Consider the following 72,089-nt stretch of genomic DNA (forward strand, 5'->3'; position numbering starts at 1 on the left):
AAACTTGTTATCAAAATTCAGATGACTTGGGTAGTTTACCTCGAAGCCAAAATTACGAGAATAAATTAATGTAAAATTTCAGGATATCAAGGCATTCTGTGTGTCCTGGTACAAGTGAGACATGGACATACTTGAGAGCCCAGTGAAAGACCATGGTAATTATTATGGGTCTGGAGCAGCTCTCCTGTGAGGAAAGCTTGAGAGCTGCAATTGACTGTTTAGCCTGTAGAAGGGAAGGCTCAGTGGGGATCTCACCACTGTGTACAAATACCTGAAAAAAGGGTGTAGAGACAGAGTCAGGCACTTCCCAGTGGTTCCCAGAGACGGGATTAGAGGCAGTGGACACAAACAGAGACACAGAAGGCTCCATCAGAACATCAGGAAACATTTTTTTATGTTTAGGATGACTAAGGACTCCATTGTTGGACATGGTCAGAGCAACTAACTTTGTCTACCTGGACTTATGCAAAGTGCCTGACACTGTCCCACATGACATCCTTGTTTCTAAACTGGGGAGACATGAATTTGATAAATGGACCACTCAGTGGATAAAGAACTGGCTGAGTGGCAGCACACAAGGAGTTGTGGTCAATGGCTCATTGTCCACATGGAGACCAGTGACATTGGGTGTCCCTTCAGGGGTCAGTACTGGGGCCAACACTGTCCAGTGTCTTTGCTGGTGACACAGACAGTAGGGCTGAGGGCAGCCTTTGCAAGTTTGCTGGTGACACCAGGCTGTGTGGGGCGGTTGGCACATTGGAGGGAAGGGACACCATCCAGAGGGACTTTGACAGGCTTGACAGGTGGGCCGATACAAACCTGGTGAAGTTCAACCCAGTGAAGCACGAGGCCCCACACTGGATCGTGGCAATACCAGACACCCCTACGGGTAGGGTGGAGAAGTGATTGGAGAGAGACCTGGCAGTGATGGTTGCTGAATAACTCAACATGAGCCAGCACTGTGTGCTCACAGCCCAGAAAGGCAATGGAACCCTGGGCTGCATCCAAAGCAGCGTGGCCAGCAGGTTAAGGCAGATAATCCTGCCCCTCTACTCTGCTCTTGTGGGACCCACCCTGGAGTGCTGCATCCAGCTCTGGGGCCCCCAGCATAGGAAGGACATGGGACTGTTGCAGCAACTCCTGAGGAGGGACACAAAGTGGATAAGAGTACTAGAGCACCTCCCCTGTGAAGATGTGCTGAGAGAGTTGGGGTTGTTCATCCTGGAGAAGGAAAGGTTGCACAGAGATCTCACAGCAAATTTCCAGTATCTGAAGGGGGCCTACAGGGAAGCTGGATGGGGACTCTTCATCAGGAATTGTGGTGGTAGGACAAGGAGTAACAGGCACAAATTGAAAGATAGGAAATTTAGGTCAGATATTAGGAAGAAATTTTTCACTGTGAGGGTGGTGAGACACTGGAACAGATTGCCCAGGCAGAGTGTGGATGCCCCAGTCCTGGCATTTCGAGGCCAGGTTGGGTAAGAACTTGAGCAACTTGGTCTAGTGTGAAGTATCTCTGCCCATGGCAGGGGGAGTTGGGACTAGATGATCTTTAAAGTCTATTCCAAGCTCCTAACATTCTATGGTTCTATGATTCTATGATATTACGATTAAAACTACTTAGCTCTTGATCTGCCCATCTCTGGGGTCAAAGTTGATGTTGCATATAGTCATTTGAGGAATGATAGGACTGATAACTTTGAACCCCTTGCTTTCATCCATGGTCAGAGGACTATTCATGGACTGCAAAGACAAAAGGGATCTTTACAGTTCTTTCAGAACAGTCACCCAGAGAAATGCAGAGCAAAGTCCAGCAAACCAGTCTAATACCAGCAATGAGTCCATGAAAACAAAGTCCTCTGGGGCCCTGTTCTGGGGGGAGAAGATATGGGGAATGTCTCAAAAGATGCTGGCATAAATGAGAAATGCTCCCCTGTATTTATTTAGTGCAACTCCTTGTTGTGCCACTCCCTGTTTGTAACATATTCATTTCCTCTTCTGCTTTTGTTACTAGCATTCAGTACCACCCTCCACTGAGTTCAAGGGTAATGGAAAGGCAAAATAACAGGTTTCTTCATGAGAATAAATGGTGGAGGTCTGAACAAGAGAGAAATGGGAATCCAAATATTTCTTCTAATAATTTTTATCAATCCTAACAAGTCAGAAAGAAAACCTCTAATCCAGTCTTCCCAATCAGAATCTCATTGATCTTTATGCTGTCAGTCAGCATAAACCTAATACTGGTGGAACAGATCTGCTGAGACAGAGATACTAATTTAAAAAGTAGTGACCTCACCTCCTCTTATAATCACTGGAGTGAAACAAGTACTTTTGGATTCCATTTCATCTTGAAAAGAATGTCCAAAATAAGTCAGATTAATCCTATCCTAAAAGTACCTACTTCTTTCCACAAAGCTTGAAGAGAGCTGATGGCAGCCAATGCAGGCAGACACTTACATGAAGACAAACATCAGACTGTGATGCTGATTTATTTACAAAGACAGCACTGCTCTGACCTGATACAAATGTTGCAGATAAAGTAGATTTTCATTACCATTTGAAATTCTTCTGTTGTTTACAGGCCTCTATGTCAACATACCTAAGAATCAGGTATCTCAACAGGAACATGCCCTCCCAAGTGGGCATCCAGAGGGGGCAGAATAGAAAAAGAAATAGTGACAGCTGCCCCTACCTTGCTTAGTCTGCTAGAGGACATTTTAGGTCTGTTAGACAGGGATGCCACTAGTTTTTAGCACTGTTGCACTTTCAGTCATGGGGAGCTGCTGCAATGCCAGACTCAGAAGATCCCTTGCTAAACCATGTGTTTCTTGTAGATACTCTGATCAGTCATCTTTCTTCAACAGCTGCCTCACCCCTCAAGCAGATTTTCAGGAATTGGTCGGACAGTATTGGGCACTCCTAATTCTGTTATCCAGTAGGATCACAGACCACAATGGGAGAAAAGTATTGCTGAAAATCACGTGGATAAAGGTTCAGGACCTGGACATGCACTTGCCACAGTAATTTACAGAGTTGCTATAAAACTGGTAGTAAAATAACCCCTGTTGTGCAGCAAGCTCTGTTTGCCCCAAAATGTAAATTTTCTTGGCTACGATTTCCACAGGAATAAGGGTCATAAGACATGTGTGAGTATCTGTGTGAAATATGTCTATTTGAGGATGCTTTCTTCCTCCCCTTGCATGGCTTTTCAGCATTTCTGGGCACTAATATTCTCAGAGAAAAAAAACAGAATGTAGGCTCAGAAGAGCTATTTCAGTGCCCTCCAGTATCCAGTATCCTTCACCACACCCCAAAATGCACAGCCCTTATGAGCACAGAAAGGATCAATCTGAATTTTTACTGAAAAGAAGTCGGCTGGCTCTGGCTGAAAAAAAAAAAAAAAAAAGCAGACTGGTCACCAGAATCAAGCCATTCTTCTGGAAGTGCAGTGAGAAAAAGAAATAGCAAAGCAGAAAACAGAGAATCAACCCTTTCAGGTCAACCTACAGGCCCCTGCTAAGTAAATAGATTTTGAGAATGGAAATCTTTTTCACAAGTATATCATCACATATTCAACATAAACACACTGAGATATCTTTATTTTTTCTCCTCTATTCAGAACTACTCCTTACTAAGGATATAATGTCTGTGGTGCTCCAAATGTCACAGATTTGTGTAATTATCTTCAATTCATATGTTTGTTAGAGGCTCACAAAAATCTGTGACATTGAAAGACATTATGGAAAGATACCATTTCAATAATTGGAAGGATCATGGGAACAGTATTATAGTCATTTCAAAGGAACAGAGCATGAAATAATGGTGTTGGGATATGGAGGCGGGTAGTTTTTCATTCACCCTTTCTCTTTACACAGCAATAACCAGCATAAGATCAAAAATATAAAGTCTTTCCCTCCTCTACACACCAATAACACATGTCTCATGAATCATTTTTGCAATGTCTGCTGGTCATGTTTAGTTCTGTAATCACTTCCATTTTATTTTACTTTTTCAAAGCAGGAAACATCTGCTTGTTTCATTCATTGGAGTCCATGCATTAAGTCTCCAGGAAAATAAAATTTGAAGGCCCTCCAAAGTAAACAGGAAAAAATGCACTAATTTCTCTGAAGGCCAGAACTTCATCTCAAATCTTTCAGTTTCAGCTAAATTTTCAAGGTTGAAAGCCTTCCGTGCATTTGGGAAAAGGTAAAACCATAGTCTCCATGATCCTTAGCCATTAGCTTTCACATGATTTATGGTAAAAGAAGTCACAGCTGCCTCAATTCAGTTTTTAAGTATTTAAGTTCATGCAGGTAAATGCAACATGAATCTGGAATCAAAGCTGAATCTCTTTTCAATACTAGTTACTGCTTTTCATCATTTTTAAAGCACCAATAAGCATATGTACTCTCTATCCAAAATAAAAAGCATCAGATAATAGCCTGCAGAAAGAGATCAGTTCTAGGCAAGAGATTTTTTTTTTTGGTGCTAAGTCTTGAAGTTACAACATTATATCCCTGTTGTTTGATGTTCTGGTTCTCCTTTTACTTTTGCTCAGCCTATCCCCATGTGTTCCCTCCCCCCTTTCCTTCCTCTCCTTTATACAGGTGTATAAAAGCTATCCAGTCCTAATGATATAAAATTTGCTGGTTTATGCCAGCAAGCCTTCATTTTCCCTCCAAATATGGGCAAAAAACCTTTTTTTTTATGTGCACTCTTTTTATAAAAGTGGTAATTCTGAAAAACAAAACATACATTATTGCTTTGAGTTAAACATGTCACAGTATGTATTAAAAGCCCATTTACACTGGAAGGTGCTTTCCTCATGGCATGCAGAAGGAAAATTATTTAGATTTATTTAAGAAATCATTTACACATTTGCCCTTATTTTATATGTTGCTTTTAGTGCACAACAATTTCTTTACTCAGGAGAGTTCTTAATACTCCCAAATGGCCAGGAAATAAAATTAAATGTTCAAAGATTTTGCCATCTGGTGGTTGCAGATATCACACTTTTGATGCTGAATTTTGGTTGCCAGACCCAAATGTGCAGAAAGCAATTAAAATTCTTTACTTTGGTCATGCAGGAGGTGAGAAAAAAAGGCTCAGTGTGCAATGTGACAGATGTGAGCTCTTGGAAACACATGAACTTCAAAGCCTATTATGCAGGGAGATATGGTAAGCACTGTGGACTTACGGAATATTCAGAATATCTTTTCGATCAGTGCTATAAACATTATATGCAGAGAAAACCTCACTTTCCTGAGAAAATTAGTTTATACCAACTTACTCCAGTACCAACCAAGAAGGCAAAGGATGAAAGAAACATCTGTCCTCAAAGCACATACACAAAGCTAAAAAACTAGAAATCTGACAAACATGCACCTGCAATTTCCCAGGATTCCGCAGAACCAAAGCCTTACTAACCTAGAAAGTAGGACAACTATTTCCAAGGTTTTTTTCTTTTCAATTGTTATTATGTAATGCTGCGTTCTAGAGGATGAATATGCCACTTTTTGAAATCCAGTTTGAAAGTCCCTATTTCACTTACTTCTTGCCCCAAAAGGGCATGCAGAACTAAAGCAAATACTGCATTTGGAGGTGTCCCATTTCCCTTGGTTAGGCTACTAGCTTTCTCTATCAGAGCTCTCTAATTCTCATGGAATCTTAGAATTCTCCATGATTATCCTTTAATCTCATGACCTGACATGCCAGCCTCTGATGTGTTTGTCACAGCAATATGATTAATCTTTGCATAAAGCACATAAGACCATTATCAATGGAACATTTTTCTTTGGAAAGAGAACCATCAGCCTCCCCATCAGCTTTCTTACAAAAATTTTTTCTGACACAAACATCTTCTCTTGTTCTCAGGAAGCAGAATACTTCTGAGTATTCTGCCTCTACTCAGGCACTTTCTTGTTCTCAGGAAGCAGAATAAACTCAGTGGATGATATTTAAGTGGCACTTACTCCAGTGGTCTCTATGGTGGGCTTTACATTTTCACGTTACAGTTGCTGTCTGCATAAGTATTTTAATTGCACCAATATTTACATAAGAATACAAGAAACTACAGTATCCCTCTTTCCTGAGAGACAGTAGCTCATAGAGAGCACATGACTGACACCACATAGCAAATATTACTTTATCCTGAGGCTGTTGATGTGCCTCTCCTCAAGCCCTTAGCATTCCTGCACAACCACAAACCACAGACTATAGTGAAAAGGCAAACATCATCCTGAATTTCTCACAGACACTTAGCAAACTGGAAACATTATTTACTCCTGCTAGAGTGGGAAATCGCAGGCACTTGGTGCTAAGGAACTGAAAGCAAGTACAGTGACAAACAAAGCAAACAGGGCATACAGAAAGCAGTCTGTGTATCCATTTCAGATCTGGGGTCTGTTGCTCTCAGTAGCAGCTCCTATGCTGCATATGCATGAACGCATTTCTGAAACTATAAGCCAAAATTAACTAAAAGGAACAGCTTTAAACAACCACTGTCAGGCAGCTTCTGACTACTAGCAAGCCTTCACCAGGCTCATGATACTGGTGTCCTGCAAGACTGTGTTTCAGACAGCCATTATGCTGCACTGGTGGGAAATTCCAGGTTAATATTGCTCTGAGACAGATGCTCCTATCAGCCAACTCACTCTGAGCTTCTGTACCAAATACTCATGGGGACTGGCTCGTGGAGAGGCCAGGTCTGCTCTGTCCATTGCACAGAGGTGCTTAAGGAGCTTGCATGATTCCCCAGAATGAGAGGCTTGGAGACTGTACAAGTTTAGGATATTTGCTATCGACAAGGATCCTAAGACCTTTCAAAAGTGATATAAACTCTGAAGCCTTTGTTGGCAGTTAGACATTTCTGGGCACTGTGGTTCAAACATCTGCTTCCAGGGGTAAGCCAGGCATCCTGAGGTAATCTTACTTTAATACACAAGGAGAACTTGTACACTGTAGAATTCAAACATACTTTGAGATCAAATAACTTCAGGCTGTCAATGCAGCTCCTACTGCTCCATCTTTCTACAATCTTCCCTGGCTAGTTTGACCATCTGTAATTTTTATTGAAAAACACCATTAATTTTACTTTATTAAACATATTTATAAAAATCCTTTTTTCCCTTCTACTCTACTGCCTAATTTTCTCTGTTGGTCCAACTTTGAAGTGCTAGTCCTTTAGCGGGCAGATTTTTATTATAGTTACATAGACACTGTAATTTGAAAGGCCAGGAAATCCCTCTCATTCTCAGTTGGCTGTCATGGAACTATGCATTACTAATATAATAAGAACAGGCAAACATGACACTGCAGGAAAATTGGCACAACATCAGTTAAAATACACAGTAAAGGTTGTCCTTTACAGAATGTTTAGGCTGGTAAAGGGGGCCGGGAGAGTTGAGCTGCCAGACAAGTGCCTGAGGCCTTATTGGCTTTCAGTCCAGAACAGTCAAGAACTAAATCCCATTCTCCGGTTCCACCAGTCTCCTCAGAAGATGTGACTGTCCACTGGTTATCACTTACTCTCTCTATCTTTTAGCCATTCCTGGAAATAATGTTTAAACTATAACTGAGGAGGATCATCTTTTTCCAGCCAATCCATAATCTTCCCTCTTCATCCTTTCCACCAGAGTTTACATGCTTCCTTTTCTGCTGTTTCTGCTACTTCTGTTATTTCTGGAGTATTCCTACTATGTTTTGCCAGTCTCTGACATTGCCATGAAAGAAACCCAGCAAGGAAACAAGTATATCCAAGTACTTCAAATAATTAAGGCTATTCTACTCTGTTCTAACTAAAAATATAAATAACAAAATATTTACACTTGGATAAACCCAGAAAATTCTATGAAAATCACAAAATTCAGATAACTGCAAGAGTGGATCACAGAAAAAGAGGAAATTAGACCAGAAAGGCTTTGTCTGATCTGTATGCCTAAGTAAGAAATTCCCTCAGGATACCCTGGAGTGTATTTTATACACTTCATAAATGTCTGCCTGTCAATATTTGTGTGTGTTGCAATTAAGGCTTGTAGAACTGCAATGTCACTCTTCCATAGAAAATAAATAGACTACAACCAAACTCTGATGAAAAATGTACAATATGTTGTTAATGAACATACATTTATATGTAGATAATATGTGTAAAATTAAAAATATGAAATGTGCAAATAATTGTTCTTGCAAGAACCGGCTGACTGCATGAATCCGTCCCTTTCTTTTGTTTCACCCACCCTCAAAATACTGATTCAGAGGTGTTTTAGTGTGTTTAACTTCAATGTCCTGAAAATCTCTGTAAAGTAAGTGCTGACTTGAGGATCTTGGCAGGGGCCCAAATGACAAGAGAAGTTGATCTTTCTAGGAGAACATATTTTGAAATGGCTTCTGTCTTGTTTTTCCAGCACCCTCTAAGCCATGATATCACAATGCAGTATTATGTAAGTGCTGGAAGCAAAGATTTCTTGTTAGAGTAAGCCTGCACACCACTGGTTATAATGGGATTTTAACTCAACTATTTTTTCTAGAACTACTGGATTATGACAAAAATGATAATGCTGCTAATGGCAGAGAGGACAGTGACAATGTGACAGTTTCCATTAACCTTTACAGATAATGTAAAACTACAAAAGGGCATTGTAAATGTTATGCCTTCAACATCTTTATCTACAGCTGAAACAAGGCTAAAGAAATCAAATGTTTCTTATATAATTATGCAAATATTAAAGTATTTCTATCAGCACATAGATGGAAAACCGATTTCATTATCCCTTGATGAAGCCAGTTTGGTAATTTGGGGTTAACCAAGGTGGTAAGTTTCTTATACCAATGCAAATTTTAATTGCAGACTGAATAATTACAAAACCCTCACTAGCAAAAATGAAAAACAGGCTTCTTAGAAAAAGTCCCTCAGTTTTACAGTTCATTTTTGCACAGTCTTTTTCTAGTTAATTGGTTGACTATTTGGATGGTTAGGTGAAATTTTCTTGTTGAGTTCAAACACATAATAATAATTTTAAGGATTTTTCCCAAATGAGAAGATAAAAATAAAAGTAATTTATTTTATTTTTATGTGCTTCTTCCAGACATCTAATTAGAAAATTATTAATTCCCACCAAAGACCTTCAAAATTATAATGATAGCTGCTCTTAAACAACATGTGGAAAAGTATGTTTTCAAGGAGATCAAGAGAGGGGAAAGAGAAGTTATAGTTCATAGAACTAGGATGGGTTATTCACATTTGAAGGGAATAAATTTTGCAGTGAAAAACAGAATGTGAGACAAAATGACTTTGCAGGAAGATCAACTACTACAGACAGAGCAGACATGAAATTCATCCATCATTTCTTCCCTGAAGAGGGTAATTCAGCTGGAAGCATCCAGTCCCCTACAGTCATGCCTATCAGATGAATCAGTTTAAAAATTAAGTGGATGGATAAAAAGGAATGGCATCTATATCAATTACATAAAGAAATCCCTTTGAAAAGGGAGTGAGAAAACAGCAGCTTTTTCTCACTGAACTGAAAGGCAGAGATTATTATTTTTTGGCAAACTGTCCAAAAAGTTCTGCCAAACAGGATAGTTTGACTGAAATATTTAATCTGCAATGAGCAAATTTTGTAGTTGTCTAAAGAATGATACGGACCTGAAATGCCACTTTTACCTTTGGGCGTGAAATATAGATCAACAAACATTTCATCCTGCATACCATTTTTGTGGGCTTACATGCTATTGCTGTGAAAATCTTCTTCATTCAGGAATCTGATACATCCACATTTAGTTGCAAACCACACAGTTAGAATCTGTGTGATCCACTAAATTTCATTGTATTAATAGAAGAAACACTTAAGCTGTTTGACAATTAAACTAAGTGAGAGATTAATTTATTGATCAGAAAATGATTGCTAGGTAAGAGTTTGTGATGATACAGTGTTACCCTGATTTTTCATTGTAAGACTTGTTGTCAAAGCTAAGTATTTGAGATGCTACTAAAATTTTTCCACTCCTGCAGGAATTTGTTATACCATTATTAATAAATCCTCTGATTGTGAAAAGAAATAAGAAGCTGATACTCACATTGACATAGCAAAAATATGTATTGCCATGAATTACCATCTTACCTAATTTAAGATAGAAAGATTCCAGGGAATTCCAGGAAAGGATGACATTAGCACAGATTAAGCTGCTGGACAAAACTTCAGAGGGTAGGAGAAGATCCTCAAAAGAGACATTAAATAAATTAGACAGAAAAGCAGAAAAATTTCTTTCAGAAGACAAATTTCAAAGCAGTTCTAAAAGTACACTGATTAAAGTGCTGCAAGGTGGTTATACAATATTGATACGAGTCTTAGTTTTAAAACCAAAGAAGTGATATTTTTGACTACATAATGTTTAATCTAAATCTTGAGCCCATACAACTGCAGATTTTAAATATTTTTAGTCACCAAAATAATAGAAATGCTAAGAATAGAAACTAGAAAATCATGGTTCTTTGTCATGGTAACTCTTTAAAGTTCTCCAGATTTCTTTATTTATTGATTTTTAGGTGAGATTTGAGGTCCAACAACAAGAATTCAGTAATGTTTTGGACCATTTCCCCAAAATAAATCTCAGAGCTAATGAGCACTAGATATTACTTACTGTCTTACAGGACCTAGACAGTCATAACAACATTGAGTAGACTAATAATTTCTCTTTTGCTGCTCCTCTGGTCTCAAGATTAGCAATAGACAGGTCCTCACCATGCCCAAAATGAAAGGATCGCACTTTCAGATTTCATCTGAAAGTCTGTTCTACATAATTCTTTTGCTCCACAGTCTGCCTGAAAAAAAAAAAAGACTTGAATGAGAATGACTCGTTTTGGATACCTTCAATTAATACTACAATAATTTGCAGAGGGTACAGATATATATTAGGTTATATATTATAAGGTTATTTCATGCAATTAAAAGAAATGCCTTTGCCTCTTCCAAAGCAGGCTATTGCAGTCCAGTTACATGCAGAGATAGAAGAACATTTCCTTTCTTCGACCACTACTTTTAGACTATTCACAAGCAGAAGATTTTAGTGTCTGAGCTCATTTCTCAGGATTTGATCTTGAAGAAACACCAGAAAATCTACCTCTACCCTGTCTGCAGACTTGAACACCAGATTCAGAGTAAATTTTGTTAAGCCAGCAAGCCCATTTCCTTGTGCATATGCTTCACTAGGTACAAGCTGGGAGGCTGGTGCTAGGTGGGTGCTCTCTTGTGCTAAATTAAGCAACAGGCTAGAAGCTACATGACAATTTCTTGTTATTTGGAGGATAATACAGTAATAATGTTGCCAACAGCAAGAAAATTATATTAATAATTACATGTTTCCTTGGGTTTGGAGTTCAGTGAAAAAATAGAAATTTCTTAGAGGGTTTCTATAATAGGTCATGATACCACTACCACCACATTAATGCAATTTTAAGTAATTTCTTGACACACTTTGTGAACTACAAAGTTTTCTTTTTGAATTCAGTGACTCTACAAATAGTCTTTTTAACTACAGACCCAGTAGTTTATTTCCTTTTCTGGCTTTTATCCATTTAATTTCATTAATCTTCCATCCAGGGCAAAAGTAAGGATCCACGAGTCTCATTTCCAAAAGCAAAACTATTTACTGACTTTTTTAGATGGCATTAATAATGTCATCTTAAACCCTTAAATTTTGATACAAATGCTCTTATTTTACTGAAATAGATAAATACTTGAATTAAGGTGTCAAGTTTTTGATAAGGATTAAAAAATTACCTTCTAATATTTTAATATTTCTACAAATTATACCCACTTGCAAAACCATACTACTAAGCAAAAAAAAAAAATTATTCACAGAGGAAAGTATTTGCCATATTAAGGAAAATTTTTGAAGTTAGGAATAAATAAATAGGCATTTTTCTGCTATGATGGTAACATTAAGCACTGTTGTAAGTAGCATTGGTGATGTTGGAAGAACATTTATAAAAAATAAAAGGAATTAGATCCTTAGTAACTACAAATGGAGTTAATATCACTCATTTCTTTAAGATCTAAGGATGTCTTGAAATATAAGCTTTCTCAGAACAAAGAGAAATTGCACTGACTAGACAATCTAAGATATGTTTTACTAAAAAACTAGTGAATATGAATACTTTGAATCAAAAAAAGGTGCTTCCAAGGTGGAAAGTTTCTCTTTGAAGATAGTTGAAATCTGGAAAATGAGAGTCTGCAAGACTTATGCTGTTCCCCAAAAACACATGGAATTTTTTATCCCCAACTGTTTTCACCATTTCTTTCTGTTTTCCCACTACTTTTTTCATGTCTCTTTTTCTGAATGTGGTGTACCACCAATTTTCACATTATATTTTAATAATTAATGACAGTGGGGCATCGCGGGCTATCCATAGACCTTACACCACGCAGCTTCACATATCTCAAAATCTATCACAAATAGAAGCACATCTTTATCAAATCTGGGGTGCACAGAGATTTGCAAGTGTTGTCTAAGGTCTCAGAAGGACCCATTGCTGGGTTATGTGTAAAATCTCTGGTCCTTCATTCTCAGCCTCCTGTTGATGTGTCAGGTCTCTGTTGTTTCTGCTATCGCACAAACTGCTACAGCCTGATCCAAAAGAATCCTGGGATTCCTTTTCTAATTCTGGTAGCCAAAAGAACATGGAAGTAGTCCTCTAAGGCTTACATTATAGCCTGGTATAATGGATATTCAAGCCCCCACTGGTATTAATAAAACTGCTATGACTGAAAATCTGCACTTAACTCCACAATTTCACTGGATCCCATTTTTCAGTATTTATTCACCTGATAGGCAGGACACTACTGACATCAAAGTAGTGCAGTGGTAACAAAGAGAAAAAGTTGACATATTCACACCCTTCTTGATGAGTATTGTTTGATGATATGGAAGTGACAGTGTACAATGTCATCCTACTGAAAAGCAGTTTATTTGCAGCCTGAACACTGAGCACCTTCTTGCTCCACAGCACCAGGCTGATCAGATGCTGTTAGTCATCAGCCAGAACCTGATTCTTTTGAAATCAAAGGTAGCTTTAATATTGAATTTAATGGGGCAGTCGGGGTGAGTTAGTGGAAAAGGTGAACATAGAAGAGATAGAGCAAAATTTTTAAAAAAGCATCTCACAAAAATGCTCTTCTGCATGCATCAGTGACTGAATGCTGCAGAGTTCACTGACGAGCTACACATCACAAAGAGATTTGAAAACAGCCTGCAGAAAACAGCTTTAATTCCTACCCTCTAAACACAGAAGAGCTGCAGAGAGACATAGGAAAATATGTTAAAACAACTTTTTGGGGAAATTATAGATTTTTCTGTTTATTGGGGAATTAAGAATAAAATTAACTGTGAGGCAAAAATCGAGGTATTTGGAACTGCTGGTGAGTGGGCTAGAAAATACATATTATTTATGTGATAAAAGGTAAATCTTTCATTTCAAGATGTTTTTTTAATTTATAATTTCATCCAATTAAAATGTTTCTGAATCTTTAAAACCTGAGTTAAATGTCAAAAAATGAAAACTCATTTTAGTAAGAATAACATTCACTGCATATTGAGGAAATAAAAAGGAGGGAAGTGTACTGTTTATTTGGGTTTTTCAAGATCATTTTAGTAGGAAAGTACAGTGTTTCTTGATATAACACCTGGTCTATTTGGAAACATTGAGCCTTTATTGGCACAAAATCCCTCCATCGGGCTTTAGATTTTTTGGGGAAAGGGGACCAGGTTTTTACTGTTGTGAAAGAGTTGTTCAAAAAGAAGAATTTCAAACACACTCCAATGTCAAAAAATGTACATTTGTCAAATTAGATGGATTTTTTTCACCATTCTGTATTAAATAGCCCATTTTTTACTTCCAGTTCCTTTCCTTTTTCCTGGTTCTTTATCATGAAAAAAGGCAGTTCTTGCACAAACTGACCCCATATATTTAAAACACATGCCAGATGTCTTAGAAGGCCATTTTGTGGCATATAAAATACCTATTTCTGCATAGAGCATACTACAGCCTTGAGATCAGAAGACAATTTAAAAAACCCCACTGAGACCCTCTTCTACCACATACATGCAGTACCTTACACTGTGGCTGAGTCCAGGAACCTCATTTGCAGTATCAGACAGAAGGAAACACCTTCAAGATTATCTTCCTTCCAGATGTTAATCTAATTTCCACCTGCTAGCAAGGGATGATGAGAATTCACTGACCTGAAAGAGTGAGTAGTTACAAGGTAAAAACATAAAATGCATAGTCACTGCTTCATCTCAAATATATTTCTTCTTATCCATTTCATTGTTCATTTTAAACCACATTTTTCTGGGCTAATATAACAAATATTCTTGGTTTTCCACATGGGGTATAATGCACTCTGAGTTAACAATACATATAATCTTTTCCTCTCCCCAGAATAGTTTTGGAATGATTTCATGCCATGAGGAACTTTCTTGAATGCTAATTTCTGAGCAGTTGCCTTGACAGGTTGGGATAGAGAATCTTCTGTATTTATTTATTCTGTACTACATAGAGAGCTGCTGGACTACAGAAATGCTTGACTGGTTGCAGCCGCATATCTTGCCTACAATGGACCTAATTTAAATTTCTCTTACATTGATTTAACTGCACTGAATCAATAGAATTCCTCTTGATTTTCATTAGTGTAGTGTAAGAGACAGGGATTAGGCTCAGTATGTTGAATGCACAGACTTTTGTTGTTGTTTAAAAGAACTGCAAGTGAAGTCCAGTGAAAAGAATGTAATTAGTGTCATTCCAGGCTGACATTCTCTTTTGTTCAGTTCTCCATTTTTTTTTTGTTTCAGACCAGCCTATAGATGAGGATTATGGATCAGATTTTTTCGTAGTACTAAAAAGCCAAAGAGAGGACAGAAAGAAAAACTAACTGTAAAAGAACTCTGCAACTCCACTGAAATTAACTGAGCTGAACAGATGTGAGGAACGTTAGAACTTACTTTCAAGAGGCTGGAAAATTACAGGGATATAAAGTTTTCAGCTTCGTGAAGACAAAAAAATGAAATTGTTGTAGAGAGGCAATCCAAATGCTTTAGATTTCTCCCTACCTCTGATTAAAGTTTATGTCTCATACTAAAATCAGATGTAACCAATACCTGTGAAGGATCATGAGAATTACGACCTCAGAGCTCAGGCTGGAGGTAGTTTACAGGTGGAGATTAAAGATGTCAACTTATTAAGAAAGGCTATACCCTATCTAAGGCAGAAGGAATAAATGAATAAAGATCCACTGTACCTATTAATGTTGATTGTTAAATAGACAAACCTTTCTCTAAGTCCCTGGAAACTTTTGAGGGCAGAGTATTCTAAATTAGGCTACAGAAAAAAAAAACAACCAAAACACAAAAACAAACAAATAAACACAAAAAAAAACCCTCCAACCTAGAAATACATCCAGAAAATATCTTCCAATTTCTTACTCATTGCTGTTTGGCATCCCTTCCATCCTTGATTGGGAATTGAAATCAGCACATTTCAGTATATTTGCCAGTCTGTGCTCAATGCACAATGACTGTCTTTTTTGCTTCTGCTTAACTGGTAGACATGTTTTGAAAATATCCCCAGGACTCTTGTTCAGCTGCAGTTTCCCTTAGAATACTCCTTGCGTTAACCAGGATGAAATCCCAGCCGAGCACTATTCCAACACTGCTTTTTTGGCTTTGTATCTTCACACTCTCTAGTTGCCTTCATGCAACACCCAGAGGCATGCAGCACGATTTCAGGTTCCTGCTCTAAAAACACCATTCTGAAAGGCTGCTACATAATCCCCACACTATTTCAAATCCTTTAAACGGAAAAGAAACACAAACAAAATAACAATTTTACCTTCCAGCCACTTGGGGCCCAGTGGAGGCAGAAGGTCAAGTGCCTTAGAGTTTGGATGCAGCTTGTACATTTGGCTTGACAGCCAAGAAATGGTCCCTGGCCTAATGCTACTTAGTAGCCCAGATGTAGCCAGTGGGGCCAGAATTGTTTTTCCAATTAATGGTAATCAGAGATAGAAACAGAAAGAAAGGCATTTTTGAGACCCTCAAAAAAACTTATCAATACCTGCTTTAGCTACTATAGTAGGGTAAGACAGAAACAGGGAAGGCAGGAGGTATGTGACGATGTATTAGATAATATTTATTGCCTAGCTGCAAAGAGAGCAATGCATTATTTGAATAAATATGCAACATATTTCCTGGCAGTGCAGAGCACATACACCAGAGAGGTACAAAGCAGAGCTGTTCAGTAAATACAAGGATTTGTTCTGTTTGGTGAAGCAGGTCCAAAGGAGTCAAAGTTTTTCTGTTCAGGGATCAATATCTGTTTTAAATCCTTTACCAAAACACTATTCCAAACAAAAACAGAAAAAAGAAACATAAGGATTTTGAAAAATGTGGCGGGGGGAAATTCTGGTACTTTATGGTCTGAAAAAGAAGGTTTTTAAAGAACAAACCCTTTTCATAAGGGTTTGGCTGCATCTGATACTTTGGCTGCAGTAAATCTAACGTGACTCTTCAGGATAAGAACAATTGAGATAAACAGGGCATACTGAATAATCGTCACCTATACACTAACCAGTAGAAACTCAACAAAGATAAAACTTACAATTAAGATTTGTTTTACCTTTGTGAGGCAATGCTGTGCTGTGCAAAGCTGTGGACCAGCTCCTGCACATTGTGAGTCTGGGATGCACACAGAAATGTCTGTGTAGGAGAAAACTGCTTTTGCAAAGATGGAAAAGTCCTTAGTGACCTCTTCCAGGCACTTGGGGTCAGAACAAGGTTTGGAGGCAAGTCAACTCTTCTGAGCAGTTTAGATGTATCTCAAACACTGTCAATTCAATCGAGCTAATAAAGAATTATTTTGAGGTGCAAAGCTATTTCACCTTAGAGAGAGCACCAGGAGTCATTCTGTTTCCTCTATGCCACAGGCTCTGCAAATCTAGGACCCGACAAAAAAAAAAAAAAACAAACCTAAAGTCCATTCAGGGCTCAATTTTTTAAAGATTTTGACACTGTCAACACTTATTCACTGAAAGGGAGTTGAGAAACCTCTGAAAGTAAAGACTGCAGGAACATAATAGGATGAAGGAGACAGTCTTTCTTTTGAAATCTGTTTTGAAACTCTTAACGTGTACAACTGAAAAACTTTAATTTGAAGCTAATCTTCAACAAAATCAATACTTAGAAAGCTGGGCAGACTGTACTGTGTTTAGAAAAGGAAGAAATTTTTCACAGTGCCCATTACAAGGTAAGAAAGGACTTAATAAATTTTGTGAGTTTTAAAAGGACCGTAAGAGCTAAGATTTGAAGATAGACCATTAGACTAGTTCTACTTCTGAAGCAAGTGCAGAGTCTGTCCTGAGTGTCTTAGTAAACAATAATTCTTACCAAAGAGCACCATATCCAGCTTTTTGATCATTGAAAACACTTGCAATTTCCTGAAAAGTCAACATTTTTCAAGGGAAGTGTCTGAATCAAGTGAAGCTAATCTTCTTCAGTAAAGCAAAACCAGGAGGTCAAGACATTGAAGCTGATGTATACCACTGAGAAACATAATTGCACCTTTTCAGTGTTTTCATTATATCTTTTTAGTTAGATAAGGAATAAATTTTATGGATTTCTCATCAATTTTTTATTGAAACTGACCCTTCAATTAATATATTATGTAATAAATTTCAGGTCATAAAAAATCAGACTGTTTTAATTTCACATCTGTACCACAAAGCATATTATGAAAGATATATAACTAGTCTTCAGACACCGAAAGTGGCTCTCCATCATTCCTACCTTTATCATCTTTCAAGAACTTAAAAATTACCTCCAGCAAGTTTTCATGCAATCTATAAATGTCATAGATCATGGGAAATCCAAAGCTGTAACTTTTCTCCCTACTAGTACAGTGGACAAGATATTTGTGTAAAGGTATGAAACTTCTGAACAACTAGGATACATTATTTTACTTCATGGTAAATCTTGGGACAAATTACTATTCAATTTGCTGATACAATCAAGTGATCTCTCCCACTGATTACACCTGATAAAGTCTAGTTGTCTAATTTAGCCTCCACATTTACTGCATTGTTGATGTTCCTGGAAAAGTCACTTTGTCATTTCCTGTATTTGGGCATTTTTTATTGACTAAAGTGCTTCAAGAGTTTTGTTCTTAAGAGCTGAGCTAGAATTATTTTTACACATTGACTTCCATCTGACAGTCCAATGTAAACAATTGAAAAACCTATGCATAAATTACTTAAACCCTATGGCAACTGTTGCTACCTTTACTGGCCCATGTAAAATCATTTTTCTACTCCTGACAGAAAATGCAAAGCTTTTCTTCTCTTGAGGGCATGTACCTAACTTGTTGATAGAATGTGACCATCACAGTCACTGTCATGCTCCTAGTTCCTGCAGGGATGTAATCTGAGACACAAAGAAGACATTAATAGTTGGACTCCAGACCATAATAACTCTGTTTCATAGCCTCTGTGCTAGCCAATAAATTCTAGATATCGAACAGAACACAATCAATGTGTAGCCAACTATAAATTTACAGGGTATTATCATCATTAAATACACAGATCATTAAGTTTGTATGGCAACACTTGCTGCATTTCTTTTAGATACAGAAAAGCTGCACTGAAAATACACTTCAGATACAGCTTGGGCTTTTTTTAAGTGGTATATCATTCTACATGTAGTTTTAAAATAAATGTAGGGTCCTTTGCTTTAGAAGGCACTGCACAAGTGTATCACACTTATTTGTGCACAGCACTCAATTTTGGACAGAAAGTTGATAAAAACTTACATAGATTTCTATAAAGGTATTTCCAACTTCATTGCTCAGAAGTCTCTCCTTGGAAGGTGAATGCATTCAAGAATGTCCCCAGTATTTTGCTTTAAGCTGTGCTTTTCTGTCTGTATGCACTGGTGTAGGGGTCTTTTTGAGTAAGACAGATGAAATCCTCACCTTCTGCTTCCTTGTTTTTAGATGTCATTTCACAACATAACTTCTCTGAAACCCTCACCCAGCCCTTTTAATAACCTAACTGAAAATCTATCTTACTCCTTCTATGACCATCACACATGTCTAGCCTACCCTCCTACCATCTGCTCAGCAGTCAAGAGCTCGTGGCATACGAGGTCTACCTCTCCACCAACATTCCCCACTATTCCCAGATTCTTGATGAAATTTCCAGGGAGTGTTTAAGTCATCTCCAAACCCATGTCCCAGTCCAGCCAGGAGGAGCTGGCTTCCTACCATGCTTTCAGCCATACTGTGGGGACAATACTCACTCAGCCTTTGCAAGAAGAATACTTAGTAACAATGTACTGGAAGCATTTTTATACCAAAAGAGCATAGATTTAGACTGGACATAAGGATGAAGTTTTTTACAATGAGTGTGGTGAGGCACTGGAACAGGTTGCCCAAAGAGGTGGATGCTCCATCCCTGGAAAGGTTTAAGGTCAAGCTGGATGGGGCTTTGAACAATCTGGTCCAGTGGAAGGTGTTGCTGCCTGTGGCAGGGTGGCTGGGATTACGTGATCTTTAAAACTCCCTTTCAACTCAAACCATTCCATTATTCTTTGACTTGCTGTTTAAATAAGAGACCGTTCAAACTCTTCCTCAAGTGCCATTTCCTCACCTGTGTTAAAAGTATAAACAGTAGATATTTGGTATGACATCAGGTTTCAATAAGCATAGGCAAAACCTTGCAGACACAGACACAACTTCTGTTTCACGCGTGATGTGTAGTGCAGAAGGTTATTTGTCTTTCTTCAGCTTTGTGGCTAAGTGTCCCCAGCCTGAATTCTGACGCTACCTTAATTAGCAGTAGCATTTCTTTGCAGTGCTCTACAAAGGTCCTAATTGATATTTCCAGTTATTCATGTGAACAAAATAAATGAAAGATAGGAGGAGCAGTCTTATAAGATAATGCATATGGTATAGATTCTGCTCAAAGCTTTTAGGCACTAAATGAAGGAATGCTGGATTTGCTTTAAAAAAATCATTAGAAGGAAGGATGACAGCCTTTTCTCTCCATCCTTTCCTTGAGCACACAGGTGTACTTCTACATTACAATATACATGTCTATCTCCTGGCAAGGAGATGAGACATGTCTCTGAGGGGGATGACACTATGCCCTTCTCCTCTCCTCTACATCTAGAAAAGTACTCTAAACAGGAACTCAGTAGGTATAATGGGAAGAACATGAAGGAAATAGGGAAAAGGGAAGAGCATGGTTGTTCTCAGCTCTTTGTGCTGTTGACAGGCATTTGTGCATCCAAAGAGTGAAGAAATCATGCAGTGAGAAGGACAGCAATTACAGGGGATGGACCTGAGGCTTCAGACCCCGTTCCCTGAGATTTGTATACATTTAACCTGAGTCCATTACTGAGCTAAAAGTAAAACACAGAAATGGAAACTTTGGGTCACTTTCCTCCCAGGAAAGCACCCTAATCATTAAGCTACATTCAGTTTGCCTCACATCATCCTCTCCCCATGTCTAGATTTGACAGTGTCCTCAAGCTTCAAATGAGACCCAAAAAATGCTGTCCCTGTGTCTGGAGCCTGCATTTCCCTGTTAGATACAAAGAGGCTCACTGGCACAGGGCAGGCTTCCAGGCAGACTTTGGTCCCCCCTTTCTCTCCATGGCAGCAGAATCAAAAAACAGTGGAGAAAATTGGAGGGTGGTCAGCACATTATCTGCTCTCACTTGCAGACATCCAGCACACCCCACAACGAGAAACCTGCACCTTTTAGTGGCTAGTGAACATTTTTTTTCAGTTTTGAGAAAACTGGTGGACATGAACTGACAAATGACTATACAATTTTCAAGTAATGCATACAATAAAGAGATAAAGGTCTTAAATCTAAGGAAAATTAAGCTCTGTGGAAAAACATCAAGAGTAGCCAATGGTGACAGCTGGATTCCAAGAAAGGCTGATTATTGCCTTGTGCCACATGTGCCATTTACTTGACATCTAAAAATACACCTATTAAGAGTTGGAAGCACTTACTCCTTTCTGCATGTACAGACACTGTCATGACCAGACTCGGGGCTGTATCAGGTTCCTGGAGAGAAGACAAACCTCACGAGTGGCCATGGACACATCCTGTCTAGCACAGGGCATCAGCTGATACACAAGCTATATCTCTGCAAATAGCAAGGAATTGGAGAATGGACCCTAGTTGCAGCTAAAATTAATGAGAGTAATGGAAAGAGCAGAATTTTAGTAATTCTGCTATAAAATCTAAAAGACTGGAGAAAATCTAAAAGACCGGAGAAAATCTAAAAGACCAAGAAACAATGGTGAAGCCAGTCTGGATTTACTGGGTGTTTTTCCAGGTTAGACAATCTTCTCTTTTAGATTTTGAAAGAGAATACTTGAAAGTTATATTGCTTTTCAGAAATTAAGGAAGGTTTAATGATAATTAAAGATTGACACACAGAAAAATGTTTTATGGTTCTTATCTTCATAAGTCAATAGTTATTAATAAACACACTGTAGTGCCCTGATTAGAAAGGTTTGAAGAAACAAAGTTTCCTGTTTTCAGTTTATTCTGCAAAAGGCTCTTGTTGACAGTGTTTTGCTTGCCATGAGCACAGGAGGAAGACAAGAACAAAGTGAGGTTGTGTAAAAATTTCAAAGTATTGCCTGATGAATGACTGATTATGCTTGATTGATAATATACCTCATTCTGCAAACCAGAAAATCCTGTGCTGGTCCCACACTGAGGTGCATGAGGAGGACAAATTGCTCACCTCTGTTTACAGATAATAGTAGAAACCCATCTTTCCAATAAAAACGTCAAAGAGTGGAAAAACAAACATATGCCCCAGTAAAGTATATTGCTAAGGTTTGTATTCCAGCAATTGAAATTTATGGTTTTGTGTAAGACTAAATATTAAATTGAGCACAAAATGTTTACAATATATTTATGATCTTTAATATGGTTTAGGTAAAAGTTATTACTTATTTATTTTCTTCTGTTATTGGTAGAGGTGGTGTTACTGCTGTTTTGGTTTTATTGTTATTGCTCCTCTGGTACTTCTTTTCTCCTTGGGTCAAAAGAATTTTGTATTTGAGTCACTGGCTCAGTTATTAAATCCTATAAAATTCATTCATTTGTTCTAGTCAAATATGATATATTCTCATTTTAAAAAAATAAAAAGGGACATAATCTTTTGAGGAGAAACCTTAGAAAAGGCTTTTTGCTTCTGGTTATCCTATGGCTAAAAGTCTCCTGAAAAACTTTTTTTTAAGTATAAAGAATTTTTCACACCCCAAAAGATTGCTGAAACAGTAGATTATCCCATTGTGATGCTCCAGGGACTGCTGTGTGCACAGTGACCTCTGTGCAGAGGGTGGGTGGCTCAAAATATGCATTGACCAGCACTGAAAACCTGCACTGAAGTCTGGCAGCACACTGAGGTCAGCACAAAACTCTGAGGCAAGCCCAGCCCACTGGATGCAGACTGACCTTTGCCTCACCATCACCTAAAAGGCCAGGCACTCAATTCCTCCTGACAGACCCAGTTCTGGAGCTACAGAGCTCTATTACCACTGGGAAGCAGCAGGAGGGAATTTGACTACTTGATGTACATAGAAAACTTCACCAAGGTGAATTCTAGGGGTGCCTTGAAAATCACTCAAGGCTCAGCTCTCAAGGCTTCTAAACACCTCAAGCACCTTGTAAAATGAGAGCAAATAAAGCAAGACCAAAAGTATCTTTCACAGCATGAATAGATTCTTGCTAGAAAAATCAATTCCATTGCACTATCTTTACAAAATTGGTTAGTAAATATGATGATGAAGCACATCTAGCAGGAAGACATGAAAAAATCAGATTTAATTAAGACATATTGGTCCCACAGTCCATTTAAATGTCTGACACAAAGGTCCAAACATAGCTCTCAAAAACCAACATGAAAGGTCTCCTTGTTACCTTGAAAGAAACAGTTAAAGATGTGTGAAGTTCAGTAAGTTTGAGCCAACAGAGAGATGGCTTCAATTTGAAGAAATAATGCCCTGGGAGTTGCTCTCTTTGTTGCAGCTTTCCCTCTGGGAAACTTAAAATTTGGATGAACATGCTGTTTGAAAAAATCCCAACTTATAGTAAACACACTTCATAGTATCACCAGTGCAAGCATAGGTTGTCACTTGAAGGCAACATAAGGATATCTGGGGTAGCCTGAACTGAAACCTTTTTCATCCTAATAATGAAATGGTAACAATAATCTCTAGTTGTTTTACAGTTATAATTAGATGCTTATATTTTTGTCTCACAGTGAATCTTTAAAAGCCCATATGGGCATTATATGAGACTTCACTTACCAGAGGCTGATTTCTTGGTCCACTGGATTGTCACTTGAGAATTAAGCCTGCTGAAAATCGAGTACCCTGGCATACTTATTGCACAACAATATCCAATTCTGGGCATTTTGTTGATTCTTTGAAACAGCAAGTTCCACTATTGTGTTTCAAAATAGCTGTTAGTTTCCCTTCTCTTATCTTTCTTCTTCCCTCTTATGACATAAATTGAAGGCAGGCAAACTTAGATAATAATAAAACTTTTTATGTATCTCTTCGAACAAAAACAAACCATCTGTTTGAAGGAAGCTTTACTATTACTTTTTTGGTTTTCACCAGTGATTTTATTTACTTACTTTCATTACATTACAGTTTGTCTTATCATATAAAAAGAATACAGCTTATTCTCTTTCTTCTTATATATTCCTTTCCTTTGCTCCCTGAAAAGTATTTTTCATACATGCTACATTTCTCTTGCAGATGCATCTTTTGCCACTGTGAACAGACAACTTTTAAGGTTCAAAATCCCCTTTGAATGTCAGAAAAAGCAGTCTGCTCAGCCCTAAACCAGGTTCCTAAGGGTTCATAGAACCAGTAGGATAAAGAAATGAAGGCAGAGACCTGGAATGCCTGTGGCATTAATAATGAAATATGGTGGTTTTCACCTCTGGATTACTGATTCAAAATGAAAGTTGCTACCCTGTGATCGTTATTCAGTGACCCATATGAAATGTGTGGATGACCTCCATCTACTTCCCAGTAGATATCTGTCTGTCTTGCAAAGGTTAGTGCTCCAGTTAGTAGTTTCAAAAGAGGTTGACAACTGTTCTTGCCACTGCTATTGTAAATTTTTGGTCTGTGTAGTTTCACTTTCTGGCTTTGCTGGTCTGGAACTTTGTTGGAGCGCGAGATTGATTTCAAAAACAACAAAAGGTTGTGAAACCACATGCTAACTTGGATGGCATAAGGAAATCTGCTTCTGTGGAAGCAGAGCTTCTGTGATATGATTTTATTCGCCTTGGTCTGATGTTCTTATCCATCACAACACCTGTTTCAGTAACTTTGAAAGACTTCAGAAGCTTCTCATTACACAGTCAACAGCTCAACAGGGATTAGCACTTCAGTTCCTTTGATATAATCACTAAACTGCAGTATGCAGACCATGATAGAACTACCAATATTTGTGAAAACTGGAGGAACAAACCCCTGAGACCTCATGAAATTTACACATTTGACTGAGTAAAGAACCTAAAATCACATCCAAGATTCTCCAGTATAGAGCCTGAAGGAAATTTCTGTCAGAATATTTTCAGAGAATGGATATTCATGAGTGCCTACATACACCCATTACACTCACAAGCACGTGGAAAAATGTGTTCAAAATACCACTGAAGTCTTCAGGAAACCTCCCATTAGATTCAATGGACTTCAAGGCAGACTGAGATACAGCACTGGGACCCCTGTAAGTCCCTTCTGCATGAGTGGTCTACATGGCCCCAGCTGCATGAGACACTTGCAATGGCACAGGAGAGAGCCAGTCTGCTGGACCAGCCACTTACACATGACATATTAATTAATTATTTTTGTTCCTGTGATGCCAGGATACTTTGTTCTCTTCTTAGAAAACAGACCAGTAAACCTCCACAAAAAAAAAAATGTGTTTGGTGATCAAAGGATGGATTGTTTCTTTCTTTTTCTGGCTGAAAGAAAAAGATGAGTGATGGGTCTACAGGTCTGATTAAATATTATATTCATTTTTCCCAAGAAAAGCAGGGTCATCCTACTACAGAAATATTCATATCAGCTCAGTGCTGCTAACACACTTGGACACACCACATTAACCCAAGATTGTACCAGTGCTTCTTTCCTTGACATTCATCTCAACTACTATCACAGGCAATTTGCATCTCCACTAGAATGCAAGTTCTTAAACCCACACTTAGACCTCTCTCCCATTTAGTCTCAAGACACTTACCCAGAAGCTGATCAGCAGGTTATGATGACAACAAAAGGAGGAAATCCAGCAGTCCCAAGGGCAAAACCTTAACAGGATTTTATAGAAGATTTCAGAGAGTAAGTAGTAGATAAGAAACAAGAACTGCAAGTGATATGGTTTGGAAACAAAATATTCAAAAAACAAATTTAATAAATAATTAAATCTTACAGACTGGTGGCATCTGGTAAGTGACTTTTATGGTAAGAGATGATTTCTCAAATATCAGCAAGATTATAGGGCTTTAATCCTTTCATTTGAGGAATAATTCTTCAGTCTATTTCATGTCTGAATTTATTAAACATTTGTGATTTTGATTAATTTTGATTGCAAGTGGGCACACTCTCTGGATGAATTAATATTTAATTAGGATGATTTCAGCAAGAGGGAAGATGAATTTCCTCCTTCTCCTTACAAAAAAAAAAAAAAGACATCCAGCAAAAGGTGCAGCCAAAATTAAATTTGATTCAGGCTGAGCATTACAGTTAGAGAGTGAATGTATTCTGCTATTACCACCTTCTCCTATAAGCATGTCTTGAAAGACAAGGATTGCAAGAAGGATTTAAAACACTGTACATTTTAGGTCAATTCTTCTTTAAAAATTATTGATGAAGCTCAATAGGAAGGGTCACACAGGGTCAGTGACATTAAAAAATTGATGTGGGATGCCTGTCCTGCTGAGCAGAGGACTCCAATACTCCCAGGGATGTAATGGTAGGATGGTTAAAGATGGTTAAAGATTTTCTATTTCCTCATTTCTCATACTACAAATTATGAATGTTTTGTCAAGACTGCAGACATGTCCACATTTACAGAAATAGCTTATATTTCTTCTTTTCTGAGCTGGCGGAAGAAATATACCTCTGTGTAGGAAAACTGAAGGAAATATCTACTATAGCTGCAGAGCAAAATAATAAATGCAATCCTGGCAAGCTGTTCAATTTATTTATTATCATGATTAACAGACATTGTATTTGCAGCCATTTGTCCTTTTCCCAGGAAAGGTAATCCAGCCCTGGAAAAGAGAGATAATACATTTCGTTGAACTACTAATTCATTTCAGATAATCATGGTAATTGATGTGTTCCAAAATGTTATCTTGAAAATGGGATTGAGTACATTCCATTACAAAAAATTAAGCAGGACAGTCTGAGTAGAAAATACCATACAGAAAATTATATTCTAAACACAGTGTAACATCCAATTGTATCTACAAGACTTTTTCCTTCTTTCCTCAGTGTTTCACCAAACCTTCATTCCCTAGTCTAAAGGCAAAGTATTTTTGCCTCATTAAAGGTCCATCATGATATTTGCTTAACCAAAATTCAAAAGCAACATTTGCTTTACATCTTGCCTTCAATATTACAGAAAAGTACCATTATTACTTCAGTTACCCACATGTAGGAGACTGGAATGTTAATGGACAATGACTCAAACAATCAGCCACTGGAAAAAGCAGTGGGTGCTTTGCTGATCACCTACAAGATCATGGCCCAGGTGAGGAGGCTGTGAGCACCAGAGGAGGACTACCACAAATCAACCTTAGTTTAGCAAGAAGCTGGATTTTGATCCAAACAAGCAAAAAAAATAGTCTACAATATTTCCAACTGTCTGCTTTTCTGTCTGAATATTTTCCCAAATAATTGACCATTACCAAAGTTATACAATAGTTTTCCAACTATCCAACCACTCTTTTATACAGCTGGCAAATCTACTTCTCCAAAAGTGATGAGCAACCCTTTTGGCTCCCATGAATTTGAAAAATAGAATTTCTGAAATTTCAGATTTCTTCTCCTTCTCACTATTTTCATATTCTCTATGCATATTGTATGAATCTGCTTATTTATTGTTTGTTTTGTAACATTCTCATCAAACATCACTTTGTTTACTCTATGCTCTTTCTCATTTAATTCTTGTTGCTAGTTATTTGCTTGCAGCACAAATCCTCTGATTTAATTTCTATGCCCTCATTAGACATCTTTATTGAAAATGAACACATGCAGCTGATTGGGACTACTTCCATCATTTGGAATTTTCAATTTCTTTCTCCTTGTCACTTTTCTTTCTCATTTTAGACTGCATGTATTTTTTCTATTAGCTTTATTTTTTTCTGCAAGCATCTACAGAGCACACATACCACCTTATTTTTTTTTCTTTTCTCTATTTTAAATACTTGATAGCTTAAATTTTCATCTCAAATGTCTTCTAAACTCACAACAGCAGAAGATTCAGCTTCTTCTATTAAGCTTTCTTTGAACTGTGTGGTTTTTAAACAATGTCCTGGTAATTTTAATTTCCTTCTATATCTCCAAAGCTTTATCACAGGGTTCATATCTGAGAAATCCTACTTGAAAACATAATGAACATTCCTAAAATATTCTTCTATTCTATTTCTAAAATATTCCTCTTTTCCTTAACCCTGCATATAATACCAACCAGACTGTGTAATTCATTAAAAATAAAGGGACTCTATCTGTCTACATCTTCTATTTAACTCCGTATAAGCCTCTGGAACCAAAAATTAACAACCAAAACTTCACTGGACATCATCTTGAGCAACCTGTTCATGTTGCATCTGATTTGAGTGGGGAGTTGGAACAAATATCCTCTTAAGGACCCTTCTCACCTAAATTGTTCTGTGACACCATAAGTCTCTGGATGCACCACATATATCATCCCAATACTTCATCCTCCATAACATTTTAGAGGGTTTTCTTCAAATCTAAAGTAAACCTGATTTGATGCAATTTTTTTTCTGTCATTAATTAGCAATGCAGAAAACTCTTCAGCTTCCATAGTGAAATATTGTCTTATATAGTTAAATTTCTAGATTTTCCTTTATAAATTTTGTATCATTTTTATGGTCTGTTATGCTGTTTATCTGCCCCTTCCCTAAAAAGAAGGTCCCATTGTCCCACACTAATTAAAGTGGGGAAATTTTGATCCATGTTGTGCATCCTCTTTACTATGTTTAAATCTAGATCATAATACTTTATAATGCTTATGAGAGTGTTAAAAAAGCAGTACTAAAATACAGATTTCTTATTTTTTTTTGTTTCCTGTTCTAGATATTATGCTGGTTACCTTTTCAAGGAAGGAAATTAAATTGTTTTGATGGAATTTTTTTTAAAAAACCTATAACAGCACTTTTTACCATTTAATAATCTCCTGATTTTTTAAAATGCAAATTAATTAGTTATTTGTTTCTAAATTGTCTCTGGGGCCTCATTTTTTGAGTGTTAGCCCTTTCCTATTTTTAAAGATAGCATATTGCCTTCACTCATCTGTCAGGGAATTCACAAGTTCAAAGGATTCTTGAGTTCCCACACGCTTCAGAAATCCCAGGTATTTCTCCTAATGACAGTGCACTCTCTAAAGCTACCTTGCAAGCCTCTGAAAAGTGGCCATAAGCACATTGAGGATATAATGCAGTCAGAACAGCACCCTGCATTCCAAACTATGATTTCTTAATGAGCTGACTGCTGCTGTACTTGCCACAGGATTCATGCATAATTAATTCCAATTCATTTTACCAATTAACCACCTTCCTAATGTTTGCATAGAGTTACTGGAAACAGTCTTGCTTTCTTCCACCATGAATTCTTTCTTAGATGCTTGTTTTAGCCTCATTGCTTACAACATCATTTCATATTAGATAAATACATTATGTTTGTTCTAGGTTAGGAGTCATTATAGCATTACACCCGTGCTGCATTATTGATGTGCACAAAACTGCAATGTAATGCTGTATTGAACAGAAATGAAAGTGCAGTCATCCTATGTTGGGGGAAAAGGGTAGCCTTGACTATTAATATTTTCAAGGTGGTGAAAATATTTTAGACCGGCAGAGTTCTAAATGTAAGCTTTATTTCCATTGGGTATACATGTGTTTGAGTACCAATTTTTTTTTATATACTCAACTCTTTCTTTGACCATCCAGTAATTTGGGACTAATCTTGATTGCTTTTTAATTTCTCTATTATTTATAATCACTTGAGGCTTAACCTAGAAAGCTATACATCTAATTTCAAGCATATCATTGATCCCATCAGCATTTCTTATTTTAGGAAAAAATTAAGTCCTTTTTTAGCCTGAGACAAGGCTAAAATGATGTGGATTTTAGCCATTGTTGCCAGAAATTGCATTCTTTGACATTCAGTACTTTGAATTGAGTTCTAGTGCTGTGGGCTTGGTTACATAAGTCATGAGGTTTTACTTCAATTTGAATGAATGACAAAACTGTGGGCTTGCATAGCAATGAATGGGGCCATTTGCAATTTCTTTCAGTCTCATCTGAGGAATGTTATGAAAACTGGCCTCCAAAAAATAGTAAAACTCCCACTGGCTTCACTGTTGTTAGGATTTTATCTCTGATTCCCCAAAGAGACTCGATTCCTCAAAAAGTTTTAAAAATAACTTTAAAATTTTTTTCATATTGGAAAAGCAGTGAAATTATTTGGGAATTGAAGAAAATGTATTAAATCAAGTTTTCCCTTTTGAATGGAGATGTCATGAACTCCTTATCAAGGACTGATAAGGAGTAAAGATTGCTATTCTAGGTTTCATTTCTTGGGACAAGGTCTCTGTTTAACACAAAATTAAAGCATTGAGCGTGGTTTTGTAGTAGAAAATAATTCTCGTGGAAATGAAAAACATTTTTCTGTTTCTTAATTGGTGACTTTAAACTAAGTTGCAACAAAACTGGGACCTTTAATATATCCATCCTGTAAGGAGGAAAAAATAACAACCAGAAACCTCTGACCTGAATGCTAATTGACAAGAATACTGTTTGCCTATTGATGTTTTGTTTAATAAACTGGTGTGCTAGACACATGTATTTAAAGTTCAGGTTTAATTAAAAGATAAGACTAAGCAGCAGCTTGGCAAGAGGATAAGGGAAAGTGTTGAATTCTTTGTTTCTGTTGACAAAGCAGCTGCTATTTTTTCTTTTTAATTAATCTTAATGTCAGATCAAGAAACTGCTTTCATAATTTTGGTGCATTTAATGAGTTACTCAAGTTAGTACTCAGGCAATTATCCTTCCTCATCTGATACTTTTATGAAGTTAAATATTGCAGGTCCCAGTATGCTTGGATTTGTAAAAAGCTGCTTTCCCTATATATATTATAGTAGAAAAACCTTATCTTCCAGACTTAAACTATCTTCATCAGTCAGAAAGCAGAGGTTAAAAGCTAAAGTGTAGGAAGCTGAGCAAGTGATTAGCTTCTTAGAGGGCAACACTTGGAAACATTATCTTTGTACAGCAAGTCTTAGAATGCAGGAAAATGCTTTCAAATATATTAGTTCAGAGGGCAAAAACATTTATAGCATGCCATGAGATTGTAAAAGTGGACATAACTCTTCCAGTGGCATTAAAGTTCTGTATTTTTATCTGAAGAACAGCTGGCTCTGGTTACTTCTTGTGAATGACCTTCATAAAACAAGTGTCAAGGGAAAAGAGAGCAGATTCTCTTTATTTTTCAAATGCAGTAGCATGTGAAAATTCAATGAAAGATGAAAATCCCATTGTTATTGGCACTGGAAAATTGACTGAGAAGATATTCTTGTGGAAAGGAGCTGAAACAACTGGATACGAACTTACACTTAAAAGATAAGCGAGGAAACAGACATGAGGCTGCACTGGGGAACACAGGAATGAAGACACATCAAAGCTGGTGTCTTGCTATGTTAATAACTATGTGGAAAAAATCAGAGGAGTCATTCAGGTGTCAGAACTTATGAAACCTATAACCTGGTTTTCACATAGCATAAGCTGATATCAGTTCCTTTCCAGCTTTACTAATCTCTTAACAAATGTCATGTCGACAGCTGTCATTACAGATGCTCAGAAAGCAAGACATTTTACTAAAAATGAGAAGAGCAGAAGTAGACAGATAAGTCAACAAGTCAGCCTGTTGCAGGGTGTATGTCTAGATTCAGTGTGAATCTAGACATGTGAATGTGTGAATTGCAAAATGCATTTTCTTTGAAAAAAATATCAGCTTTTCCAGTAAAGTCTGAGACCTCACTATTAGTTGAAAGACATTTAGGCAACATCCCCCATCAATAACAGCACTGACTTGAACTTAGACTATCTGCATCTCAAGTAGTGACTGGAGACACAAAGTAATTTTATACTTTTCTATTCACATACGTGACCAGAAATTTCTTGGACAGAAAAGCACCTTATAACAAAGACATTCTCAAAAATTATGCTGTTTTCTTAAATTAAAAAAAAAAAAAACAAGAAGAAGAAAAAGAGAAAGAAAAAAATATTTTCAGTATTTCAAACTAGCTCAAAGTGAGACTTGCTGCACAGACCACATTTTTGAGAACCCCTGATACCAGCAAGGTGAGCACAGGTACATGTTTTGGGGATTGCTTCCTACAGTGTTGCATTGGAATAGAAGAACCACATAGATGTTAAAGTTTTATTCTTCTCTTTCCCTTTCTTATTACAGAGCCTTGTCTTTACATCAGGCTTCTGATATAGCTGTGCATGAATGAGGTCATGTGCACCAGTTTCCTTTGTGGATACAGGACTTAGTTCCCTTTCTCTAATTCATCACACTTGAAAAGTAACTTCTGCTATCTGCACAAACTGGGACTTGGACAACTTTCCCTTAGATGCCCCTCTACTCACTTGTGATAGGCAAAGCCAAAGAGTGGAAAGATAAATGATTCCAGTAGAAGGAGTAGATGTCCTAAAACTCTAAGAAGGCAAAATCAATTTAAGCATTTTTTTGACAGCAGTTGGTTACAAGCAGATGCTTTGGAAAGAGGACAAACAGGAAATTTGTGCTAAATTACTTTCCTTGAATGCATTCCTGGGTTCCAACTATTTTCACTTCAGGGACGTAGTGGTCTAGAATTTAGCAAACAACTTCAGTGAAACCTCTTCCGTATCTGACCTTCACTGGGAAATACATACCCTTTTTACTAGGAAGCTGCAGTAACCAGGAAGTGAATATTAAAGTTACACCTGTTCCTGGAGCTGACCAAAATATTAAGGGCTATCTTCATCTTTGCAAGCTGCAATATAAAAATCAGTAATGTGTTTGCTAAAGCTGCTTGCCAGCTCTACCAATATGTAGATGCTCACACAAGCCGTTCTACTGAGGATAACAGAAATAGAAACAACTTCAGTCTTCCAATTCTTGTCTGGAATTTTCCATGACTAGAAGAATCCTTAGTGATTTACTATCAACCCTAATGCACAAAACTCCAAAAACTACCTCCAGATTGGAAGTATCTAAAAGGATGAAAGGCCTTAGACACATTAAATTCAAAGCTTTCTTTCAAAGTCAGCCAAGCACGTAAATGTACCCCCTTTAGTGCCTGTCCTAAAATGCCAAGTGTCATGAGCTACCTCTTTATGGACTCTTGTCCCTTCTCTTTGGTGTTCCATAATTGCTGAAGATGTACCGGTTGCTCTACAAGAGGGACAGCTGTCAGACTAATTCTCCTCCTTCTCAACTGATGCCAGTCTGGCAGAATGACCACGTTCGTGGGGAAACCATTAACAAAAAGAAGCTGTTAATTAAGGCACGTAGCAAAAAGAGCAAGAGTGCAACAATCAGAACACATTTCCTGTAACATTTGTCAAGCAGGCAACTTAGTAGCCCTGGGCCATATTATGCCACACCTTGTTCAACAGAAGTCCCCACCGACTTCAAATGTAGCTGTTTTGAAAAACTGACAGCAAGACAAATCCCCCGATACATTTGTGCTAAGTTTTAATGCAGAAACTTTTTTTAAAAGTTGAAGGAAACACCCAATCACACTGCAGCATCTCAAGGAACTCACTCTGCCGGGAAAGGCAATAAATATAGAAGCAACTTTTTAAATACCATAAAGCTATACTAGAAAAAATAATCTTTTAACCTTGAAGACTATTTACGAGTACTTTGTCACATGCTTACATATTACAAAACTATATTATTTTCATAAAGTCTTTGGCAATACAAAAGAATACTCTGCAACTATGTTAGCTTAATGACATTTACCCACAAGCTGATGGAGCATTCGGATGTTTCATAGGTGTCACTGTCAAAAAGAAGCAAAGATTAAGGGAAGTAATCACAATTATTTTTGCTTTTATGAAGGTATAGTTTTTTCACAGTAGCTATAAATATCCCCTTATCATGATGATCAAAGAGGTAAAATTGGTTTATTACCTACTGCTAAACTTTCTTGCTGCTGCTACTTGGCTTGGTTAAAAAAAATGCCTGTCTTTTCTGTTATGCCTTGCACAGCACCTCTAACTCATGAATTACAATCTCTCCTTATTCCTTCAATTTTCAAGGTCACAAGAAGGAATCAGAACCCATGGCACATTGCCTTTGCAGTCCCCATCACCCCCTCCTCTCCCTGTGCAAGGGTGACCAATGCTGCAGCTCCTGTAAACTCCTTCACCAGCTGCACTCTTGCCCTGCTCTGTCTTCTTTCCTTGGGGACAAACACTGCTCTTCTTCAGCACAAACCTGGGTCCCACCAGCCTTTCTGCCAGCACCAACCCATCCAGCCTATGAACATGAACCTGAGCTTCTGTGTGGATGCAGACAAATTATAAATTATGTAAGCGTACATTAACAAAAGAATTTTTTTAAAAACCAAAACAGCAAAACTCCTATGTAAATACTGCATTCCTTATTCCTCTCATCCTGCAAGCAAGATGACATTTATTTAAATCTTACATATTCATGACTTTTGTATCTAGCTAGAATATTCTAGAGCTGTTAGACTTCATCTTTCTGAGCTGGAGTCCTGTCACTGCCTTTAATGGTGCAGAAGAGACACATCCAGTGAAAAGGATCTATGAGAAGCCCCAGTAAAGATCAGGCCAGCAAGAGAAAGCCTGCCATGATCCTGTGTTGATGGTGTCAGCAGGACCATTGAAGTGAGAAGCACAAAATTTTTCTTTGATGACAAGCACCATTAAAATTTTCCCTCACAGGCCTCCCCAGGCTCTGACACATAAGGGGCTGTGACAGCTACATCAATCAGCTCCTGCAGATCCTGAGGAAACCAGCCATCCACACACAATATCCAACATGGTACCAGCCTCAGGGGCTGTATCAGGCAGCTAATATTGCACTTCTTGATGTATAAGGTCCAATATATGAAGCTTTTCTCAGATTTCTACTCCCAGATGCCAAAATTACCTAGCAAAAAATCTGACGCCATTTTTACCCTCTCAGCTGTTTCCAGGGCAAACTGTTAATCTTCTGTCAAGCTTACTTCCTGTTTCTAAGTTTATCTCAGCAGCTAATCCCTTGACTGGCCCTGTTGCACTCAAGTTGTGCGCTCTTTTAGCCACAAAGATTAAGGGAAGGGAACACAGGATCATACCCTGGTCCGTGAACTGGCAGAGGAAGTCTGGAGCTGCATTCAGTCCATTTTGCCTTCAAACAGTGCCCACCATGGCCAGATGCTCCAGGACAAAAGATGTGGAGCGGCTCACCTGACACAGATGTGACAACTTGGGTGCTGGGTCTGACTCACCAGCAAGCAGGAAGTCCAAATTTTCCTGGTTCCAGGTAATGCATTTAGACAGATGCAGGGAACATAATTCGGTCTTTAAAAATAAAATGCTGCTTACTTGACCTTAAGTAAGTGCTCTCCTGCGTAGAGCACTTACCAAAATATGGTAAAAATTAATTTATCAAGGCAAAGGAATTTGTTGGAATGGTTGACCTTAAGTTACTGCTCTCCTGCGTAGAATGGTTCTGCAATAGCACCAAAATATGGTAAAAATTAATTTATCAAGGCAAAGGAATTTGTTGGAATGGTTGACACAAAAGTGCCTGTGCAAGGCTCAGAGAATACTTGTATGAGCATATATTACTGTAAGATTAAGTCAAAACTTATTAATATGCTCTCATTTGTCAGGGAAAGCAAAAATCTTTTGCTTTTGTCAATGTTTTAAAGTTTTCATTTCTAGCTCTACTGTCTGTGTATAAACAATGAATATACTGTCATACTTGGTGCCACAGGATCAAAACTCGTTATATTTATAGGCAAATCCAATAACATTTTTTAAATCTCTAAAGCACTGCTCACAGAAACAAGAAAATCTATAAAAGGACATAATTTTTTACATGCTACAATACTCATCTTGGAAAAGTATTGCCACAAGACATCATTATGTCAGCAAGTCTAGGAGAGCTATATAAAGCCATTCAACCTGCATAATAAAACTACTATCTCCATGTTTATTTAGAAAAAAATATAGACATTTTTGGCCTAGAGACAAGTGATAGAAAAGCTGAATAAACTATTTTCATAGCTCAAATGAAAATAATAACTAGAAGCAGAAGGTTAGGGGGTTTAATTTGTTTTTTTCAAGGTTTAGTGAATTTTTTCATCCAAATAACTTAGCCATACAGCACACATAGCTTCCCTGACCTGAGCTGTTGATATCAATAGATATTCACAAATTCAAGTTTACATGGGTGAAATATAGTTGTAAAATAATTGCATTTTTAAAAGGTTAAACATTTTAATCTCACATTTTCAAAATGCCCCTTTGTTTGAAAGTGATAAAAACCCACAATCTTTTCTCTGAATTTGATCTGGTTTTTGAGCTAAACTGAAAAATTAATTCTACTTTTTTAGATTTTTAAGGCAGTTTAAAATATGTTAGTTAAGCACAGTTAACTTTGATATTATTTCACTTTGAAGAAGTGGTATTGATCAGGTCAGTATTGCACTAATCACATTTAATGTGGCAATTCCCACATTCCTCCAGAAATTAGGGCACTTGAGCAATTCTCTTTGCAGTCATCCCAATCATAACTGTTACAGACACGACACATGAGTGAGTGCAATCACCTCCTCACATCTATGTTCCATTCCATTGTAACTTCAAAGAGAATGGGGCATACCACTGTTTGTCACTGCACTTGTCCATGAATACAATCATGTTTGTACATAGGTGCAAACAAAAAATCCTTGTTCTGCTTTGTTTTTCCAGAGGCATGACAATGACCTCTAACAGACTCGGTGCAGGGCACAGAGCAGCATTACTCCAAGTAAGAGCAGAGCTGCTGGGTGCTAGGAAGTGCTGATGTAGCATCAGCATTTCTGTTATCTGTGGCTCCCAGAGAGCCCTGTAATTCACTCACCTTCCCCAGCTGCACCATCTGAGCACACAGGGAGCTTATGTCTGGGGGGAGATCTGTGTTTGTTCAATGATCATGTGTTTGCCAAGTGATAGGCAATGGTATCTCCAGCAGCCCTGCTGCCTGTCACTGTCTATTTCTAGACTGAAGAATAATATGGATAGGAAACTCAGCATCCTTAGCAGATTGCCACTTAAAATTATTTGTGTATCAGCCTTCCTTCAATAGCAAAGAGTATTTGATGACTTTGTGCTTCTGAACTCCAGGCCTTCATGGTGCTCAAGTATTTTATACAAAATATACAAGTATTTTATATAAAATAAGTACCATTTTTTCAACTAACAAAAGCCCAGTGGTTTTAGTCCTATTTTGTTTGGGATATACCTTATCACATGAATTTCATGAAAGCGAGCATGGAAATATCTTGTCCTGCTTGGATTTTCAATAAACTTAGAGAAGAGACAGCGAATTTCCTTCTTACTGCCATTTCTAACTTGTATTCAAACACACACCCATACACACATACACCCCTCAAATAAATATATTTTGTATAGCCATCCACTGTTTATCCTTGTAATTCCTACACTCTCTGTAAAGAGATTCAGAGGAAGAAGTGCTCCCGCAACAACAAAAAATAAGTGGAAACTTGTTTGGTTTTCTTCCTCATTAATTATTCAGCAACAAAATCTCATTTGTTGGCAGGTTACAGTAAAGATAACAACCTTCTGCAGCCTGGCATGGGGAGGAGAATCATGCTCCCCAGTGTTGAAAGGCATTTTCTGCCACTGGTCTAGTTCTGTATGACAAGGCATGTGTCTTTACAAATGGAGCCTAGTCCTAGGACACTGGAATATGCTCCCTAATGTGATTCAGTCACAAAAATCTACTAATCCAAAAATATTTTGCTAAGAACTCAGTTCCTCAAGGTGAATCAGGCAGCCTAGAATTTAACAATTATATTTTAAAATATCAATCTGGGGAGGAAATTTAACATTAAATTAATAAAATTAATAAAAAAGATGTATTCATTTCTGCAACTAACATGCCCCGTGAGTGACTGCTTAATGAGGTCAGGGGTGTTCAGCTCGGCACTAAAATAATGGGACAGGCTTACAATATTATACAGAGCCCTGGCACAGGCAGAGGCACACATTTCCCTCTTCTCCAGATCACAGTAAATCCTGGCTGCCCTCAGCCAAGTAATTCCATTTCTCCACTGTCCCTTTCTCTGGACCATTGCCCATGATTTCTTTAGCCTGGCAAATCCCTGGGGCAAGGGTTGTCTATTATGACATATTTGGATGGTAGCAATTCCAGTGGGCCTGAAAGGGATCTCTACACACTAACAAGTACAAATGAATAACAACAGAACAAGAATGCTGTCTTTTCTTAAAGCATGTTAAATCCCTTTTTCTATTCCTAGATGTTTCACAGTGCTTAATGAGCATGTGAGAAAAAGCCACAAAAGGACATTGCTTTGAAAGCAAATGCTTGCTTGCAATTTTGTATGGGTAACTGAACTATTTTTTCATGTTCAAGTTCAGTAAGTAAAGACTTGGCTACTTCATATTTGAAAAAAAAATCTTTCTGAACATGCACAAAGCCTGTCAGCCTGAAAAATTGCAAAAAACTGGCCAAAGGAAAACAAAAAGTCCGCAGACAATTGTTGAAGGAGACCTGTAGAGGACATATGCAAAAGGCTTCAACAAATGTGTTGGGATCAAGGACTGGGGAATACAGATACCTTCAGACAGGTTAAGAATCTGCATGTCAAAAAGGCAACCTAATAATATTCTCATAAAACACTGCAAGGTTTATAGAGCTGTGCTAACTGACATAATAGGATCCCTTTCTTTTTAGTCTGTGATATCAATTCAGCTTCTCTGGCACCTCTGTACTCTCTCTAGAATAGACCTACTGAGACTAAAAGCAGACCTGAGTGCTTTGCCTCTTGTGCTGATAATGCTGCTGCAACGCCCACGAAAAGCTGATATCAACACCATCATACAGGAGGGAGATAACCACAGTCAAAATGAACAGTGCCTGTATCACCTGCTGATTTAGATCTAGCATCCCAAGGAAGCAGAAACCCAGCTGACTAAAAAAGGAGATGGATGGTTATGCGATGTGGGACACGCTTCACTAGATCTGATGCTCATCTGGAGACTCTCTCTGTGTAAATCAAACCTGATGCCAGCTCTTGCTTCCCTTTTTATTAAGATATAAACAATGTAAAGAAAAAACAAGTTTCCTAGTTCATATGGAGGCAAATAGAAACCAATGTTAACAGAGAAAAGTAAATGTTTCTATTGCCTGGTTTCAATGTCTAACATTGATTCCTCCCAAAAAAATACAGATTTGAATCAATTCCATACTTATGAGCATGATGCTGAATTGCAAGAGGATAATTTAGTGCACTGCTTCTCATTAGGATTAAGCATAATATAGACTCCTCCAATTCTGCACTCTCCTAATTAGACAGTCCACAGACTGCCTATATACATGGCATATGCAATTCCTCCTGGAGCCAGATAAAGAAAAGTACCTAGAGACTGATCCTTATCCTTTAAGCAGAAGTTTTTTGGCATCATTCTGACTTTTATATCACACTGCAAAAATACAAAAGTCAGGAGCCCAGAAAACAGTTTGTACTTTTTTATTACCCTACTCAGTACTATCTACATTCTCTACACACCAGTCACGCTTGGTGGGAGTTATAGAGCTAGCTTCTCTTTGGTCCTTTGAATATTTCCCCAGAGCTGACAGCCAAAAGCTTCATTTTGAACATCTGGAACAGTAAAAGTAAAAAACAGCAGCAGCACCACCAAATTCTGTGTATCAGCAGTGAATGCTTTCTTTCTCTCAGCAGCATTTTGTGCTGTGCAGCACTAAATGCTTCAGCTGAGAGTATTATAGTCATGTGAGTGTGTTGACATGCCCTCTGTGAAAGTTCCCAGAAGCACCATCTACCACCAGTCATACTTGAAGCAGAAAGTGTCTCTAAGCTTTGTGCCTACCTACCTAATCAAAATAGAAATATCAGATCATTGAGAAGAAACCTTTTGTCATTCTTCTATTTCTTCTAATCAGCTATCTTTATTGTAACTACCAACAACATTTCAGAGGAAAGATATTAAAAGTTACAGCAATATCCTAGGGACGTTATAATCAAAATTAGAGAAGGCACATTAGCGGATGGCAGGCACACAAAGATGTGGAAAATGGGAAAAGACTGTTAAGCCTTGTGCATGAGAGCATGAGTTCCTTACAGTGTGTTTGGCATTCAAAGGAATTTCTTTCAAAGACAGCAGTTAGCATGTCTTCCTACACTTGTGGTTTTAGGCCACGCATTGGAAAGGTTTATGAAATAATTGCACATTTTAAAGCAAACAAATCCACCTAAGGAGGTGCTCAAAGATGAGCTGGGGACTGCCACACCACCCCTCCATGGGAGGGTTTCTAAAGGTGACAAAGATGACAAGAGGCTTAGAGCAAAAGCCAGCACTACCCAGTATTTCAGCTTTGCTTTGAGTGACACAAGAGGGCAGCCCTTGAGCCTCCTCTCAGACTGACAGAGCCCAGCCAGTTGCACACCCCGTGTGAGCCAGGGTTTGACTCCTTCAGGCACACACACAAACACAAAGAACAGAGCCAGGCATGAACATTCCTGTTCACTTTCCAGGATGGACAGCCAGGAGCCAGCTCAGACCTGCAAACTCTGCCAAAGCAGCAGTAGATAAACGCTTGGGCACAGCATCTCACAAATGGAGCTCCACAACTTCCAGAGCAGAGCTGGCTGGATTTTGGCTGGCTCAAAGAGTGGACAGGGAAGCTTACAGCTGTCTGTGCCCATCTGTTTAGACATGCCTTAAAAGCCCAGCAGAAGCTTGGGCCATCAACACCAGCTGAAAAGCATGTCCTAAATTTAGGGCATTAAAACAATTTGGCAGAACAAATACAACTATTAGGCACCAACACAGATTCTGCACCAAAATTGTGGAAACACCTCCAGTTTATGACATGTTAAATTATAGGCTAACTTGTCAAATTAGTTTTAAACTCTGAGGGGAACAAATTCTGACAAGAAAAATAAACAAAGAGAAAAACAGTTTGCCAGAATTAAAGAAACCTTCAGCACCAAGCATTCAATAGTAATGGGAAAGCAGTGTTACTATGACTACTGACAGCCAAGTAATAATATCTCACCCTCAAAACAACAGTGAACATCATCTATGTTTCTACCTAGACTATTCAGGACTAAGGGGAAAACACCAGAACAACCTCAGGTTCCCCTGCTTCCTGTGCTCTAAGACATGAACTGCAACAGGAGAACAAGATGTAATCTGTGTCAAAAATATCCTTCTAGATGAAATGCTCATTGAAATCAAATGTCTACCCATTCCATTATTTTTCCCTTTTTTTTTTTTTTTTTTGCCTCCCTCCCACTGTATAAGCAATCTGAACAAGTAACCAGAATATCTTTAATAGAAGTGGTTTTATGGCTTCCCCCTCTGTCCTGCTACTGAGCTGTACTCACAGGGAAGGTCTGGAAGGAGCAAGGAGAGCTGAGTGTTGTGCTGTGTGGCAGCTTGTGTCATGGAATGCTGGGCATTTAGAGGAGAAGCCAGGCTACCTGCTGCCCAGTGGATGCTGAACAGCACAGCTCTAGGCACACACACACAACCAGCCAAGATAAAGGCCTTAGCAGAGACTTGGCAAATTTTGTGACAGCTGAGTGACAGCTGAAGTAAAACCAGATTGCTAATAACAGCACAGAAAACCATATGGAGGACTGGACATGTAAATATTATTCATGTGCATGCTACAGTAAGTCAGTAGAACTAATGCAGGGAAAAAAATACGCTGTGGTGACTTCAGGCTCAAAACTAAATTGTGGTATTTCAGGATTCTGCATTTCTTCCTTCTAGCTTCAGCATTCCTCTTTCACTATCCCTGCTTAGAAACTGAAGGCTGCTTCTGTATCTCAAGAGATAGTCACAATAATCCACAGTAAATTAAATTATCTATACCTATAGATGTAATGCACACCCTCTGTATTTTGGCATCACGTAGATGTTGCAAGTACAGTAGGATTAAATCAGTTAAATCAGTATTTCAATAACTTGAACAAGAAATCAATAGGGAAAAGAAAATAACAGAAGAAAACAAATCCCTCTGAATCTCTAAGATTGTTACATGGATCAGCAGTTGTCATGTTAACTAAAATTCCTCCCACATTCCTTTGACCTTGTCCTAACTTCCACAAAGCTTCTAATGTTAAATGCCTGGCTTTGAACTTTCCTCACCCCTTGGGAAAAAAGTAAGACTGAATCAGTTTTGAGGCAATTTATATATTTCTATACTCCTTCCTTTTTATTTCCAAAGTGAATTTTAAACAGTTTAAGCTTGTCCAGTGATCAACAGAAGTAAGAATTGTGTGGCCCAAGTACCTTGAGGAAGGCCCAGCTCTAAGACAAGGGTGACAGCCAGGTGCCACACGAGGGGTTGTGTCATGGCCACCTCTTGGCTGGATTATTCCCACTCCACGGGATCACAGCAGACAAACACTTCTAGAGCCTAGTCTCTCTCCCTCCAGTGACTGCAGAGAGACCCCCATCATGAGAGGGCTCCTCATCTAATCACTTTAATTCACTGAATACTCCAACACAGCTAGCTAGGCAATATGAATATAAGCCCAGACCTGCTTTTAGAATTACATATTTCTGAGCAAAACACACTAGTCTCAGGCACTCTTCCATGTGGTTAGTAACAGAGCATGAACTACCTCTATATTTAATATTTGAGGAAGAACCTGTGTCAAAAATTTATGCTTTTTTCCCCCAGAGAAATCATTTATTTCTGAGTCATAAGGAGGAAAAATGAGACGCAGGGGGAATTAAAGCAAAGGTAGTCAGACTCAATCTTCTGTCCTGCAGTTTAACTAAAATCTGGATTCCCCAGTGGCAAGAAACTTGCACAGGAAACTCACACAATTGCCACTTACATTAATCTCTACAAAATGTGTAGAAATGAAATAACTCAGGATAATTGTGCCTAAATGGAAACATGCAAAGTTCTCTGTCCTATTGAGGATCTGCAAGCAAAGCTTTCTGAAAGTACAGTGGTGATCCAGGTTAATTGATATACTGTTAGAAACATGGGAGATGATGCAGCAACTGAGAAACCTAAAGCAAAGGATGGCAGTTTTATTTATGCAACACTACTTGCACTTACCAAGTTCATTTTTCTATCCAAAAATAAGTTAATATCTTCAACTTTTTCTTTTGCTGGGCCTTCAATTTACCATCACCAATAGAATTATTTTTTCTATATGTGCCCTTAATGATTTGAATCTTTCCTGTAGAAAAATTCTCAGAGAAGTTCTATGAATAAAAGAATTTCAGAAGCATAACCAAAACTTGTTATAACATCTCTATGAAATAATTTGAAGTCTTGCAAAATGTATTTAATAGCAGGCTGAAAACATATAGAGTCTGAAAAAAGATCACATTCTTTTAGTTAAAGAGCAAATATTTGTGAAGCTAATTTCCACTACCATTTCAAATCAGGCAGTGGACTATGTGCAAATATCAAAAAAATTGTTAATAAATGTGTACTAACAACATAGCTGATGGCTAGTGTGCCTTTACAAGCACTCTTGTTTCACAAATTATTTTTAACTTTAAAAAATGCAGATTTAATAAAATTAAACTTTTTGTTAAAAGGGGAAGATGAGAGAAGTAGAAGTAGTGACAACAGGAAGATAACAAAATCAGAATTTTTCAAATAATTTGCTTATCATTTATCGAATCAATTTATACAGCATTTCAACATCTAGCAATTCAATGCATTTATTTTGGTTAGAAATGCTAATAATTGAAACAAACACATGATAAAAAAATAAATAGCCTCAACATAAAACTGAAGCATTTTGAAATTTTAAAAACCAAAGGTGTCATGATGAAATATTCATTTCTTGGTGATCCACCAGAGTAGATGCCTTATCAAAGTGCAACATGCTATATAAGGTCCAGGAGGAAATTTATGCTGTGTTTCAAAGGTATGTGAAACAAGTGAGTTTTGATTCCCTTAAGTTCATAGTGCTGTGTATTCAAACTGTAATATTTCTCTCCCTGGTTAAAAACTAGGAGTTTCTGCTCAGGAATTTTAAGAATTTGTGTCATCTAGAGAGGCTTTTAAACTCCAATTTCTGAAATGATAATTCTTTTCATAAAAATAAGTTACTTGAGTCCCTATTTTTCCATCCAAAGCAAGTTACATGAAAGCCTGCTGAGCTGGGAAAGCATGGATCTGAAGGGTGCCATGTTTTATGCACGTGGGCTAACATACACACTAAAAATACATTTACATAAAATATATAAATTATGCCCTTACATATTTTTGCTCTCTTGAACAACTGATGGACATCTTGAACATGATATTTTGTGAAATGCAGCAAATAAAAACAATCTAAAGCACCAGTTTAGAATAGTAGATAATTCTTTGGTTAAAATTTCTACCTAATTATCACCCGCAATAACACTCCTTCTGTTCACTCACATCACACATTAGCTATGACCTCCTCTTTTTTCCATTTGGGAACCAGTCAACTCCTACTCAGAAATGTTTCCTTTTCTTTCTGACACAAAAATATGAATAAAGTATTGCATATATCATCAAACTCATAAGTAGTTAATATTTCATTAAATCTGTTTTCACTCCAGTTTTTTTACATAACTTTCTAGACATATGATGCTCATAATAAATTTTGAATACTTCCATTTAAAGGACACTTTTCCCCACAGGTAGCATAAGTACACTAATATTCACAGCATATATAAAGGTAACAGCTGAATCTGAGTTCATTGACAACACATGGTTTCAGGTAAGAAATAGACTTTCCCTACAAAATCCCCCACCGAACAAATAAAACACTTCCCTAGGGGATCCAGGTTATTACAGTTTTTTCACTGACATGAAAATCTGTGACTCTTTTTACATTCAAAGCTTATAAATCAAGGATTCTTCAGTTTTTTAAAAATTCAGTAATGGTTTAAAAAAACCCAAACATTTTGTCTTACACTGTACCAGTAATGGAGACTACAAGAACAGTATCAAACTCCTCATCACATTTATATAAGCTGGTTCATTACACAAGAAAATATCATTCTATCATTTGCCTTTATTATGTTTTTTCACTTGATTTGACTGAATAAAAGACTTCAAGTACATCTGTGATTCAAAAGAAGACTAAAAGAGAAAGAAAATACTTTAAATTTGTGAACTTGCCTTTGTAAAGAAACCCTTTTTGTTGTAGTCAGCTTGCTGTACCATAAATGCTAAACTGGATGTGACTCCCAGTGTTTTGCTGCCAGGGTAGTGTCTGCTCAGTTAAAAAAAGACAACAATTAAACTTGGATAGTTTCCATTCAACTGGAAGAATATTACGATAACAGATTTTCCTGAAACCATCAGAAACCAGCCTAGACATGTTTTTCTGTAAGGCTCAGGGATGAAGTATGCTGACTTTCTTTCCTAGTCTATGTGCTACCAGTTTTACCCTTTTCCACAGAGGAGAGCAGCCCAGCGTATCTGAACCTCAGCCAGCCAGGTACATATTTACAACTTGTTGCCAAGGAAATCCTTTTTTCACAGGTCTCCACCCACAGCAAAGGAATATTTCTTTGAGACGGTGCTGAAGATGCCTCTTGGCAATAGCAGCAGTTAAATATCTGTTACACACAATGAGCCTCTAAAATCACAAAACATCCTATAATTTGGAATGACTGGTGGCATCAGCTTTCAAGTGATTTGAGCATGAAGCGTGGGTAAGGTCAGAGTGAGATTTGTATGACAGAAGGCAATGCCAGAGCTGCTTCCCCTCCTTTTCCTGGACTTAACCACCACAGTACCTCAGCCACCAAGATAAGCACCAACATATCTCACCCTGACACCACTCTTTTTTACCCCACCACTACCAAAATCAACCCATTGCTTGACAATGGGTTCAGCAGTCTTAGGAAGAATTAACTCACCTTTTTTACACCCTTGGACATCCACTCACCCTTCTTGTTTAATCTTACAATGTTATTTTTTTCCTCACAGCTGTGGTAAAACCCACAAAAGGAAAACATAGATACAATATATGGAAGACTTTCAAGCATAAGATTTCCTTCTTACATAAATGTAGGGGCTAATGCATACAATTATATGAAGATTAACACCTTAACTGATGCCAGATCAGTGTTGTCCTTAGTATTACATATGTTCCAGTTGTGTTATTTAAAGCTCTATTACACAGCTTCAGTATTTGCATTTGACATTCTGAAAAATGTTTAGGTTCTTTATTTATAACTCAGTGCTCTCTGCTTACTCTTGCCTGAACTATCTTTTTTCTCTAAGTCACCACATCTCTTATCAGCTTCCAGGCTCCTTCCTCTTTTATTAGAATTTACCACTCTGTTGATGCTTACAGGTTCTTCTGTAAATTTACCAGTGGCTTTTAAAGTTATAGCTGAAAAACTTCTTTATCAACTGGAATATAAAACACTTTATTATGTTGCAATAAACAACATTATTGAAATATTTCAGGAGGTTACTGATGTTTAATGAGATACTCTCAAGAACAGTAGAAATACAGGGCTGGTGGCATTGCTAGTAGACTTTGCTTTAAATTTTTGGCTAAAAGTGTACAGACTTATTTTGAGGGGCTTCTGATTCATTATCCTTTTCTGTATACCCAAGACAGTCAGTTCTGAGTGTTTAGGGACTATGTAGGGATGCATAATAAAGGAAACAGTGAGAGCATGCATAGAGGACTTTAAGCTTGAATTTGTTGGGGGTTTTAACTTAAAAGAGCTCTGGGCCATACCCAGAGAGGGCACTGTTCTTGCTTTTTTCTTCCCTGTGTTCACTGGGACCAGAATAAGCATGCGGCATGAGGGAAAGTGTGAAAGAAGAGAAAAGCACACACATGGAAAGAGAAGTGAGACTCAAGAGTAGACACTGAGATAAATTCAGAATTCAAAATATATAGATAATGAGCCAATAAACTTCTCCCATGTGGTTCTGGAAAAATACTCCCAGACTGACTTCTGGAAATATCAAAAGTATCTCTGTCAGCAGAATCAGCAGTAAATCTGTGGGCTAGACAACAAACAAAATAACACACACCTAAGCCACAACAGCTGTGTGTGCACCAAAGGATGAGGATGACTGTCTCTGCCTGCTCTCCACAGGTAGTTGAATCTGGTTTTCAAGAGCTTCCGTTCTAAGAAAAGGTTGACAAAGATTCAAGAGGCTTTCCTCTGTGAATGTGCGACTGTACAAATTGCACCCATCTCAAGACATGATCACAACATTTGTCTTGGAACTTAATAGTTCCTTTCATTTTTGATTGATATTTCTTTGCTTTGAAGTTCTATGTGAAGACTTCAAATCACTCTTCATGCATTCATTTTATGACTACCACACACACAGAAAAATCTCAAACACTTTTTAAAATTATCTACCTTACTGGCTCTAAATTTAATCTGTCCTGCAGGAAAAAAATACCTTTGTTTATTAGCTTGAGAATTGACTAATATATGTTTTGACATTTATTGATGTTTTCAAATCCAGATGTCTGTATCCCTTCTCTTGCTGCATCCTCCACTGCCAGAATGTGCTTTCTAGTTTTGCTATTGCTCCTTAAACCAATAAGAAAGTTATTTTTGAAAACTTCCCAAATACATGGCCAGGTTAATTGTTCATCTAAAATGTACATGTGCACCCACATAAATAGGGAGAAGAGGAAAAAAAAGATGGCAAAAAACTATTGCTTTTTGGTAAATATATCAGAAATATTTCTCCAGAGCACATAAGGGCACTAAAGTAAAGATTTCTATGTAAATATTGTATACCAATGAAACAGTGCCCTTGACTCACCCCACTGAGCATGCTGCAATTAACCAAGCCAGTTAGTAAAAAAATGAAATTAAAACACCATAACTGAGTGTTCCAGTAATGATGTTCTTAGCAGCTCTAGGGAGATTCTAAGATACTTAGTCCCTTGCAAATAATAGCATATACAGCAATGGATTAATATTTTATTTGTATTTGAAATGAATTATAGCCTATGCTTTCTCAGACACATCTTCCGAGACCAAGTTAAACATTAAAAAAATAATATTCAATTATTCACTGTTCAAAGTCCAACAGATACATTCATTGCAAAGAACCTGTGGAGACTTATTGGGCTAAAATTTACATAAAACGCTCAGTGAAATGGCTAAAAGCACAAGAGCTGCACTTAATGCAGTAGCTTCATAAAATTGCCATTCAGAGCATTATACCTTTTGTTTGAAAATTCAGTAATTTAACAGGAAACTTCTGCCCTTCCTGACAAGGTCATGATATTTCACAATGTAATGCTCATTAAGGCTGTTACCTACCACCTATTATCCATGTGGTTTTACACCAGGTTAAATCCATGCCATTGCTGCAGAGTGCAGAACAGCAAGGAAAAGTGAAGGCCAAGAGATAGTAAACAATAGATCTTGTAGCTCCACTACAGTGTCCAGTACACAAGGGCTCTGCTACAATTCTATGGCCTCAGTGTGACTACTGTGCAGTGGCCACAGCTTGTTGCCATGAAGCTGCTTTGCCATTTTGGGCCACCTCACAGCTGGCTCAGTTCAGCACCTTAAACTCTCTTACTGAACTCTGCCATGTCATTCTCTTGGGGAAGCCTCCAAGTGCTGTGGCAGCATCTGACAGGGAAGTGGCTCCCTGGCAGTGCCTCCCCACCCTGGGAGCCACAGAGCAAGTGTTGCTATATATCACAGAGCTGCTGTGCAAACACCTGGGAGCAGTTGCCCTCCAATCTTCTGTGTCTTTTGAACCCCTCTTCATTTGTGTTTGATCTAAAAAAGACATGCTAGAACTGGGAGAGATATAGGCACAATCATTTAATAAACACCCATCTGATTGAAAGCAAACTGGAATGGACACTTGCAAAAACCGTTTGTGATCAACAAGGTAAGCAAGGGACAGGAACAGTATTAAATCAAATTGCAGCCACATACAGCAGGTGTCAGATGTCCCTTCAGTAGCTGCTACTGTGAAAACAAGACAGAACTCATTTGTTGAAGGTTGTGTTAAGGTGATGCAGGGTTTTTCTTCAGGTCTTGTCATCTCATGTGAAGTGCTTATCAAGTATGTATGAGCTTTTATAGCCTCTGTGAAATGAGCAACCTCTGACAAGCTCCTGAGGGACAGCTCTCTGTTTCGCAACAACTTCTAACACAAGCGGCCCAAGCGTTGGTGCTGTGACAGGCACCTAGAAGAATTAACTACAGTGATCTGCTGCATGATGCCACCAAGGAGAGGCAGAAAGGCATCTGGAGGGTGGAGTTAAGGATGTCTGGTAGCTGATCACAATCCTGTTCTGCATTACACAGAAGAGCACCAAAGTGACAGACTGTGCTGGAGCAACTGTCTGCCACACCATGTGTGGAGTTAAAAACACCAGAAGAGCCTGATGCTACCAGTGACAGAGGATGGCTGTGCAATGTAAATATGAGATGATTTGATTAAACCCTTCCCAAGACACAGCCCAGATGTAAACAATCTGCTTATCTATTTCTCACTGTTTTAGAGCACATTTTTGCATGCAACACTTGTGCTTAGTGCCTGATTTCATTTACATCACTCAGAGGAATGACAAAAATATTGGGTTTGTTTCTCTCCAAGGACCACTGTAAATTCTGACACACATTTATGTTGCCTTTAAATCCTATTAAAGCTCTACTTATTCCCTACAACACAATTAACAATGGAGTGATGAACAAGGGTGACAAAAATAACCATTCTCAGTCTTCTTCATCTTTGATTCCTTTTCAGCTAAATAATTAATAATGCAAAATCCAGACACAAGCCACAGGGTGTCTTCAGAGTAACTGATAAACTTTCATAGAATATTTATCTTCATTAGAAAATTTATTATACTAGTACGTCTTGGGCTTATATTTGGCTTATATTATCCACTTCTTTACTGCACTTATTTCATAACTATTAATGCTAGATATATTAGTATCAGCCTGAACATTAGATTAATTCCTGAAGTTTTACTTGAATAGTATTTCTTTTTTAGTATGCAGATCTAGGAACTGTTAGCACCAGTCTCCCCCTGAACTGAAAATGTGGTTGGAATAAATGCAGTCAGAAGGATCTCCAGTATACGACAGCAGTTATAGCCAAGTCTAATCCCATTTCCCATCTCAAAATTGGGTGAACTGAGTCCCATTACTTTTAGCATTTCTGTGACATTATAAAAGAATATTTCTGACTCAAGTCTGTACACTAAACATGACCTGTATATGAAATTAATCCCTTGCAAGATTCATACAACAGGAGCACCTTTCTTGGTTGCTATGAAACTGTTGAAGCCAAGGAAAGGGAAAAAGCTTTGTGTCTTGGGAACACTATCTCTATGGAGCCCATTATTCAGGTTCTAAAAGACACATAGGGTCACACTTGTCATAACAGAACACTGGTTTAGCATTGTTATGCACATAACAGCTACATGAAAATAGTGTATGCTCCTTCTATGAGCTCCTTCTGCTCTATATGTGGAGCAGGATTTTTACCCCTTGGTAACGCAGCTAGACCACTTGCCAAAAGTTACATGTTGCACCACACCATTCACTGCCCTTTTTCAATATATGTGCATATCTCAATATGCTTGTCACACAGAGATCCATATATTCAGGTCTCAGACCTGATGACAGACAAAGGGTCTCAAGTATCCAGAAGTTTGTCTGGTTTTGTTTGTTGTTTTCCCAGAGATGACACTTAAGCTACTTCAAATCTGTAGCAGCAGCAAGCTTTCATAGAAATAATAGGAAAACCAGGACTTGTCAAAATGCCATGTCACTTGAGCACTTCAGAAATGTGATATCCTAGTCATCTGAGCAATCCTAACCATTCAGAGCAATCTGAAATTTTCAGGAGACAGGTGCCTAAAAATCTTTCAATAACTGTGACAGCAGTGCCTTTGTAGTCGTGATGGCCAAGGGCTATGAAGAAAGCAGGGGGTTTGTGCAGGTAATACCTTCTATTATTCCAAAACAGAAGGAGGTTGTTCCAGCAGTTTCTTTTTACCTTTCAGACAGGGTGAACATGGTCTGGAAAAATTGCCTTATGTAAGTACGTTAAGTCCTTACTTCAGTAACAAGGTGGAACAGCAACATGAGTGCAACTTTAGAGCTTCTCTCACCCATTCAACCAGCACAGCCAGTCCTGCATGCCTCCAGCACATCAGTTCCTGCATCTCACCTGATTGATGGTATTATGCATCGTGTAATTAGCTAAATAACAATGACATGGAGCTTCAACGAAATTTTAATGACAGGATATTTCCATTTGTGTGTTGCCTTCTCCCCATATTCAAATAAAAATGATAGTTTTAAAAATTTATTGAGCTTTAAGTGATGTGAAGGTGCTAAAAAGTACTTTGGTGACTTTAAGCTTGAAACAATGAAAATAGGTGCTTTGGTCAGCTTTTAAAATCCCGCCGAGAATAATACACAGTCTGAGGACACAGAGAAGCACATGCACTTTAAGACCTTTCTTTAAATAAACCAAATTAAAAAATAAAAACAGAAGAAATATATCTGATTTTGAATGCTATGGAGTAAAAGTAAGCCAAATAAGTGATGTTACTTCAGAGGAAATGAGTATGAGAGAAAAATAAACCAAACAATTTTCCAGTTGCTCAATAGTAGGTAGCAACTGCTTTCCCATCATCATTACATACAGAAACACCTGGTATTGAATTGAAGCAACAGAAGACCAGATATGTTAAACCTTCTATAATTGCTTTGAAATCTTATTTTCTCCCACCTGAAAGTAGCAGTTTTGTGCTCACTGTTTTAATTCCTAAATGAGATTTATAAACATTTCATATTATTCTAATCTGTCCCTGCAGTCTTGCAGCAATGGCAAGCACACAGAGAAATCTTAATGAAGCACTCACTACAAACTGTAAACACAGAGGATGCCAAGGTGTCATGTACAGTACTGATAGAGGTTAATACCTTCCACAGTCATTAGGTTTGGATTTGGAGATGTTTGCACAGTAGTCAATGCAGATAAAATTCAATTGTATGCTAGCAGCCTGTGAAAACCTCATGCATCATTGAATCTCTCAGTTACATCTGGGTCTTAATGGGATAAAATTCAGCTCTGGGTACAACATCCTTATGTGTTGTTCACAATACCGTGGCTTGCTTGGGGACACAGGCTGGTGTATATTCCCATACAAAATTGCTGCAGAGGGAATTATCAACTCTCTTAAGACACATTAAGAAAAGGCACACTTGAAGTGCTGAAGCAGAAGAAAGCTGAAGGCACATCTGTACTTCAGGGACACCTAAAGACTTCCATCTAAGCAAGGCTGGGAGTGGAAGACAGACACACTGACACGCACTCAGAGTTGCAAGAACCACACTAGAACCAGATAAACCAGGCAAGATTTCAACTGCAAAAAAAAAATTAGAACTTTTTGAAAGGAAATTCGTACCCTATATATTTTAAAAGAAAAAAATATGTAGAATCAGTGAGATGTTTTCAGGTCATTTTTCAGGTCACATGATGAAAAATGCAAAAAGTATCAAGATGAGGACCTTCTAGTGTCAATGTCAAATTCCCATGCAGTAGCACCTTTTATTATTACCAAAGTTCCTAGATGTTACGACTGCACTGTGACAGTTAATATGATATCTAATTATATTCTTTCCTTTGTGTCATCTGGCATACCAGCTCACTGTACATTCCCATAGGATAAATGGCATATGTTCCTCTCTTAACAAATGCTAATCTAGTCACAGTTTTACAGTCTTTACTTAGAATTGTATCACCAGGTGGAATTACAAAAATTATATTCACTAATCTGAAAAACAGCACCCAAAATAAGAACACCTGCAAGTTTTAGTTTTTGTTTTGTTATTCTTACTAATATTTTTAAAATAAGAGCTGTCCATTTTTCTGGCTATTTGCACAGCTTCTGCCTGCAAAATTGTCAATTGTTCCAAGAAGGACAGATTATGGCTTGTCAAAAAGCCTGAAATTGAGCCAGTGACAGCCTGAAACCTATTCCAGATTCCAAAAACATATTGCAACGCCTCTACATTTTTCTTTGGCAGCTGGTTACTAAAATCTTAGCTGCAGTGCAGGTATGAAAATGATAGAGATTGAATTAGAAAGATATTCAGAGGAAGCATTCATTCCACAAGACTGGATGCCTGATTGAGGAAGAAGGCTTTTGTTTTATCCTTAGGACAGCATTGGTTTCATATGCAGAGAGATGAGTTTTATATTCACATATTCTCTTCACTCCACTCCTCTTCTTTCCCTCTGTCTCCTGCAGGTAGCAATCATGCCTCTTTGATAGTTAAAGTAAATGGCTAAAAGGTTGAATGGGTTTCTGTAAGCCAACTGCATACTGAAACCAGCTGGGCTCTTACAAAAGATAAAATCAGATCAATGCTGAAAATGGCAATAATGTTCACAGAGGATAAAATTTAGTAAGGAATTAACTGTATATATTATTTGACCCAGAGACTCCTCCAAAGTGACACAATGTGCATGAAAGGACTTAAGAAATAAGTGCTTGGGATACTTTCCAAGGATACTTCCAGGAGACTGCAGCTTGAATTTGAGCACCTTTTATTCTTGCCCTGCACCCTACTCTCAGTCTTGCCATCCAAACACCCAGGGCCCAGTTTAACACAAAGGCATGCCTTGCACAGCCTTTAACATACACAGCAAACTGGCCCCTGCCCTGAGCTGAGAGTCTCCTGTGTGCATCTTGCTGTCCAGATGTGACTGCAAACGGCAGAAAGCCATGACTTCACGGACCCTGAATATTAAATAAAGCCATTGATGTTCCACAGCTCCCAAATCTACAATCTATCCCAGTATGGCTATATTGTTTTCTCCTTCTGCCTCTACAAGCTCCTATTTACAGCACAATCACCTGCTCCATTTGAGTGCAGCACAAGTCCTTGGCTTAGTGTCTTGAAAATACTGTCCTTTCATGATGAGCTACACTTTTACACAGCTTTACAGGCTATCTCCTCTATCTCTCTGGCCTCAGACAATCAGTCACAGTGCCAAAATTTGAAACAAGTTTACGGGGTGGCCTCTAAAACTTTATGATGGCTCACTTCATTTGCAGCAGTTTCCAATAGGCACAAGCCATCCTTCCCAAAGCTAACAAGTGGCACAGGTTTCTCCCATTTTTCTGATCACAAGGCAAGAGGTGAACCTATTACAGCAGGTTAAAGGGTGGAGAGGATTGAATTATTTTAGATAGGTTTATAGAGGGGCAAGTTAATTTAAACAGCTGGCAAAAAGCCTACTGCAGCTTTAACCATGATGAATTCTGAGATTATTATGGGACCAGATGGGCTTTGTCCTGTAAGTAATTGTATATTCTCTGGAGTGGACAGGGGTCCATTGAACCATCTGTTTTATTGTTGCTCCAAAGAGTGCCTTATTGTTGCCTGTGTCTGCTGTTTCCCTACTTGACTCCCCTAGGCCTACTTTACATCAGACACAAGATGCCCTCTTGTTTTAAGCAAGAAATAGAATTATATTTGCCATCCCAGCCTGCCATGCTACGCCAGTACTTTTCCTGTCTTCACAGTTTGCTGCTTTTGCTTGCTTTTTTTAGCTTCTGAAGTGTATTGGAACGGACAATAGATTTACAGGTCTTTTAGCATTCTGGTGGTATCACTCAATGCTGCCCAGAGTTAAATTTGTAAATAATAATGCCTTGCTCTCACAAGGCATTTTTCAACAGAAGAATACAAAGCTTTTCACATAGAGGTAAGCATGACTAGTCTTATCCCACAACTGATGAAAATCAGGGACACAAGAGAGAATCATAGCCTAAAACCAGGAAATTCAGAGATCCTCAGAATAGGATCAAATGAGACCCTACAGATCAGGTACACACAAATCTATATAGGTATTACCTATAAGACCATGCATGAATGAAAGAAATACAGGAAATCAGCAGGACCTAAAATTTCTTGCATGTGGCCAAAACTGGGATTTAGTTGCTGTACAAGACAGTCAGTGCTACAATTCATGTATGTGACCTCTCTGGGTAGTGTTTAAATGCCCAAGTCTATCACCGAAGCCTTTTAACACTGAATCAGTACAAAGTTATCTAATGGCATCTCTTTCAGTGTCATATTATATTCCACAGGGTCCCCTCATATCCTTTAAGAATTTCCTAAAATATATGCAAATAATTACAAACAGGATCTAATCCAGAAGAAAAGCTGTAACCACGACTCTATAAATGATCCTGTATCATCCTCAGGAGTATAGGACCTATTCTAAAGGCTCAAATAAAAAATCAGCCACTCAGTTTACAATGAGATGCTCCAACTGAAAGATCCAATATGATCCAGTGGGATCTGCTTATATTTAGCCTATGCTGTTACTCCTGGATGGGTATGCAAAACATTTCCAAAGCTAGTTATTCTTCATCCTGAAAAAAAATTGTGGATGTTCTGGACCTCCTCAGTTAATCAAAGATGAAGAGCTTTTTCATTATCTGGAGAATTATACCCTTCATTGCTCTCATCATTGTTGAGATACCCCACTACAGATCTCCATATCATTATGAATAAGCTACATATTTCTGAAAGAAATGCAGAGTCAATTTTTTGTTATTTAAATCTGTGAAATTAACTAATTTAAATTCCTCATGGGCCACTGATTCAGATAACATGAATAGAGGGTTTTTAAAATATTTAAATACCTTTGTTGAACATCAGCTCAATTAAAAACAAGCTCTATGTTAAAAGTATTTTTCTAAAGTATATGGGGCTTGAATTTTTTATGTACTTTTGAAACTAAATTGAGATTTCTGATTAGTTTTCTCATTTTTATCATTAAACCCTTTAATAGAAATCTTAGGAAAACTGCTATTTCTCAGCTTTTCCTTATACCTTAGTGTCTTTAGATCACTATGTGTATAAATATTCTATGTTACCCTAGATTCTATATATTTTCCTCAGAGAAAATAAAACTGAGCAGCCAGTTGGCTCACACCGCTCAGCACAATGTCCCCAGAGCAGCAGAGGTGCATCCATGACAGCAGATGAGGACCTAAGCTGGGTGTCAGACCTGTACACAAGTCCCAGGCCATAACTGACATGAGCCTTCTGTTCACTGTGATTTCATCCATAATCATTTGGCATGTAATTTGCAATCCTGTTCATTACCAATGTATGGGCACCAGGGGTCATTAGTACATATCTCAAAGGTTCCAATTTTAAATTAAATCTCAGCATCTTTTAGGGAAACAGCTTTTAATTTCATGACTGAAAACTCTTGTAATTCCTTTTTCCCAAGTACCCTCAAGAGGCTTTTCTCACACGCTAACAGTAATCAACCTGTCAGAACTTAGAAACTTCACTGGTACCTTATGAAATTCTAAATTGCTCTAAGGTCATCTTTTCATTTTACTAACCTTATGAAAAGTTGCATCTCTCTTCTTTTCTCGTATTTCAAGTACATTTATATTGCTAGTAGTTTACACTTTATTCAGGTACAGCATGCTTCAGCTTTTCAAATATTACAGAATAATTTGATATACTAAAAGCATGAAGGAAAGAGCTGAACACCAAAAAAAAAAAAAAAACCAAAAAAATTCACACTTATCTTTCTAGTACAATGCTGGGGAATACTCTTTACTTTTCCCACCTCCATTAGATATATGCTAATGTAAATACTCTGCAGAAAATTATTCAAACCACCTTTTTCTTAAAATTATACTTGTTTTAAGATTGTTAGGGTTTTAATTATATCCATCTTACTCAGTTCACTTTTCTTTCCAGTTATTCTTAAGACAACACTTCAAGATTGCCACCTTCCTGAATATATGCAACAGACAGTCGATTGCAATGGACTGAAAAACTGATTTTACACAAGTATGGAAAATATTAGGCGCAAGTCCCATTGGGAATTGGGTTTATTGATGCATGGCAAAAGTGCAACAAGTTCTTCAAAGATACGATTGCTATGAGACATGATAAGAAATAACTCTAGTAGGAGACACTCAAGTGAAACTCAATAAATCAGTGGATAACACTTCCTTTGTGGCAGGTGAGCCAAAGCAATAGGAAAACCTAACAGCACAGTTCTCAACAGCATGGTGCATCCCTTAATATTGACCAGAAGAGGAGTGAACACATACCTCAATACATGGCACTCATCCAGCCACTGACCAGCAACACTCGAGGCCTGAGTGACTCAAATTCCCCCCAGCTGCAGAGACAGGTCTGGAAGCCAAGGTGGGGTGTGGGTGCTCTCCATTGCAGCTGAGCAGGCTGTTACCAACAGTGGGGCCCACACAGAGGCCACCAGACCTGACACTATCACACCCAGTCTTACCTCATGCAACATTCTCAGGAAAAGGAGAACCAAGCAGAAACTGCACATGCATTTCTCATCCACAGTATGAGAATGTCTCCCAAAAAAGGAACCAAAAACAGACCTAGCCCAGAAGAAGTAGCACATTTTGTTTATATCTGAGGCAAAGAGGCTACCTGGTGACACACTGACACAGCAGGCAGCATTGTTTCATATTATCTGCTGCAGCCATGTCAGTTTGTACACAGCACTAGACTCAAACCAACAGCATCCCAAGAAATGGGAAAGGGGTAACACCATCATGTTTCTGAAGGTTGAACACCATGGTGTTGGTTTCTGGCAGTGATGTTTCATTTATTCCTTACATCCTATGCTGTAAAGTGGAAAATGCAGGTAAAACCTAAGCAAGGGAAAAAAATTATCCCGGGAGACAATAAAAATCAGGTTGGACAGAGGTCTGAGTGACCTGATCTAGTTAAAAATGTTCCTGCTTATTGCAGGCTGGTTAGACTACATGGCCTTTAAAGGTCCCTTCCAACCCAAATGATTCTATGACTCCTAGTATGTTTACAATCCTATTGCATATCCCCGTGGATTGAGGCAACTGACACATCAAGACATCCCTCCATCATTACAGATACAGGATGTGACATCTGGGGAAACCCTAGTTTCTCTATTGCTTGCATCTCCAGCATAACCTACTCTGTGACTGACAAGAAACCAAAAACTTCAGGGTTCTCAGCCTATGCATCTACACAATACAAATGCACATGCAGACTGTTTTCTTAAAAAGGTGAGTAGTTCTTTACTAAGATTTTGCAGAGGTACCACAGAATTTGTTTTTACCTCTCAAATTATGAACAGGAAAAAAAAAGTACTTACATTCTGAAAACTGAACATGGTTTGCACTGTATTTTTCATGCACAAATAGTAACTATAGATTTTTTTGTCTGAATTACTATTATTTATAGGAAATAGAAATAATATGTGTGTTTCTGTTTATGCATACAAGTAGGCAGAACAGCAAAAGGGAATAAAAGAAAGCATGCTGACAAAAACAGTGATGAATTGCATACAGAAAGCATTATAAATGGTAGATCATGAAGTGAGTGTGGGACATGCATAGTTAACAAATTTCCTAAATATTTTCCAACTGTGAGAACTGTTCTAATACCCATCAGCTTTCATTTCCTATCTGTTTAATGCCAGATAACAGCACACTTTTTTTTTCCCCTCTCATCTTAACTTTATAATGCCTTAATTGGTTGCCATCTCTAATTCAAAGTGACATCAGTAGACATCTTAGCAGTTTTAGAAAATAAACTGCTGGTCAATCTGGAGAGAACCTTTAATAATCTTCTTGTCATACACTTACAAAGACCTTTCTTTGTTAATTTGATACCACCAAAAATAGTGCCAATATGAATCTCTTCATCAGTTAAACAACCATCCAAAAATTATATTCTGGGGAAACAGAAGAAAAAGTGATAAAAAGGCTAACCAGGATTTCAATACTAACTAAAATGGCTTGAGGGCTACACAATATAATATGCAGACATTCAAATCATAAATAAACAAGAATAGCATGGATTGGGAAAGAGTTATTTACTTGTAAAATCTTCTGTTTTATACAATAATACAACACATAGTAGATAAAAGGGGAAAAGATATGTGGAGGTCATTATATTTTACAATAAAAATAACTCTGATTATACAAGTAATTTGACTGAATTTTGGATTTGTGCATGTTTGATTGTTTCCGTTCTGGGCTTTTGATTTAATTAAAACTAGTGGCAGATGGAATATTTTCTCTGAATCTCTCTGCCAATTTTTTGTAGTTAGGTAATAACATTTACCAAATTTAAATAATGCTTTCCCTTGTCTGGTTCCAAAACATGCACATCAAAAACAAAGAATTCACTATAGAGAAGCAACCAAAAAGTCCAAGATAAACTAAAGGCTGGCAAAGTTAAATGCAGAAAAAGAAAATTTCCCCTAGTTCTTACTTAGAAGTTTTAGTGGTTACTTGAAGTAAAAGTAGACTCCTATCTAATTATGATTTTTAAGTGTCTTTAAGAAAAAATTCAATTACTTGAGATCTGTTTTAATCCTGTATGCTGTTTAATGTGTATCTTAGTACTAATAAGGTTTCAATCATTCAGAGAACAAGCTACTGAGGATATGGGTATATTTTCCATTTCATGCTGTTGGCAAACAAAAGCTTGTTGATGGAAGACACTCTGAGCAGTTACAGCTAGGGCTCAACACACAACTGACTCCATGAAATCCCATGGTCTGTATTAGGCAGAGTCCAGGTACACTACTTGGTCATCTCTTCTTGCCTTAAACCTAACTCCATGAAGCATTTCTCTCACCTCCAACATCTCCCAACACATCTGAATTTTGAAAGTTACCTAAAAGATAATAAAATAACTGAAAATCAGGTGTTATCCACAAAAGAGTGAATACATTGGTTTATAAAGGATGGCAGCCACCAGAGCATTCCTTGCCTGTGCAGCTGCCCTGGGAAACATTCGAAGCAAACTTTCTTCTTGGCCTCTCAAGCACCTAACTTCTAAATACGAATGACACAACATCAAGAAATATTTAACAAACAGACTATTTAATGAAAATATTTGCACACTAAATGCAATTCATCTTCTTTTAATTGATGAAAAAGTTTTTATCTGCATGCTAACATCTCTTTAATCTGCCACATCACCTCTAGCTATCTTGACTGACAGACACTGCATTCTTTCCTTTCCAACATATATTCTAGACCTCATCCATTCAAAACTTTGATGAGATCTGAACTTCCACTAATATCTTGTAGTTCATAACCTGAAGCATTTTGACAACAAAACATAAGTGTCAAAAAGTTTTAAATTTGAAGAGTGGCTCAGAGATATTATTTCTCTGAGGTAACCATCTCTCCTGAATTTTGGTTGTCAAGAGGCTAGATAACTGTGGCAAAATCTGTCACTCTCACTGCACAGTCAGTGAAGAGAATGAGGTGCCTCCAGAGGACAATCAGCCCCTCTGTTGGTGATGGTGAATCTCTCTCAGCTGTCTTGGGTGCAACCTGTGCCCACTGCTCTGACTTGTACATATTGTAGCTTTCAGGCACCTTGACTGGGACAGACAAACCTTCTAAATATGTGATCCTTCAAAGAAAACTATATCATCTGAAGAAGATGGTAGCTAAAATGTTCCTGGGTTACTCAGAAAGTGACAAGGCAGTTCTGAAGGGTTTGATTTCACCAGTGAATCATCACTATACTTCATCTTACTCCCTAACACACTCTGCTTCTGACAATGTCTCAACCTGATCTGACGTGTTAACACAGGGATTTCCAAATGAGATTTCATCTCATCCCCAGCTTCCAAGATGTTTTGCTGCTGCTGATACTGCTGTTTTTAATCCAATTGAAAGAGCTCATTTCAGTACCTTTATTGCCAGATCTGTCACTTACGTGCTACACAGCCTTGGATAAAGACATAACTGCACAGTGACTCAGTTTCACCAGCCATAACACAGGGATTAGAATAATACTTGCACTATGAAGAGAACAGGATGTATAGATGAAAAGCATTTTTATAGGAGCAAACTCATGTTGTCACTGATGAAAATAATATTACTCTCTCCAGAGTAAAAGTAAGATGTCCACCAGTTTCCTTGTCCTTATCTCCTTTTAAAAAAAGTCATTTAATAAAGGCATATGAAGAAAAAAGCAAAGATTAGCCTATATAATAGATTATTTACTTTTTTTTAGCCACCAAGTTCTGTATAGCCCACACACAATACAGACAAAACAGTATGCTGACTTCAGCTCCAGAAAAACTGAATTGCAATATTACAATACAAAATGCAATAAACCATCCAAACCTCATTACCTTTGTTTTCTTCCTCAAATAATCTTTAAAAGCTCTCAGTTGGTATTTTATGGCTTCTATCTCTATGTAATTTTTATCCACTTCAAGTACCAGTTATATTTGTTTTTAAACCATAGATAAAATGTTTACTGCTATTTTGCAGATGACTTAAACTATGATTGCCATGTTATTCAGAACAAGCTGTCATTTTCTTGGACAATGCTGAACAGTGTCAGCTCCAAACCAATCTCCTTCACCTTTCAAGAGTGACACAAGGATGTCACCAAAGTTTCCCGGTATTTTTCCTGAAATTGCTCACAGCAACATGCTCACTTATTGGACCCATCTGAACCTGGGCCACACTGCTTTGGGCAGGCAGGTGAGGAATGGTAAACTCATTTTCTACCTGTGAATTTCAGGCTATATATTCAAATTAGTCCATGCTTCTCTCAAGATTACAGACTTACTTTTTTTTCCCCATTCTTCATTTCAAAAGCAAGTATGGATGTGAAGCACATTACTACCCCAGTATAGTTCAAAGTCTGGTTGAAAGATTATCCCAATCCCAAAATGCTAACAAGTCATGTCTTGAAGCACCTGATACTAAGACTGTCTACACAGAGGTGAGCAACATATGGCAGTAACTGTGCTGGACAGAAGCAGTCCCCACAGAAATCCTATTGCTCCCCCAAAAGTTTTATTGGACTTTGTGTCCCTACACAGCACCCATAAGTCCCTTCCTTCTCTTGAAATCAGTAATGCTGCAGTTAAATTTCTTTTCACAAGGTGACAAACAGACATTACACAATGACTGCGATACAGCTTTTACACTAGCAAAATGCCTCAACAACCTTGACAATTTGAGGAATTTTCAGCAAACCAGCATTTCCTCCTTCCCCCCGCCAGAAAAAAAAAATCTGGTTTAAGTGTGACAATATCTATCAGGCTGACAAATTTCAACTAATCATTTGATTAAGTGGTCTTTCATTCTGATATAAAAAGGAAAAGTTTTGCAGTGGTTTGGAGCAGTGACACAGTATCCTTGTCTCTGCAGCAGAACTGCACACAGTTCTGCTTGAAATAATTATCTAAAAATCAATAACTAAGTGTGGAACATTTTTTCCTGGAAAGCAAAAATATTTTAGAGCACTTTCTGGTTTGTCATAATAGATGAATTAGACACGGTGCTTCCCTTTTCCTCTAATCTGTAGCCTTTGAAATATTTATCTGCACATTATTCATCAAAATGTATCTACTTTAAGTTGCTTACCACTGCTGAAGCATAAATAATTGAAATAACTCTAAAAAAACATCTGCATCTATCCACAGGAGTAGTAAATAACAATAATAGTAAACAAGCCACCAAATCTTTGAAAGCATTTGTTGGTGTAAGATACTTTTAACTTTACATGGATATTAGATAGAGCCTATTTTCTGTTTATGTGTCTATTATGTATCTCTTTGACATAACTGTCTTTTACTGATCTTTATCCTTTCTAATCACTGGCACAATTCCATAGCTGTGAGCTGGTCTGAAGGCTGTGGAAGATGTTTGCTCCTAAAGAGCAATCAGTTCATGACAGGGTCGTCCCAGTGAGCTGAAAACCTTGCATCCTGATTAATGATCAGACTTGCTGCTGAAAAACATAAGCCATGATCTCATAATTGGGTTCTAAATTAAACAACCCAACCCAGAAAAGCATTCCTGCCATTATTCATGCAAACAGGCCTAAGCAAATTGGTATGGATTTGCAGGATTGGTCTTCTGTCTTTGACCAGGGATACGCCACTCTGAGGGGACACTGTGGGAAGACTGACTAGAAACAAGACCTTCCAATTTCAGCTTAGGTATGATCCAGCCATGGGGAGCTGGATATTGAACCCCTGCCATTTCTGAGTGGGGCAGCCCAAGAATCTCAGAGGGAAGCTATGGGATCCCATCCCCACAAGTTTAGTGACCTCTAAGTAATCTGAAGAGGGAGGTGTACCCCAAGCCTCTCAATCTTACACACCTACTTCATTCAAACCTGCCCTGTCTTCACATCACATACTTAATTGTATAACGAAGAAAGCTGAAATACTGCTGCATAAAGCAGCACAGGAAGAAATCTAAAGAAGGGAATCCAGTCATTCTTGACTCATATTTCCACTGTATAATGCATGAGACAAAGCTTATAAGGAATGTGGAATCCAGACTTCAGCCAGAAAAAAAAAAAAAAAAAAAAAAAAAGAGCAAATCAACATTGACATATAGCAGAACAAACTTATTTTATTGATAAGAAACTCATAAAATATAGTAGCACTTCAGGGCTTCTGACCTGCCTGATTGCTCCATCTTTAATATTTTGGCTAAATCATTTAATAAAAAATGGATGTTATTCATTAACTGAGGTGCACAGCTGAGTCAAGTCTGCTATTCATCATGATTTTTATCATACTGCTCTATTATGGCTAGCACAAGATTTCTCTTGCAGAATTATTGCTGAGATAAGTTTTAACAGTGCTGGCATTGGGAAGATACTCAGGAAAAAACAAACCTTCCCAACTCAGTAAAAAAAAGATTAGTTTTGATAGATTTGTATTCAAAACATTAACCAAATTCCTTCGACAATTTCTGCAATATTACTCTGAGACATTTATTGATACTAGTACATCATTTACCTGTTACAATTGCCTGTTGCCTTATTTTTCCTCCTCATCTTATTTTTCTAGAATTACAAGTTCTGTCTTTTCTTCCAATTGCTGTGCTTATTTTATTCTATGTTTATTTCTACAGCATAGCTCAGTCTATTAAATGTTGTACCTGGCTTTGCAAATTGCTATCCAATGCCATGTTTTCAATTCCCTGAAGATTTTTTGATGCTTATTTCTGACTTTATTCATTGCACTAGTGAAATCTCTTTCAAAAAACACAACTTTGTGGCACAAAGCTTGTTTTTGTACTGCTTGTTTTTTTCCATTCACTGTTAAATGCATCATATGTTGCAGTCTCCTTCAGGCTTGAAATTTGATCTACAGTTAGGTTAGCTGATACCTGGAGGAGCTCTCCAGTGTAAGCTAATCATCTGTGGTAGTTCAGAGCTTATGTTTACACCTTGCACCCAAACCAGCTCTAAACAAGACTAGACAAAGACCTGGAGCAGTGCCATCACACTTTGGATACCTGCATTATGCCTCAGTGTGTCTCCATACTCCTCTCCAGTGATCTCAGCAAAATCTGTCTCAGCCCTTCATGAACACAACCTGCAGAAGCAAGGGACAACTCAAAAAAGGAAGGCTGGGTGCACTGCAATGGCCACCTGCCATCTTGGCTCTTGCTGGTAGCATTAACAGCAGCCCTCAGACTCTTCAGACTGATGCCAACAAATTAAGTAGTACTGGCATTTCAAGGGCCGTTTGATAGTGAGGCAAGAGATCTAAGACCTGCCTACTCTCTATTTCTTCAGTATTTTTAATTGGAAAGTAGTTTTCTCCCCTTTTAATTATAACAGTGGGATTATATCAAATAATGACCATTGAGAGTAAAAGAGTAAAATATAAGAAAAATGTCTGAATCTGCTTAGTAAACCAAATGACCCAGAAGCCAGCATGACATATGATTCCTGGTTAGAAACCAAACCCACCACCTCAAAGGCAGCAAACACTTATAGGCAGAAACACCCTGATGTCTTTGCAATTTCTTCACCTTCCTTTTATTTTTCATACACATGCATGGTCTGCAATATAAGTGGTTTTTACAGTCAATATTCACAGCAGTGCCATTTCTCCTGCACAAATTATTTGCTCTGTATACATCTTTAAAACACCACTGCATGTTAGCTTTCCATTGGCTAAGTTGTTTCAAAGCAGTACCTCAAGAGATTAAGACAGAGTATAGAACTATCCTATCAATTGAATATTAAATGAACCTTTGTTTCTGCAGAAAAAGATGTCAGGAACAAGTACCCTTGGAAAGAACATAATATATATAAAAGAAAAGCAGACTATTTGATGGTTAAAGAACTACAGTAGATTCCTATTTTTGCAGCTTAATTAATAACAGGCTTTGGGTTTTCCAAAGGAATACAAGGAATTGCAGTCATACTCTGTGGAAGTCACCTGTGTAATTATTTCTGGCATCTATTACATTTTCCATAATTTTCATATTCTCTCAAACCATTTTTCTATGCTAAGGGCATCTTTCCTTTTCTAACTGGCTGCAATTTCACAGCAGGATGCATTTAGCAGATGAGACTAATTTTATACTCCCTAAATTGTCATGTTTATTTGGAGCACCATGAAGTGACCACTAGGCACCTGGAACCTCACTCTCAATTACAACGTGTCCTACATGGATTTAAAAATCTATTCCAGTAAAGCTGGCAGCTGAATGACAACCCAAATTAACTGATATGTTTCAAATTGTGTAAGATACATGGAGAAAACAGGTCCAAATTTGAGACACACATTTGAGGATGTCAATCATTTCATTACGAATAGATATTATTGTAATAAAATATATCATGGGTTTTGTGATCAAAGCAACAGTGTAAATCACAGAGAAAATTAGTTCCCTAGTTCACTGTCACTCACAGGAAGCAGATTTTTTTAATAACTGTTGAAGACATTGGAGAGCCACAAGTCATTTACATCAGTGTTTGAATGCATACTGTTTAGACTGTTTAATACTTTTCCAGGATTTTGACTTTGTTCATTTGGGGCCCTCTGTCCTGTGATGGCTCATCATGGAAACATAGAAGAGCCTGGGTCAGAATGGACCTTAAATATCATCTAGTTCCAAGTCCCTCTACCATAACCAGGGACACCTTCCACTAGACCACATTGCTCAAAGCCCCATACAGCCCGGTCCTGAATATTTCCCTGTGTCCTGTGATGGCTCATCATAGAATCATAGAAGAGCCTGGGTCAGAATGGACCTTAAATATCATCTAGTTCCAAGTCCCTCTACCATAACCAGGGACACCTTCCACTAGACCACATTGCTCAAAGCCCCATACAACCCGGTCCTGAATATTTCCAGGAATGGGGCAAGCACAACTTCTTTGGGCAGCATATCACTGTGCCTCACCATCCTCACAGTAAAGACCTTTTTTATAGCTAATCTAAACCTACTCTCTGCCAGTTTAGAGCCATTTCCCTTTGTCCTGTCATTACATGCCCTTCTAAATTGTCCCTCTCCAGTTCTCTTGCAGGCTCCTCTTAGATACTGGAAAGTACTATAACCTCCCAGAGCCTTCCTTTATCCAGGCTGAATATTCCAAACTCTCTCAGCCTGTGTTTATAGGAGCAGTGCTCCAGACCTCTGATCAGCTTTGTGGCCCTCCTCTGGACTCAATCCTAGGTTGTGGACCCCAGAGCTGGATGCAGCACTGCAGGTAGGGTTTCACCAGAGCAGAGCAGAGGGGCAGAATCCCCTCCCTCACCCTGCTGGCCACGCTGCTTTGGATGCAGCCCAGGATACAACTGGCTTTCTGGGCTGTGAGTGCACATTGACACTGACAGGTCATGTCATGTCCAGCCTCTCATCCACCAAAACACCCCCAAGCCCTTCTCCTCAAGGCTGCTCTCAGCCATTTACAATCACATTCACTGTGAGACAAATTTTGAGACAAATTATGCTTCTAGGTTCTCACTCTAGACAGCAAGTTTTTTGAGAGACTACAAAACAAAGCAAAAAGAATTTCATCATTCTATTTTTCAAGTGAATAAACATCAATGGTTCGTAATGGGTTTATGGGTATACTGCGTGTGTTTATTTATGGAAGCTATGATTTTAACTGCTTCTCAAAAGTAAAAATCAGCCAGTAATGGAAGAAGTCAATAGGTACTTCAGGCATAAAATCTTGCATTATTGTGTTACTGTTGCTATTATGTATAATTTAACCAATACCTCTGTTGAAGAGCTTTTTCCCATTTTAGGAAGGGAGAGAATAAAATCAAGCATAACAATGACCAAGAGGAATGTTATTTAAAATGGAAATGGAAATAAGGAATCATTATAAGCACTTCTGGAATTGCTTGAAGAAAAACAAGGAAACTGTACTGATTGCTGTGAAAGAGGAGAACAAATGCTCAGGTCCTTGAATAATTACATTTGAGGTTCAGCTGTACCTTTTACCATCCAGGTCAATATGGACACATAGCACTGACTGGATTAATACTCTTTAAAAGAGATCAGTCCTTGAGAAATTGTCCATGAGAAAACCACTACCAACCTTTCTATTTGGAATTATTCTGTGATTTCAAGATTCAAGAATTACAGATTATTGATTTAATGTTGCTGTGACCTTGACTTTAATGTGGTGATTTTCTTTAATTAGCTGGGTAAAATTGCAGGATAGCATACAATAATGAATTGCTTAGATGTGTATTTACTTGTTCATCTTCTCAACAAATTCATGCAGAACTTATAGTTTAACCTATTAAATTGTACCAGACAGCACTAAGGGTGCCTAGCCACAGGTAAGAAATTTGCTGGCCATGTGGCTGTTTCCAAATCATGACGTGTTCCTCACAGTCCCTGGATTGCTCAAGTGGGTTATGCTTATTGCATAACAACATACTGGCAGGGAACATTCTATTTTTTAATTTAATTTATAACTTTTTTTCTTGTACAATGGATGTGTACCTATTATTCTTAGCATTCTGTTAGTGAAGTTTCTTGTTGAACACTGAGGAGTCTTAATTACTTATGCAGTGCTGTATCTTTCACTGTGCCCATCTCTACAAACAGAAAGAATGTCACACACTCACAATGGGACAGTTCCCTGCAGTTGTGATTATATGAAGCAGAACTGAAGAACATGCCAGCCAGGCCTGCCAAGAAAAATTAATGCAAATTACTTCTCTAGAAATTTAGTTCCACAGATAACTCCTGTCCTCTCATCTTTCTGCATTTGGCCCTTTCTGTGCATGCTTTTTGCCATCAGTAAAAAACTGGCAGACTTTGGCTTTTTTTGGTGACAAGCCCTCACTGGGGTGGTACTGAGTGCTCACTGTCAATTGTGCAGAGCTAAGGTTTAATGCCATTGGTCAGCACTCAGTTAAGAGGGATGCAAGTCATGATATACTGATTTAGCAATATCTCATTACAGCACTTTCAGAGTAAAGCTGCCTGGAAACTGATAGAGGAAATAACAACTCATTAAGCCAGGAGACCCCATTCAAAGCACCTTGGGCACAGCAAACCAGAAAAAAAAAATTTAAAATGCATTTTCTTGGATGAGAAGCACTTTTTTGTCCCTCATTTTACGTGTATGACTTGTCTGAAAGTAAATGCCATTAATTATTTCCTAGTAAAGAATGTTTTCCAAATAAGAACAGAAGGCATCAGTTCTTCAATTATTAAACTTTTATCACACTGCAAAGCAAGAATGAAGTAAGAGGCAAGACAACAAAGCAGATATCATGCACCTGAAGAAAAGGCCATTTCCAAAGCATCAGTTAAAATGTTGCACTGTATCTACCAGAGAATGCTTAGAAAAATATAAGACTCATAAGAGAATTTTGTGATGCTTTAGGAATTGTGAGCAGATTAAGCAGCAGAACTTCCTTGATTTATAGGTATACGTCCCATTAAATAGAAGCTCAACTACACAATAAAATTGAAATCCATAAATCCATACAATAAATTTTAATAGTCAGCAGCACCAAACACTTCCATTGTTCTCCAAGAAGTACCAAAAGAGATTAAAGGAACAACATTTTTTTTGGCTTTTTGGTAAGTTGTTTTCTAAGAGGTCTTTCTGATGGTTCTAGACACACTTCAAATGTATTACATATCACTAAGACCCATGCTTGAAATAAGTTTTATAACAGTGAGAGTTTGTGCTCATCGATATGAACAATTGAATTATATGGGTCAGCAACATGAATTCAGCCCTACATATACCAGGAGTACTTCCATGTTTTCCTGAGCTAGTTTGTTAGTGAAAGCCAAGCAGTGCATTTTTAAATTCATCCAGTTTTCACTGCTACAAGGAAGCAACTAGTCGGCCACTTCATGCCTTTCATATGACTATAGTGATTGCTTCAATTTATAATTAAATGTCTCAGGGAAAACTGAGCCTTGCATGTGTCTTATATCTACCGAAGGGCAGAAGGATTTGAGCTGTGGCACTGGGGCACATGTATACCACAAACAAATGCTCAGGGAAGTAGACCATCTGTTCTCCATAGGCATGTGCTACAAGATAGAAAATATATCCTGAAGCAAAACAAAAATAAATTTAAAAAAAAAAAAAGACTAAAGAGGCACTTGAAAAACAAGCAGGTTATCTAAAAAATTTGATTTAGGGAAAATAGTCATACAAGCTGCTGCATATCAAAGATAAGGGAAAAAAATGCACACCTGATGGATTTCTGAAGGAATAAATGTGGAAGGTCTAACTGTCAGGAATATAAATATCAAAAAGAGTGGAATATAAATATCAAAAAGACATCTACCTTAGAAGACAGCAAAAAAAAGTGCAAGTTTTGGGGGATATGAGGCTTATGAGGAAAGGACATAGGGACTGAGAGATTCAAAGTAGTGAACCTATTTCAGATCTTACCACATCTATTCTCACACAAGTGTTATAAACATAAAAGAGATTAGAGTAAAGAATATTTCAGAATCTTATAGAACATCTGACTCTAGCTGGGAAATTCACTAAATCCTCCAACCACAGAGATAAGCACAAAAAGAGGGAAATTATTACAATAGCATTTTTACTTATCTCTGAATAAATTACTTGAGTGAAATAACGGGGTAAATTTTATTCATATTATAAAATACTTTTAAGATAAATAATCCATATCTTCCACCACACATGCTTTGCTGTCATTTTTACCAGGTCCAACTCTAAGCTTCACAATATTTTTTGGGTATCCTAAACCTTGCCTTTTCTGCCGCCTATACAGCAGACCATCAGAAAAATCAGAAATAATGCATACTGTTAAAAACTCTACATAAAGCAAGTAAAGACAAGGAAAATACAATACAATTTCAAGACCAGCCATAGAGAAGAAAATACACATTTCAGTTTATTCACACAGTATTAGCAAGGCAATATACCAGGAACTGAATGATACTGAAGTGTTCCTTTCTGCACAGATCTTACCACATATCCATTTTCCAATTTCTTCTGTACTATTTTTCTTTTTGTTTAGGTATGATTGTCTAAGCAAAGGCCTCAGACAGTTCCCCAGTTCTACCTATCAAGAGAGCTCAAAGAACTTTAGTGCGCATGGTGAAAATCCATCAGTGCCAATGGAGATACTGAACCAGCTGAAGCTTCATGATAGTGGATCTGGGAAACCAAAGTCATTATCCTGACCTGCAAAACTACTGGAGGGAGGAATCACAGTCTGTACTTACATAGCTCCATATGTGGTTGCAAGGGGGTTGCCTATTAGCACTGCCCATCCAAGACTTGTGCTCTGGATGTAAACACTGATCACACAATCAATGCTGGCGAGGCCCATGACCTCAATAAACTTTGAGCACACTGTCCAACCATAACAGTTTTCATAAGGTTTTGGATTTGTTTTTTCATATGCACCCAAGAAACACTCCAAACTCATCAGCTACTCATGCGAATCCAGCATGATGTGTTGCCATGAAAGATGTCCTGGCTCAGGGAAGGAGATCTCATATTCACTGAGCCAATGTGACAGTGTGTCTCATCTAAGATACAACCATCTCACCAACTACAGTTAAACTGTGCATCCTCATGTTGACAGTGATGGAAAATAATTATAATCACTGCTATTTTTTTTCTGTTACTGGATCTTGAGGGATGAGAAGGATAAAAATACCTGGATACAAACATAGATAATCATGAAATCATTCTAAGCTTTTACTGACTTTAACAACCATGCCAAGACAAAAGGCACATTTCCAAAAAAACCAAAATGCATTTTTTTACAACTGTACATAGTAAAGAGAAGGAAGTGATATTCTTCAAGTGTCTCAAACATAACATGCAGAAAAATATTTTATCCACCCTGTTCAATAGTCATGGAGTTTTGAGAGCATTATACCAAATTTTCCTTTAAAAACATTTTTAACAGTCAAGAGGGTAAAACACTGGAGTGAATTGCCTTCAACAATGGAAGAATTCCCATCACCAAACATTTTTAAAAACTGGTTGAACCAATAATATACATTAGGAATAGTACAAATGTGTTTCATCCTGTCCTTGGGGAAGGGGAGAAACACATGATTTCTTCAAATCTTTTCCAGCACTATAGATCTATAATAGGCATGAAAATATAGTTATGCAGCATCCAAATGCACAGTTTCTCCTATAACAGTGAATGAACAGAAAAGCAACTCAAGTCATGTTTCACTGCCCATTACTTCCAGATTCTTAAATCTTTTTAACTGATAACATAAAAACATACATTATCTCTGGCAATGCAAGGGTATGCTTCCTTCCTCCCCTGGCTCATGTATCACAGGGGAGGAGTTTCCAAGAGTGATCTCGTTACTCAAGAACTATCAACCATGAGCATGGTCTGGGTTCATCAGTTCCTGAAGCATTCATGAAAACACTTTTTTCTGTGCTAATTATTTCAGTGCTTCTCAAAGGCCTGCTCATCTTCAAAAAAGCTCAAGTTAAATATATTAGCTTGTGAAATCATGTCCAACAATGTTTTTGTACAGCAAGAACATACCACAGGAGTACATAAAGACCAAATTTATGCTGTTCTGACTCATGTCGGGGGAAAAAAAAGAAAACAAACCAAACCAAAACAAAAAAAATAACAGCACCAGCTTTTTGACTGCAACATCAAACTTGCTTAATTCTAGGGTGCGAAGAAAATTTTGATACTTCCCTAATCACACTAGCAAATGTCAGAGCACAGCCACTGGAGGTCAAAACCAGGCATCATATTGAATCTTAGAAAATGCAGAAATAAAATACAGAAATAAAATACAGCCTTCTTTCAGTAATGGTAACATATTTTGGGATCTGCTTCCCCAAGGACATGCTGGGTTTTCCATCACAAAGCCTTTGAATCAAGGCTGGATGTCACACTAAACTGTAAACAATAGCTCAGCCGGAATTAGTGGCACAATTCAAGTAAAATTGGGCTGCCACACTGATATACAAGAGGTCAAACTAGCCACTTATAATGGTCTGTCTGGTTTTTATATTAACAGACTGGCAATCACAGAAAGCTCTACAAACTTAACAAAGGATTCCCTTTCCAATTCCTCAGTACCAGAACAAAGGAAGCAGAATGTGATGAACAATGTTGGTAAATGAGATATTTAGACAGTGGCTTAAAGGGAAAATCTCTGCCTTGAAAGGAGTTA

At 37.8% G+C, this 72,089-nt stretch overlaps 1 long non-coding RNA gene across 1 annotated transcript; it reads right to left on the reverse strand.

Annotated features, from left to right (window-relative positions):
- Window positions 1-10,688: 10,688 nt before the first annotated feature.
- On the reverse strand, window positions 10,689-41,081 carry LOC143693728 (uncharacterized). The gene is made up of 3 exons (XR_013181668.1): window positions 41,016-41,081; window positions 14,108-14,238; window positions 10,689-10,819 (listed from the first exon to the last, which is right to left on the reverse strand). It is a non-coding gene; the product is annotated as an uncharacterized LOC143693728 (long non-coding RNA).
- Window positions 41,082-72,089: the final 31,008 nt, after the last annotated feature.

This window comes from Agelaius phoeniceus, chromosome 3 (assembly GCF_051311805.1).
Source record: "Agelaius phoeniceus isolate bAgePho1 chromosome 3, bAgePho1.hap1, whole genome shotgun sequence".
Lineage (NCBI taxonomy): Eukaryota > Metazoa > Chordata > Aves > Passeriformes > Icteridae > Agelaius > Agelaius phoeniceus.